The sequence below is a fragment of the Saccopteryx bilineata genome, chromosome 3 (assembly GCF_036850765.1).
Source record: "Saccopteryx bilineata isolate mSacBil1 chromosome 3, mSacBil1_pri_phased_curated, whole genome shotgun sequence".
Lineage (NCBI taxonomy): Eukaryota > Metazoa > Chordata > Mammalia > Chiroptera > Emballonuridae > Saccopteryx > Saccopteryx bilineata.
In genome coordinates this window covers 262,438,879-262,499,826 of record NC_089492.1, presented here as the reverse complement: position 1 = coordinate 262,499,826, position 60,948 = coordinate 262,438,879, and the positions used below count along the sequence as shown (strand labels likewise).

General features: G+C 49.1%; 2 protein-coding genes and 1 long non-coding RNA gene across 7 annotated transcripts in view; 1 reads left to right on the top strand and 2 right to left on the bottom strand.

Moving 5' to 3' along the window:
* The first annotated feature begins 18,390 nt into the window (after window positions 1-18,390).
* On the top strand, window positions 18,391-21,155 carry LOC136331309 (uncharacterized). The gene is made up of 2 exons (XR_010730468.1): window positions 18,391-18,465; window positions 20,959-21,155. It is a non-coding gene; the product is annotated as an uncharacterized lncRNA (long non-coding RNA).
* Window positions 18,464-42,073, bottom strand: HEYL (hes related family bHLH transcription factor with YRPW motif like). Of its 4 annotated transcripts, none has more exons than XM_066269565.1 (5): window positions 41,998-42,073; window positions 25,337-25,403; window positions 24,243-24,326; window positions 22,979-23,060; window positions 18,464-20,204 (listed from the first exon to the last, which is right to left on the bottom strand). In XM_066269565.1, exons 2-5 carry the CDS (start codon window positions 25,397-25,399, stop codon window positions 19,534-19,536), a joined length of 900 nt encoding a protein of 299 aa, XP_066125662.1. In that variant the 5' UTR covers window positions 25,400-25,403; window positions 41,998-42,073; the 3' UTR covers window positions 18,464-19,533. The 4 variants fall into 4 exon arrangements, with proteins under 4 accessions (XP_066125662.1, XP_066125660.1, XP_066125661.1 ...); XM_066269563.1 differs by lacking the exon at window positions 41,998-42,073 and adding an exon at window positions 32,155-32,301; XM_066269564.1 differs by lacking the exon at window positions 41,998-42,073 and adding an exon at window positions 32,155-32,245 and having other exon boundaries at window positions 25,337-25,399.
* Window positions 42,074-47,653: 5,580 nt separating this feature from the next.
* NT5C1A (5'-nucleotidase, cytosolic IA) overlaps window positions 47,654-60,948 on the bottom strand; it is a 22,336-nt gene continuing 9,041 nt past the window's right edge. Inside the window, exons 4-7 of one of the 2 annotated variants that reach the window (XR_010730467.1) lie at window positions 58,993-59,115; window positions 56,299-56,483; window positions 54,000-54,486; window positions 47,654-47,921 (exon numbers count right to left, since the gene is read on the bottom strand). Coding sequence is in view for 1 of the 2 variants with exons in the window: in XM_066269545.1 (XP_066125642.1) it covers window positions 54,121-54,486; window positions 56,299-56,483; window positions 58,993-59,115 (674 nt within the window). In the remaining variant the exon portion in view is untranslated. Of the gene's footprint in view, window positions 54,487-56,298; window positions 56,484-58,992; window positions 59,116-60,948 lie in introns of both variants that reach the window. The other variant, XM_066269545.1, reaches the window with a different exon arrangement.

Here is a 60,948-nt window from a genome sequence, read left to right as displayed (position 1 = left end):
GAAAGACCTTCAAAGTGAGGAGGTGGGTGCAGGTATAGTCCTCTGCAGCTGAGGACTTTGCCATAGAGCAGAAATAGAGAATCTTTGCCTTCTGAATTCATTCATTTGTCATTCAACACTCTACGTGGCATTCTTAAGCACCAGCCTCTCTCTGCTCTGGGGAATGCTGGGGACAGATCTGTGAGCTAAACATTCACAGAACACCTGCTCTTATTGAGGAGAAAGATAAGAAACAAGTAAGTGTGTGTGTGTGTGTGTGTGTGTGAAGTAAACCTTGTGAAAAGTGCTTTGAATCTAGAAACTTCTGAAGGTAAGAGCAGGGGAAACCCAGCCCCATCCTCTCAGCAGGAGACCAGTTCTTCCAATTCTTCCTACAAGAGCTCAATTTCTTATAAGCAACAATGGTTCTGCCCCATCAGGAAGGAAGCCCCTACCTTGTCCACAGACAGGGTCTTTGAGATCTTAGAGGTTTCATACAGATACCAAGACAGGCTACAAACTTCTAACAGCAGGTCATCACATCTCTGGGCCTCCCCCATCTGCGTGATGGTCCTAGTAAGTAAGCCCTTTGAGAAACAGGTACCCAGTACCTGCCCACTGGAGAGGAAACGTTCTTCCTGTTTGTCCTTCCCACATTGACAGCTGCGAACCTGTTTGACACCTTACTGGCTTTTACAGTCAGTCAGAAAATGCTAAGAATAAAGCACCATTTGATGAGCACCTACTGTGTGTCAGACACCATTTTCAGACATCAGCCCAGTATTAAACATGTGTGTGACACGACCAAAGACCTGGGTGTTAAAAGCTGAAACTGACCTTTTTTTTTTTTTTTAAAGATTTTATTTATTGACTTGAGAGAGACAGAGAGAGTGAGAAAGGATGGAGGGGGAACACGAAGGATCAGCTTGTTTCTCTTTTGTGCCTTGACTGGGCAAGCCCAGAGTCTCGAACCAGTGACCTCAGCATTCTAGGTCGATACTTTATTCACTGTGCCACCACAGGTCAGGCTAGACCTGACCTTAAAAATAAAGAAAAGAAAAAACTATTTGTAGAGTCCAAATGAGTAAATGTGAGGAGATTAATTACTGCTGTCTTCCAAGTTAGGGCTCGAGGCTGGATGCTGTCTACAAAGGTGGGCCTTTCCCTGGAACTGGTCAGAATCTGGTGGGAAGCACTGACTTTCAGATCAACTATTACAACCCAATGCCTATGGAGTTAGGTGCCACAGACAGGAGCCCCAGGCATTAAGGGAGTAATTAATTTGTATCAAGGGCGAGGATCAAGGAAGACTTCCTGGAGGCCTCTTGTGGATGGCCCTTGAAGTGGACAAAGCAGTTCACACCCACTAATTCTCCACACGAAGTATGTTTTGGCTATGCAGTGTCTGAGCACCTGGGAACAGGAGCCTATCATGAAGGTCTGATGGCCATCAGCAGAGACAGGAACCCAACAGGGTTGAGGATGTGAATGCTTCCCAGGGTAGCTCTGCATGCCGGCAATTCGGCTTCCTGACCCATGGTCTGGTTCTGATACAGAAAGAGGCTCAGAGAGAAAAAGGAGGATTTAGCAGGCTCCACTCATAGCCAGACCAAGTCATCACTCAAAATTAGCCAGCTACTCTTGTTCTAATTCATATTCACCATGCTGACTTCTCATTTGAAACCTGATGTATGGGCCTGACCTGTGGTGGTGCAGCTGTTAAAGCGTCAACCTGGAACGCTGAGGTTGCTGGTTTCAAACCCTGGGCTTCTCCAGTCAATGCACATATGAGGAGCAACTACTACAAGTGGATGCTTCCCACTTCTCCTCCTCCTTTCTCTCTCTCAAAAAAAGAAGGAGGAGGAGGAGGAGGAGGAGGAGAAGAAGAAGAAGGAGGAGGAAGAGGGAAGGAAGGAAGGAAGGAAGGAAGGAAGGAAGGAAGGAAGGAAGGAAGGAAGGAAGGAAGGAAGGAAGAGAAAAAGAGAGAGAGTCAGAGAGAGAGAGAAAGACATCTGATATATACAAGAACTTACCCCCTCTAGAAGGATCTGACCTTGGCAACCGGCAAGGTTAAAGGTAAGATCGCCTTCTTTGGAGTGAGTGAGTCCCAAATACCCTACCTTTCTGGTGGAAATCCTCTGCATTCCCCAATATAACCTGGGAGTTTCTTAGCCACACAGCGCCTTAGGCCCACCCCTTGCCTACTGAAATAGAATCTGCATTTTAGCAAGATCCCCAATAAGGTTTGAGAAACTCCATTCTATTGTGCCCTGCCCACCACTCAGGTAATTGTGATGTCCAGGTAATGAGCATATGGGTGCTTGTTGCATAATTCACTGGGCTTTTCTAAAATAATTAAATTTAAAAATATATATTTTCTGAACCTAAACCTTCCTGTAGCAAAGATATGGCATCAGAGGGCCAGGGTGTCTGGGAAAAGCAAACATTGAGGTGTGGAGAGAGGCCAGGAGGAAGAGGCCAATCCCGAGGCCAAGGAGGAGTGGCTGGAAGCCCTCAGAAACCTAGGACAGAAGTGCCTGACCCAGGCTGCATGTCTCCTGAGCCCTCCCAGGAATAGGGCCCGGCCCAGATCCAGTCTCCATGACCCCTGGTGGTAGAGCCAGTGGTAGGTGGAAAGGGAGAGGCAGAGACCCCATCTCTCCTTCCTGCTCAGCCATGTCTCTGGAAGGAGTCACCACTCCCCCATTGTCCTCACTTCCCAATGTCCTTAAGCCTCTGCTCAGGACCAGCTATGTAATTTGTGAGGACTTTGCGATTGATTGGATGTGGCTGAGGGATCCGGGTGAGTAGAGAAACTGAGTGATGCCCACACTCTTCTGGTTTGGGCAGCTGAATGAGTGGGAAGGGTTGTTGAGCACATACTATATGCTAGGAACTGAAGCACAGGAAAGTTATTCAGCAACAATAACAACAAAAAAGCAGTATGTGCTACAATGAATCTTGAAAACATGTTAAGTGAAAGAAGCCAGTCACAAAAGACAGCATATTGTAAAATTCCATTTACATGAAATGCCTAAAAGCAGCAGATCCATAGAGAGAAAGTATACTGGTATTTCTTAAGGCTTGGGGGTGGGAGGAGAACAAGAGGAAATGGGAAGGGACTGTGATAGATAGAGGTTTTATTTTGGGGTGACAACAATATTCTAACATTGATTGTGATGATGGTTGTACAACTCTGTGAAGATACTAAAAACCATTGAATTGCACACTTTCAATAAGTGAATTGAATTAGATCTCAGTGAAGCTAGTGTGTATATCAAAGAGTGTATGCCTCAAAAAATTTTTGTAAGCTCTCAGTAAAACCATGTGTGTAACGCCTCGGCTCTGCAAGAGTAGCTCCCATGGAGCACGTGCAAACCTTGCCCTCAAGTAACCTACAGTCTAGTGAAAGAAATAACACCAGCATAAGAAACAAAATGAATGGGCAATGATCTGAATGAGGTACACATAATCTGTTGGGCAAAAAGCAAGAGAGAGAAGTAATTTGCCCATCCATCCATCCATCCATCCATCCATCCATCCATCCATCCAATAATTACCTGACACCTATTGTGTGCCTGACACGGGGAGCAGAGATAAATATCATGGGAGGAAGGCATGAAAACAACTAAGTTCCATTTCAACATGATAAATGCCTTGGAGGGGCCGCACACTCTTAAGTGCAAGAGGGGAGTGACTAACAAGCCGAAAAGGCCAGGAAGGGGCTCTCCAAAAGACGACTTCTCTTTTTCCTGGTATAACTTAGTTTTCCTTTCAAACTAAAAAGCAATGCTTGCTCATTGAAATAAGCCAGACTGTAAGGAAGAAAAGAAAGATAAAGGCAAGTTCCCCCTGCTCAACCACCACCATGAAATCACTGTTTTGTGGAATCCTTCTATACTTTCCCCTGCAATCATACAAATGTATATCTCTTAGCACTATGTGACCTGGCATTCACTCATGTCAACACCACGTGTTCCTGCTAATCCCCTTGTCTATTAGGGTGAACCATAAGTCATTAAACCATTCTCTACTCATGGACACTCATGTTGTTTCCAGGTTGGGGCCATGACACGATATTGCCATCAACATCTTGACCTTAATTAGCAGGGCTTTTATTTTGATTGGATAGAATTTCAAAAGTGGGTCAATGAGTACATGTAATTTAAAGTTTAAGAAGCACTGCCAGGAATTTTCCAAAAGTTTGTTGTTATTCAGTTTCCCAAGAGAAATGTGTGAAAAGGCCCATTTTTCTTCATCTTTGCCAGTTCTGAATGTGATAATTTTTATTTTATTTATTTATTTTTTTACAGAGACAGAGAGTCAGAGAGGAATGGGAGAAACAATGGGAGAAATCAGTGCATATATTTTTTAAAAAAATTGGTTTCAGAGAGAGAGAGAGAGAAGTGAGATGGGGTGCAGTGGAGGAGTGGGAAGCATCAACTCGTAGTAGTTGCTTCCTGTATGTGCCTTGACCAGGCAAGCCCAGAGTTTCGAACTGGAGACCTCAGCATTCCAGGTCAAGACCTGACCCACTGCACCACCACAGGTCAGTCTTCATATGTTTTTTATTTTATTTTATTTTTTTAATCATTTTTGTGTCATTATCTTTGAGTTGACTGAACTTGGCATTGAAAGAAAAGGCATTTATCAAGCAAATAGGACTCAGTAGGAGACATTTCGTGCTAAGACTCCACAAATAACCCAGAGCAGGAAACCTGTTAAAATACTTAAAAGTGGTTTAATGTTGGTAACTTTGCAGAATGACAGGATATACAACTGCAGGTATGAATAGGGGGCCAGATCTTTTTTTTTTTTTTTTTTTTTTTTTTTTTTACAGAGGCAGAGATAGACAGGGACAGACAGACAGGAATGGAGAGAGATGAGAAGCATCAATCATCAGTTTCTCGTTGCGTGTTGCGACTTCTTAGTTGTTCATTGATTGCTTTCTCACATGTGCCTTGACCACGGGGCCTTCAGCAAACCGAGTAATCCCCTGCTGGAGCCAGCGACCTTGGGTCTAAGCTGGTGAGCTCTTTGCTCAAGCCAGATGAGCCCGCACTCAAGCTGGCGACCTCGGGGTCTCAAACCTGGGTCCTTCCGCATCCCAGTCCGACGCTCTATCTACTGCGCCACCACCTGGTCAGGCTAGGGGGCCAGATCTTAAAGTATCATCTATGTCACATTCCTAGGGACTTTAGACTATATTCCCCAGGTTGGAGAGCTATGGAAGGCTTCTCAGTTGGCTGGTGTAAGGGTAAAACAGTGAATGTATCCATGTCCTGGGGCTGCCATAACAAAGTGCCACAAACTGAGCATCTTAAAAATCCAGAGAGTTACTGTCTCATAGTTCCAGAGACTAGAAGTTCAAAATCAAGTTGTCAGTATGCCACATTCCCTTTGAAACCTGTAGGGGAATCCATCTTTTCCTCTTTCTGGCTTCTGGTGGTTTGCCACCCATCTTTGGTTTTGCTTGACTGCCAAATGCATCGCTCCAATCCTCCAGTATTCACATGGCGTTCTCCCTGTATTCACATCCTCTGATTATTATAAGTGTGGTATGCAGTTAGACAGACATGAACAGAGCAAAGACTACAGGTCAGGCACAGAAGGTCACCAGGGCAGAAAGACCCAGGTGCCTAGCAATGGGCAATACTGGGAAAATAAGGACCTGGCCCTCAAGGTGACATTTCTTCCACTAGCATATTGTTGGTCATGTGGTTTTAGACCCCTTTAAAGGAGGAACAAGAGATAGGAGAATAGCCTCATATGACCCCCATACCAATGCTCGGTACAATGTCTGACATAGAGTAGGTGTTCCATAAATTTTAGTTGAATGAACAAATGCCAATATAGGTTTGTGATTCATCAGCATAAGAACAATGGGAGAAATCAGTGCAGAGGAGAAGGGAGAATGTTGAAATCCCCAGAGAATGCACATGTTAAAGAGGTAGTGAAGGAGACTGAGGGACATCTGGGTGGAGAGCTGGGAGCAGTGACAGTGACGCTAGCTAGACAGGATTTCAAATCGTAAATCCATCCAGGTCAGCTTTTAACGATGGCGGTGGCTAAGGGTGTTCCCTGCTGAGATGAGACAATAGAAGAGATGGAGCGAAGATCCCAGATGGAGTGAAGAATCACAGGACAGGGTCCCCAAGGAATGAGGAGGAGGTGAGATAAGGGGCTCTGGAGGAGGCGTTAGGTTGTGATGGAGGAATGGGATCTCCTCCATTCTCCCTCTCTCAGAGGGGAGGAAAGAGTCCCTACTCAGCTCTCCATGCTCTTCTGAAAGCACTCCTGGCTTACCACACATACTCCATCCACCTGCACTGGCCCTTTCACTCTTCAAAACCTTTGCATTAGGTGGAACCTCTCCTGAGACTCACTTTCCCCAGCTGATGCCTTTCTCATTCTCCAGGTCTCAGCTCAAGTATCTCGTCCTCCTTTGAGAAGTCACCTTCCCTGGTAGGTGCCTCTGTGATTCTCTCTCAGGGCACACTGTTTATTACCCTCGCAGACTGCATGAAAATCTAGAATGTACTCGCTTATTTGGAGTGTGAGCTCTTTGAGGGCAGCAGCACCGTAGGTCTTTCCTGCGCTTCAGTTCCTAGCATATAGTGGGTGCTCAACAACCCTTCCCACTCATTCAGTTGCCCAAACCAGAAGAGTGTGGACATCACTCAGTTTCTCTACTCACCTGGATCCCTCAGCCACATCCAATCAATCGCAAAGTCCTCACAAATTACATAGCTGGTCCTGAGCAGAGGCTTAAGGACATTGGGAAGTGAGGACAATGGGCGAGTGGATGACTCCTTCCAGAGACATGGCTGAGCAGGAAGGAGAGATGGGGTCTCTGCCTCTCCCTTTCCACCTACCACTGGCTCTACCACCAGGGGTCATGGAGACTGGATCTGGGCCGGGCCCTATTCCTGGGAGGGCTCAGGAGACATGCAGCCTGGGTCAGGCACTTCTGTCCTAGGTTTCTGAGGGCTTCCAGCCACTCCTCCTTGGCCTCGGGTTTGGCCTCTTCCTCCTGGCCTCTCTCCACACCTCAATGTTTGCTTTTCCCAGACACCCTGGCCCTCTGATGCCATATCTTTGCTACAGGAAGGTTTAGGTTCAGAAAATATATATTTTTTAATTTAATTATTTTAGAAAAGCCCAGTGAATTATGCAACAAACACCCATATGCTTATTACCTAGCATAATCATTACATAATGGCCAAAACATGGAAATAACCCAAATGTCCATCAACTCAAATGAAAAAACAAGGGTGGTATATCCATATACTGGAATATTACAAAGCAATAAAAAGAAATGCAGGCCCTGGCAGGTTGGCTCAGTGGTAGAGTGTCAACCCAGCATGTGGAAGTCTTGGGTTTGATTCTCTGTCAAGGCACACAGCAGAAGCGACCATCTGTTTCTCCAACCCTCCCCTTTCTCTCTCTCTCTCCTACTCTTTTTTTTTTTTTTTTTTTAGAAAGGAGAGGGAGAGACAGAGAGAGAGAAGGGGGGAGGAGTTGGAAGCATCAACTCCCATATGTGCCTTGACCAGGCAAGCCCAGGGTTTTGAACCGGCGACCTCATCATTTCCAGGTTGTCTCTCTCCTACTCTTAAAGCCATTGCTTTGAGCCATCTTGGTTCGAGCAAGTTGGTCTTGGGCACAGAGGATGGCTCCATGGCCTTGTCTCAGGTGCTAAAATAGCTTGGTTGCTGAGCAATGGAGCAGTGGCCCCAGGTGGGCCGAGCATCTCCTGGTAGAGGGCTTGCTGGGTGGATCTTGGTTGGGCACATGCAAGAGTCTGTCTCTCTGCCTCCTAGCCTTTCACTTAATAATAAAAATAAATAAATAAATAAATAAAGCAGCACTGCTTCATACTAACATGGACCAACCTTGAAAACATTATAAGTAAAGGAAGCCACACATGAAAGGCCATTCATGTGTCACACATGGTGTGATTTTTATATACACATACAGGTGTGGCAGATGCATAAGGACAGAAAAAAGGTTAGCAGTTTCCAGGGGCTGGGTGTGGAGGAAGGAGGAATGACCAGTGACTTCTTAGTAAATAAGGGCTTCTTTTGGAGTGATAAAAATATTTTAAATTAGATAGTGGTGGCCCTGGCCGGTTGGCTCAGCGGTAGAGTGTCGGCCTGGCGTGCGGGGGACCCGGGTTCGATTCCCGGCCAGGGCACATAGGAGAGGTGCCCATTTGCTTCTCCACCCCCCCACCCCCCCTCCTCCTTGGCTGTCTCTCTCTTCCCCTCCCGCAGCCAAGGCTCCATTGGAGCAAAGATGGCCCGGGCGCTGGGGATGGCTCCTTGGCCTCTGTCCCAGGCGCTAGAGTGGCTCTGGTCACGGCAGAGCGACGCCCCGGAGGGGCAGAGCATTGCCCCCTGGTGGGCAGAGCGTCACCCCCTGGTGGGCGTGCCGGGTGGATCCTGGTCGGGCGCATGCAGGAGTCTGTCTGACTGTCTCTCCCCATTTCCAGCTTCAGAAAAATATATAAAAAAAAAAAAAAAGAAGATAGTGGTGATGGTTTTATAATTCTGTAAATATAATAAAAACCACTGAGTGTGTACTTCAAAATGGTTAAAATGGTGAATTTTGTTATGTGACTTGAACCTCAATAATTAAAAATCCAGAATGTGGTTTTAAAATATTGTCTTTTTAAAATTTTTTTTTCTTTTCCAAGTGGGAGGAGGGAAGATAGACAGACGCCCACATGTGCCCCAACTGGAATTCACCTGGCAATGCCCATCTGGGGCCAATGCTTGCAAGTGAACTATTTTTTAGCACCTGAGGCAGAGGCTCACAGAGCCATCCTCAGCACCCTGGGCTGATGCACTTGAACCAATCAAGCCATGGCTGCGGGAGGAGGAAAGAGAGAGAAAAGGGGGAGTAGGAGGGGTGGAGAAGCAGATGGTTACTTCTCCTGTGGGCCCTGACTGAGAATCGAACCCAGAATATCTACACGCTCGGCTGATGCTCTACCACTGAGCCAACCAGCCAGGGACTTAAAATATTTTCCTCAGTTTCTTTATACTGTATATTTCTGCACCTTGTTTACTCAGCATTTATTGACACATGTTGATCTGATTCATTTATTTTAACTGCTCAGTTGTCTTTCATGGGAGGAACACGCCATAGTTAATTTTTCTATTGGTGGACATTACAGGTGATACAGTTTTTCTCTATGAGCAGGGCTGCCTTGATTGAACAGCCTCGACAATGTCTCCTGGGGCACATCTGGGGAGAATTCCTCTAAGATAATTGCTGGGTCCTAGAGAAGATAACTTTTCAAAATATTGTCAAATTGCTCTCTAAGTGGTGGTATCAATTACACTCCCAACAGCAGCTGATAAATTTCCCCAAGTCTTACCATCAACATTTGTTATTATCAGACTTTGATCTTTACCTGTCTGGTGGTTGCGCAGTTTTAATTTGCATTGGTAGTTCCTTTATTTTAGTTATTTTTCTTTTGTTTCTCCTCCTTCCCTTTCTGCCTGCCTTCTCATCCTTTTTGCTATCTCTTTGGCTATTCTGGGACCTGTACACTCCCATATGGATTCCAAATCTAGTTGTTGTTTTTTTTTAAGTTTTTCAGTGGAAGAATTTTGACATCATTGATTTATTTGCCTGTTACCTGGCATCATTACTATATTGAGTACTCCCATTCATGAATAAATTTTATATTTCCATTTATTTAGGTATTCCTTTAGCTTTAAAATAGACTTTATTTTTTAAGAGGAGGTTCCTAGTCCCTGCAAAATGGACTGAAAAGTACAAAGAGTTCTCATATACCCTTTGCCCTCTATGCACTGCTTCCTCCGCTATAAACAGTCTGCACATTCCCCACCAGAATGGAAAGTTTGTCATAATTGATGGGTCTCCATTGACACATCATTATCACCCAAACTTACAGTTTACATTGGGGCTCACTCCTGGTGTTGTACATTTATGGGTCTGCCACTAAAGTATCATATAGAATAGTTTCACTGCTGTCAAAATTCTCTATGCTCTACCTATCCCTGTCCCCACCTCCCTCAACCCTTGGCAGTCACTGATCTTTTTACTGTCTTCATAGTTTTACTTTTTCCAAAATGTCATACAGTTGGAATCATACAATATGTAGCCTTTCCAGATTTTCTTTCACTTAGTAACACACATTTAAGTTTCCTCGGTGTCTTTTCATTGGCATAATACAGGGGTCCCCAAACTACGGCCGGTGGGCCGCATGCGGTCCCCTGAGCCCATTTATCCAGTCCCTGCCGCACTTCCAGAAGGGGCACCTCTTTCATTGGTGGTCAGTGAGAGGAGCACAAGATGCATCAGCATCCTGTGCTCCTGGAGTACTGTATGTGGCAGCGCCGCAAAGCGCGGCGTCACTCACATACAGTACTACTTCCTGTGATGCGGGATGCACGCATCACAGCTCCAGAAGAGCATTGTATGACGCACATCCGGTCTGTGGCCGCGGCGCCCCACATCACTGAAAGCAGTGTGAAATAACAGCAGAAGTAGGAAGAAAGGCAAAGCACTATAACCATTACTACCCAGTACAATGGTCCCCATACTCCCTCAAATGTACAACATAATGGCCCCTATAACCTCCCTTTGCCCAAAAGTCTTCCCCCACATTACTACACACCATGTTTCCCCTGTTATAAGACCCTGTCTTATGTTAATTTTACTCCCCAAAGACGGGGGCTGTCTTATTTTTAGTTCCCATTGAAATACTGGTCAGTTTGTTGATTTAAATTTACTTGTTCTTTATTTTAAATATTGTATTTGTTCCTGTTTTGTTTTTTTACTTTAAAATAAGATATGTGCAGTGTACATAGGAATTTGTTCATAGTTTTTTTTTGTTTTTTTCTGAAGCTGGAAATGGGGAGAGACAGTCAGACAGACTCCCGCATGCGCCCAACCGGGATCCACCCGGCACGCCCACCAGGGGGCGACGCTCTGCCCACCAGGGGGCGATGATCTGCCCCTCTGGGGCGTCCAGAGCCACTCTAGTGCCTGGGGCAGAGGCCAAGGAGCCATCCCCAGCGCCCGGGCCATCTTTGCTCCAATGGAGCCTTGGCTGCGGGAGGAGAAGAGAGAGACAGAGAGGAAGGAGGGGGTGGGGGAGGGAGAAGCAAATGGGCGCTTCTCCTATGTGCCCTGGCTGGGAATCGAACCTGGGTCCCCCGCATGCCAGGCCAACGCTCTACCGCTGAGCCAACCGGCCAGGGCCCATAGTTTTTTTATAGTCTGGCCCTCCAATGGTCTGAGGGACAGTGAACTGGCCCCCTATGTAAAAAAGTTTGGGGACCCCTGGTAATAGTTCATTTTTTTTAAGAGCTAAATAATATTCCACTGTCTACATGTATCACAGTTTTCCATCCACCACTGAAGGACATCTTGGTTGTTTCTCAGTTATGGCAATAATGAAAAAGCTGCTATAAGCATGTGTGTAGGTATTTGATTGAACATAAATTCTCAATTCACTTGGGTAAATACCAAGGAATGTGATTGCTGAATCATATGGTAAGATATATTTAGTTTTATATTCCTTTACATTAAAAAGTTTTATAGTTTTCTGAGAAAACGTCTAGCAATTTTTTGTAAAATATATTTGTAAATGCCTTACAATTTTTGGAAGTGGTATTGGAAATGGTATCATTTTATTATATCTTATTGTTTCTTGTTAATCCAATAAGGATTCAATAAAATACTCTGGATTTATGTAATATTATCTAGTATTCAGCAATCCTGCTAAATAGTCTTCTTAGTTTTAATACTCTGATTGTGGATTCCTTTATATTCTAAATAGAAAATAAATCATATACATTAAGGATGCTGTTAACTCTTCCTTTCTGGTTCTTCTTTTTTTAAATTTATTGATTTTAATGAGAGAGGAAGGGGGAGAGACAGGAACATCAATCTGTTCCTGTGTGTGCCCTGACTGGGGATCAATATGGCAACCTCTGTGCTTCCAGATGATGCTTTAACCAACCAAACTATCTGGCCAAGGCCCTTTCTATTTCTTAAATCTTTCATTTCTTTCTATTATTTTATTACATTAGCTAGAAATGCCAGTAAAATTGTGAATACAGAATATTCTTATCATTTTTTTTATAGGAATACTAGAGTTTTACCCTTAAGTATGATGTCTAGGTATTTGGTAAATAGCCTTTTCAGGTTGATATATTACCCTCCTAATCTTAATTGGCCAAGATTAAGTAAAATAATGAGTTTTTAATCTCATTAAATAATTTTTATGCATTTATTAAATTGATTATGTGCTTTTAACCTTTTAATGTATTAAGGCTCAAAGTATAGAAACTGTTTTCCTAATGTTAAACCATCCTTGCATTTTTTACTAAACTCTATATATTTCTATATTTTTATATAATATGCATTTTGTTTTCTGTTTTATTATTTAGGAGTTTTGTACATATGATTACAACTAAGCTTGTTTTACAATGTTCTTACCTATAATTCCAGTTGCGTGGGCTTAATGTCTCAGTGTTCTCCAGAGAAAGAGGCCAATAGGACGTGTGTGTGTATATGTGTGTATGTGTGGAGAGAGAGAGAAAGAGAGAGAGAGAGAGAGAAATAGAAGGGAGAGAAAAAAGAAGAGAGGAGAAGAGAAGAGAAGAGAGACTTATTACAAAAAATTGGCTCAAAAATATTTTGGAGACAGAGAAGTCCCAGCTCTGTAGTTGACGAGCTGAAGACCTTGGGGAGCAGACGTATAGTTTCACTCTGAGTCTAAAGGCCTCAGAACCAGAAGAACTGATGGTCTAAGTTTCAATTCATACACCAATAGACTTGAGAACCAGAAAGATCAGGTGTTTCTGTTTCAGTCAGTAGGCCAGAAAAGACCAATGTCTGAGCCCAAACAGTCAGGCAGGCCAAGTTCCCTCTTTTTTTTTTAATAGTTTTTAAATATTTATTTATTGATTTCTAGAGAGAGGGGAGAGAGAGAGAGAGAAAGGGGGAGGAGCAGGAAGCATCAACTCCCATATGTGCCTTGACCAGGCAAACCCAAGGTTTCAAACCGGCAACCTCAGTGTTCCAGGTGACGCTTTATCCCACTGCACCACCACAGGTCAGGCCCAAGTTCCCTCTTATTCAGCTTTTTGGTTCTATTCAGGACTTCACCTGATTGGATGAGGCCCATCCATATTATAGAGAGCAATCTGCTTACATAATCAACCAATTCAGATGTTAATTTCACCCATAATACTCTCACAGAGATACTCAGAATAATGCTTTTTATTATTGATTGATTGATTGATTGATTGATTTTAGCAAAGAGAAAGGAAAGGAAAGGAGAGAGAGAGAGAGAGGAACATTGATCTATTCCTGTATGTGCCCTGACCAGGGATTGAACTGGCAACCTCTGTGCTTTGAGACAATGCTCTAACCAACCACACTATCCAGCCAGAGCTTCCCAGAGTGTGTTTAAGCAAATAACTGGGTATCCCATGGCCTAGTCAAGTTGACACATAAAATTACCCACCACATAGGGAGAACATGTTCTTTGTAGGTCTGGACAACTTAACTGTGTGATCTGTTGAGCCAGTATCCTTTCTGTGAGTGTCTCTTTGGGTGGCGAGATTGACTAACTCATTTTCCACGATGATCATTTCTGTGGAGCCATTCTGCCCTGCAGGGATCCACATGGGCTAGTCCTTCCCGGGTTTTTTTGTTTTGTTTTGTTTTGTTTTGAGGAAGATTGATCTTCACTTCGTTCATAAAGATGAATAGGATCCAGAAGACTAGAGGAACTAAGAACCATGGGCTGTTTTATTTCTAGAAACTGCTGGTTTTGGGGCTACACCATTCAGGGGTTTTGGATCAAGCATAGCAGTTGTGAAGTTGTCATTTTGACTGATCACTAGAGGGCAGTAATGGATCAAGAATGGATACAATATAATAAAAAGGGTTAGAATGGCTAACATTTAATAGATAAAAGGTAGATGTTTTTACATTCTTCCCATAAGGACCCTGAGATTTAGGCTAAGAAACTTGTTCAAATCATGTATTTCAATCATAGGAAATTTAGAATTTTAACTTTGATCTAACTCCAAAATTCATTATTTCTGGTATGAGCACAACAAATAATTATTCATTCATTTTCCCCCCCATTTATTCATTCACTTATTCTAGAGCAACATAGCAGAGTGGTTAAGAATTCAGTCTCTGGGATCAGACCATGTGGACTAAAATTCTGGCTCCATCACATACTAACTGGCACCATAAGAGCCTCTATGACTTAGTTTCCTCAGTCTAAGCAAATATCAGGATTTACCTCCAAAACTATTGAAAAAATGAAATCAGATGATACATAAAAAGTGTTTGGAACAGTGGCACTTAGTAAGTACTTAATAAATTTGAACTATTGTCATTAACTCAACAAATATTTATTAAGTGACTACTGTGGTCCAGTATCACTGTTTTAGGTACTGGGGGTGGGTGGAAAACACACACACACACACACACACACACACACACACACACACACACCCCAGCTTCCTGCAGCTTTCATTTTATGGAGGGAGATCAACCATAAACGATGTAAGAAAAATTTCGTGGTTTTTCTTAGTAAGAGTAATGAAGATGACCAAAAATAAAGCAAGAATGGTGACTAGGGAATGCTGGGCTGGAGGACAGAGATACCCTGGTGGAAATTAATTTCAGCTTCGCTTCTCAGAAAGTGTCAACCCTTTTCATCTACACAAGGTAGAATCCAGTTCATCTACTGAATGGAAATTGACGTTGATTAGGGAAGTAGTCCTGACTCTTATCCATTCCTCCTGATGGAGCCTCATCACACACAAACCATAATCTCTGGGGCCTGGGCACTGATATTTTTCCAAAGCATCCAGCTGTTTCCAATGAATAGGTAGAACTGAGTATTCCTTCTCCCAGTCAGACATCCACACCGCGCCAAGCAGGAGTTTCTTAAACTTAAGTATCTCTGGAGTCCGATCTTGGCAGAGATAGGTCTGATCTTGGCGTTTACCTGGCAATACCTTCCTTGGCTCCCACTGCCTAGAGGCTAAAGCCCAAACTCTGCATGGCACTGAGGCCTTTCACAGTTTGGATCCAGCCTCTTCCCACTAATGTCATGAATGGCCATGAGCATTTCATATGACCCAAGCATAGTACTGAGGGCTTTACATGTGTTACCCCATTCACTTTTCACCTACCCTTCGGAGACAGTGCCTTGGTTCATTTTCCTCGTCTGTAGACTAGAGACATCCCAGGAGAAGCATTTAGCATTAAGTCTGGTATGTAGATGCCTCTCAGTTAACGGTAGCCCTTCCTCTGTCATTCCTGTTTTAGAGATGAAAAGCTGAGGTTCAGGGGTTGTTAAGTAACTTGCCAAGGCCACGACCCTGATTAAGTGATGGGGCTAGAGCCTGAAGCCAGGAAGTCTGGCTGCAATGCCCAGACTAGCCCACCTTTCGCTCTGTTGTTGAAGGCCTGCCTGCGCTCAACTTGGAGCCAGCTTCCAGAGCTCAGCTTGATGAGGTCTCCAGGTCTTTGCACACCGAGTTCCCTGGTTCCCTTTGCTGTTAGAATGCTCCCTTAGTCCTCCTCCAGGAAGCCTTCCTCCCGTGCTCCCCTCCCCCATGACCACCCTAGGCAGAGGCAGATACCACCCTCTGTGTCCCCAGCAGCCCTCTTATCAGAACTCTCTCCACTCTTACCTCACCAAACTGTCAGTTAGAGGGACATGCCCTCAGGGTGGCAATGTCCTTGTCACCTCTGGCACAGCGGTGCCTGGCCTGGCGAGGAGTAGACCTCTGTGAATGTTGGTGCATTTGTTGCAAGCCAAATCCCTCAGAGGGAGCCAGGCCAAGGGTGGTGAACAATACCCGCTGGCAGGGACGCCTGCCTGCCTGCAGCTGTCATGTGCACTCCAGGGCACACTCACACTTCTCTTTGGCCAGAGCCTCCTCCCCATTGGCCAGAACTTCCAGTTCCCTGGCCCTGGCTCTCACTTCACTCTCCAGCCTCCTCCCAAAGTTAACCAGTGGCTGGTTCTCCTCTAGGGGAGCCTGTATCATCCAACAGTTTGAGTCTGGAAGATTCCTCACCTCTCTGGTTCATTTAGTCAACAAATAATTTATTGAACAGCAACTTTGAGTCAGGAACAATGCTTGGCACTGGATACAGGGTAGGAAGCAAACCTGGCATGGTCCTAGCCTCACAAAGCTTACATGCTGGTGAGGGAGACAGTCAACCAAGTACACTCATAAGCGGATGTGCAATGGCAAGTTCCTTATAAAGGGAAAGTATAGGGAACTTTGAGACTGGTTAACTAGTAGTCAGAGAAGGCCTCTCTGAGGAGGTGTCTTTTATGCCAAGACCTGAGGATATGCAGAGCTCAGCCAAGCAAAGGGTAGGGGAAGAGAATTCTAGGTATGGGAACAGCATATGCAAAGTCTGGGAGGCAGGAAGGTAGTTGGGATGTTGAGCTGAAGGCAGGCCAGGGTAGCAGAAGCACAGAGAACAAGACTGGGATTGGCCAGAAATGAGGCTGGAAGTGAGGTTGAGACTAGAAGAGGAAGAGCTTGAATTTTATCTCCGGAATAATAGGGTAATAGAGTAAGGTTTTTAAACTAGAGTTGATGTCATTTGCATGTTTAAAGCTCTCTCTGATCTCTGCTGAGTAATGATTGACAAAACAAGAGGGAGTGAGCCAACTAGGCAGGGCAGCGATGGGGCAGGTGCTGTGTCCTCCAAGGGGATGGCTGTGGGTTCAGAGAGAAGTGGACGGACTCTAGAGATACTTAAGAAATAAATCGCTCAGAAGTTTCTAGAAGAACTAAAAAAACCAAAAAACTTTATTGGATGTCTGCAACAACCCCAGCAATAGGGTGGGAGTTGGGGGGCACCAGAAAGGCTTGGGAATATAAACAAAAGATACAAAGCCTCAACCACAGAAACAATAACATCCAGTCACCTTTACCCCACAGTCTTTCGGGGGGGGGGGGAGAATGAACCCAAGATCATCGAAGATGCTGAGAGTTCTGGGCCATTTCACCTCATTCAATGGCATCAACAGATTCTTTTGGAGTTGGGTGCTGGAAACATGGAAATAGGATTCCCACAGCCCCACTGAGTAAATGCTAGGGCTAGGAAGTCGCCAAACGACAGGACTGACCTGGCATCCCAGGGGCAGTGAGCCACTACCTGGGAGAGCCAGAGAGAGGGAAGAGCGAGGCTGGGGGAGGGGAGGGAGTGGAGAGGGAAGAAGAGGGAGGGGGAAAGGATGAGTTCTTCCTGCCTTTTGTGAGAAATGCAGAGTTGGTCTTACCCTTCTGCCTCTTTCCCCTTTAAACCCTGTCCCTATTCCTGGGAGCCTGCTGCCGGCCCTGCCCTCCTGTCCGTCTTTCTTAGGAACACTCCAGGCCAGTGACCCACCCCTTCAATTGACACCCTCTCTCCTCAAGGTTGCACATCTCAGATGGGTGCAGGGGGACAGCGATCTGATGGAACTAGCACTGAGGAATGAAAGAATTAGTTGAGCTCTTTATGCCTCTTTGAGGAATGTGCCTTTCCAAAAGAGCTTTCTGGGCCATTTAAATGATCTCTGCCCTGTGACCCACTTCTCTGAAAGGGCTCTTTTTCCCCAGGGCTTTTGCAAACTCTACTTTTGAGCCCTGGGAGTCTCCTCAAGTTAGTTTCTGCAGACTGTAGCTTCAGCAAAGGGTGGGGTGGGATACTCTTTTCAACAGTGACATTTGAAGTATTTAATAACCGGCATGAAATAAGCACCAACACAGGAATTGTCAGTTGGAGGACTCCCAAGACCTCGGGTCTGCCAGGCATTAAGCAGCACGGGGGTCTGGGGAGCAAAGCCATGTGGTGGGGACACTCAGAGCCGCTCAGGGGAAGCAGGTATTTACCACTGAGCACAGATGAGCTTCTACATTTTAACAACAGTTCTGGCAACACCAGTCTCGCTGAATGTCAGTCCTGGGTCTGCCTAATCTTGTCCACCCTCGGCTCTCCCACCGGGAATGGTTGCTGGGTCATTTGTTTCCTCTGTTAGAGAAAAAGTAGTCTGGGTTGAGCTGGGTAATCAGATGGCTTCTGAGCAGAGCCAGCTGTTTGGAATCTTGGGTGAATGGGCTCTCAGGCCCTCGACACCCTGTGTGACCTTGCATGGCCAAGCAGCCTCTGACTGTCCTTCCTCTCACCCTTCCTCAGTTATTTTTGTCCAGCCTGACAGCCCTTGGCTGTCCCAGCAGTCTGGGCTCCGTGAGCCGGATGCAAACCAGGCAGCACAAACGTCTGGTTTTCAATCCCAGGGGGGATGCCTCTTTGGGCGCCATCATGTGGGAACATGGCTGTCCACACAGCACACCCAACGGACACCACACGCCTGGAGAACGGTGACAGAGCGAGAGGCAGAAAGCTGGGTTCACTCTACTCAGCTGGCTCCTGTCTGAGAGCACTGTCCCGGGCCTGGTGGTAAGGACACCCTATCATGCAGCCCTACTCTACCGAGACACCCCCCCCCCAAGTTGTGTGCAAGGAAGGGCTGGTGAGCTGGAGGAGGGGTGTCGCAGCTGGGAAGAGGAAGGAGCAGGCCCTACTTGGCCCCCAACCCCAGGCCAGGACCATGGTGGACAGCAGATCTGTCCTGTGGCTTGCTGCAATGGGGTGGGCCAAAGACAGGTGGGCAGGGGCAGATAGGGTCCCAGGAAACCTCTTTGTGGCCCTATTCCTTTACTGTCTCAGGAAGCAAGGTAGACACCGTGTTCTGGACCCCCGGGCCTGGGCCCGTTGCAGCCAGTCAGTCATTGCTCCTGGTTGGGGTCTGATCTCTCCTGGGAAGCAGCCAACCTCAGGGCACTGTGTTTTGTTTGTTTGTTTGTTTGTTTTTTTGTGAGAGAGACAGAGAGGGACAGACAGGGAAAGGCAGACAGGAAGGGAAGAGAAACGAGAGCATCAATTCTTTGTTGCGGCTCCTTAGTTCTTCATTGATTGCTTTCTCATATGTGCCTTGACCAGAGGGTTACAGCAGAGCGACTGACCCCTTGCTCAAGCCAGCGACCTTGGGTCCAAGCTGGTGAGCCGTGCTCAAACCAGATGAACCCACGCTCAAGTTGGCAACCTCGGGGCTTTGAACCTGCGTCCTCCATGTCCCAGTCCAATGCTCTATACACTGCATCACCGCATGGTCAGGCCTATTGTGCTTTTTCGATCAAAGCTTTGTTCCCAGAACTGAGATTCATGACTGCTGCACATGTGTACTGGGGCAGGAGAGGGGCCTGAGCACAGTTTTTAGGGCTCTCCAGAACACATCTGTCCAGGTAAGAAGTGAGACCAAGTCTCTGAGGTCAGAACAGTTCCAGGAGAGCTGAGTGGACAAGCTGGGACGAGCAGTGAGGAGGGAAGGTGGGTCAAAGGAGGGGAAGCTTCTGATGGGTACAGACGCCTTCACACACGAGTTAGTCCAGGAGGCAGGGCAGCAGAGGCAGAGCCACTTTCAGAGCTCCGGGAAGAATTCTCCTTACTCCTGGGTTGGAAGACAGCTCAGAAAGCCCCGACTTCTGTGATTTCGGAGACCCAGGAGCGAGAGAGCCCAGCCTCTGAGGGCCTCCCAGCAGGCCCAGGGGAAGAGGGCCTGGGGGCAGGAACAGTGGCATAAGCAGGGGACCTCCCGACACCAGGGGGCGTGGGGGAAGACCGCAGGAGGGGTGCCATGTGGCTGCTCCTGGCAGCCCTGCTGCTGGGAGCCACAGGCAGGGGGACAGCAGGCCTCTCCAGAGGGCGGACCCTCCGGGTCAAAGATGCCCCTCGATTGGGCAGCAAATTCCTCCGGGGTGGCAGGACAGTGCCAGCGGCTCTGCGTACAGGAGCGGTTCGGAGGGCTGGGATGGGGTAAGCAAGAGAGGAGGTACCGGGGAGGAGAGGGCCAGGCACTCTTCCTAGGATGGCAAGCTGGCTGCTCGGAGCTGACAGCCCTGGACAGCTATGGAAGAAGGGCCAAGGCCAGGCAGGGAAGGCCAGGGGGCTGGCTGGTGTGGGCGAAGGCTCCATCTCGGCGGCATAGCTGTTGAGGTGGGACAGAAGGCGAATCCGGACAGGGTCTGCACGGCTGCTGGGTCCTTCCAGGACCCCCAGGTACCTGATGACCTCGGTGAGGCACTCCCGGAAACCAATGCTCCGAAAGTCAACTGCCAGGGTTCGGGCATCAAAGAATCCTGCAAAGTGAGGTGTGATGAGGGCATGCCCAGTGCGGGACACACAGTGAGCCTGGGGTAGACTGCCTGAGTTCTGCACCTGCCTCCCCCCACTCCCTCTGTGACATTGGGCATGTCTGAGCCCCAGTCTCTCCATCTGTAATGTGGGAATCATCATCCCTACTGGGGTGGAGGGACTGGGTTGTGAAGGCCAAACACTAAATTATGAAGCATTATAAAATTGTAAAAATATAAAGTATTATTTATAGCACAACTTATGACTAACGCAATGCAACCAAGATAACTTAAGTAGACATTTGCTATGTTTGAAAGGGCTGTGCACGTGCAGGGGTAGGATAATCCTGTCTGGTGATGTGGGCAGGTACTGGGAGGCTCCTTGGAGGGCCACGTCACAAGTTGCTGGCCATAAACAAGTCTCTTAAGCTCTCTTTGCCTTAATTTTCTTAGCTGTAAAATGGGCATATAACAGTACCTGGTGCATAGAATTGTGAGGGCGAACTGAAATGAAATGGTATACAGAAATGCTCAGTAAATTACAAGTTAGCTACTATTTATATTACTGACTTGGACACTAAAGGAATTCTAGTTTGTCAACCAGCCCAAAGGGCAATCTGGAAGGCAGGACCCCATTCTGGTCTTGAGCTGCTGCCATTAGGCCGGGGATACTCATTGGCTGATTTCAGTGAGGAATGACCAGGTGGCCTGCCCACTGCCTCTCCATACCTTCCTTTCTCTTCATTCTACCTTCTGGCAGATATAGAACAGCCCTGGTGAGCATGAGCCTAATGACTATGGCAGCAAATACCTGGTCCCTTGTTCACAGCTGAGGCCCCTACAGAGGGACGGACAACTGGGCAGGAGACGATGTTTGGAGTCAAGCCTCCTTGGAAGCAAGAACACTGGCTGTGCTGTATGCTTAGCTGTGCTGACTGAATAAATCCCTTAACCTTCTATTCTTTTTTTTTCAGAGAAAGGAATGGAGAGAGGGACCAGTTTGTTGTCTCACTTATTTATGCATTCATTGGCTGATTCTTGCATGTGCCCTGACTGGGGATTGAACCCACAACTAATGCTCTAATCAACGGGGCTACTGGGCCAGGGTCAACACTGTTCTTTTATTCTTTTTAGTGAGAAAGAGAGATAGACAGGAAGGGAGGGAGATGAATCAACTTGTGGTTGTATCACTTCAGTTGTTCATTGATTGCTTTCTCATAGGTGCCTTGACCAGGGGTGAGGGCAGCCTGTGACCCCTTGCTCAAGCCAGCAACCTTGGGCTTCAAGCCAGCGATCATGGGGTCATGTCTATGATCACACACTCAAGCCAGTGAGCCCACGCTCAAGCTGGTGAGCCCACGCTCAAGCCGGTGACCTCAGAGTTTTAAACCTGGGTCCTTAGCATCCCAGACTGGTGCTTTATCCACTGCGTCACCGCCTGGTCAGGCCCAACACTGTTCTTTTTAACTAGTGTTTATTGAGTTCTTACTTAGCACTTAATTTGCATTATCTGAGTTAATTTTCATAAAAACCCTTTTATTACTCCCTTTTTAGAGATGAGGAAACTGAAGAATAGAGAAGTTAAATTATTTGTCCAAGGACATAGAGCTAGTAAGTAACAGAGCCAGTATTCAAATCCAAAGCCAATGCTCTCAACTGCAACTCTCTGTCCTCCCATTGGCCTTTAGCCAGAAGGTGGAGATGACAGTAACCCCACCCAAGAGGTTTTTGGGAGAACCAAATGAGATAACATTAGTGAAAACAGTTTGAAACTATAAAATGCTGCCCAAATATTAGTCACTATTTTTATTTTCATTTGATAATCACAAATGTAGTTTGAAGTATCTCCCTCACTGGTTGATTAGTGACAGAAGTTTCCCCTGCTGGCCATGCATGCCTTTGGCAAAAGTCCTCAGACTGACCACCCGCACTGGTCATCGGGCGTGCTTCCTAATCCTGCAAATTCCTAAACTCCATCCTGGACCTACTGCCTCAGAATCTCTGCGGTGTGACCCACGACTCTGCCAGTCCCCGGATGACACTGCTGCACACTGAGAAGCATGAGGCTGTGCCACTTAAAATGCAACTGTCCCCTCCAAAGGGAGTAAGTTAAGGTTTTAGGATTTAGGTCTTTGTGACCAGGTATGTGGAGGTTTCAAGGTTTCCCAATTGTGAAATCACCAAAATACACAGAGGCTCCATGCAGACAAAATTTCTATTTGTCCGGAAGTCTTTTTAAAGCCACAGTTCCAGGACTTTATTGTAACAGGCTAGTTCAAAATAACGGAAGAAGTTACAATGGTATTCTACTACAATCCCACGACTGATCTTCAGCTGTGAGCATGACATATGACCCCAGCACTGCCAAGGACACAACGGCACAGAAGCTGTGGTGGGCACACTAGCGAAGCATCTGTGGCTAAAAATTTCAGGCAGCCTGCTCCCACTGGGACCCCAGTGAGAATGAGCTCATTCGGGCTAATGCTTAACGAAGCCCTGGGGGTGGGGTCAGGAGGAGTAGTCTGTTGGAGAAGGAGTGGCGTTGAGGAAAGAGTTGGGACAAATGGAGACACTGAGAGTGGAGAGGGAGGTGCCAAAAACAGAAGAGAAACAAGCTTTGCAAATGTTCTACCTGGATTTGCTTCAGCCTCTCTGTGGACTGTAAGCTCCACTCCCCTTTCCCAGGGACCACATCTACCTTGCTCATCAGTGCATCCCCAGGGTCCAGCCCTAAAATACTGGCTGCATACATAACTCCCAGAAAAGCAGAGCATCAGTACCTGTCCCACCAGTGGCGTGGAGCATTTTCAAGTGATCTACCGTCATCTGCAGGACCTCAGCTTTCTCCAGCTTAGAGGAGCCCTGTGTGCACAGGAGACAGAAGAGTGAAGGCTGCCAGCTGACCCCTCTCCTCACCTCCCTGCACAGTGTCATCAGTACCCACTGTCTCAGTTTTCTCACCTTCCTCCCATTCTATCACTGCCTGCAATTGGGCCTCTGCTTTGGCCAGGATCTTCAAATCTAACAGATTCTTTCAGTTCTCATGTTAGTCCCCTTGTCCACTGCATTGCTGACCATCCTTCCTGCAAATTCTGTTCCCCTGACTTCCATGACAGCCCTTTTTCCAACTTCCCCTTTCACCTTGCCTTTGGCTCTGCCTGTACCTTAAAACGGTGGTGTCTCCAGTGGGGCTTGGCTCCCTTTTCTCACCCTGCACACTCTTCCTGGAGGATCTTGTCTGTCTCCGTGGCTTCCTTTGCCATCACCAGAATGTCACGCCTACATTCCCACCCACCTCTAAAATAGCTCTCCGGGGATCCAGGCTCTTACCACACCAACATCTAGCTCATCATCTTTCCCCCAAAGCACTGCTCTCCCTCTATTCACTCCCTTGGGAAATGTTTTCTAAGTCTCCAGTATCACCTGGTCTCCCAGGTGAAACCTGAGGGTCAGACTCTCCTTGAGGGCAGGTAGCTGGTCTAGTCCATGGCTGGTCTTGTGAAGATTTTAGTGAACATCTGTGGAGTGACTGACTTTTTCTCACCACCAGAAGGGAAAATACATGACCTATGACCATGCCTTGGAACACGAGGTGAGAGTCCTTGAGGCTGTCTGACTGATACAACTGTCTGACTTCCCACTGTCGTCCCTCCACCCTACCATGTCCAGTGTTTGAGTGCTCACTCACCGAGCAGCCTGTTTTACTTTCAAATAGCTTTGGAAATGTCAGTAGTGTGGAGGGTCGGGCACTTTAGAACCACACAGTTCTGTGTTCCAGTTCTGATCTGCTATGTATTTATTAGCTGTGTGACCCAGTATATGTTATCTCACCTCTCTGTGCTTCAGTTTCCTTACCCGTGCAATGGGCATAATAATCCATTCTCTTCAGGATCATTTTGAGGATTCAATTTAATGGGATGATGGACATAAAGCCATAACACCTAACACACCTCAGTAAGTATAAGTCACTGAACTGCAGGCAGCTACTACCAATCAATAAGAGATACCATGATTTCCTCTAGCACAATCATCAATGTCACATACCTGTTTTTCAAAGGCGGTGGGGACCAAGCGCCGCAATTCAGAAAGGCTGCTGTTGATACGGTCTCGGCGCCGTTTCTCTATGATCTAAAAAACAAGCATTTACACACAAGCACTTCACAGTCAGTTCAATGTGCCTTGATATGTTTCTTCACAATATTTTTGTGAGGGAGATAAATCTGTTCTTACTTTATGGCAGAGGAAACTGAGGCTCAGAGAGGGGAAGTGACTTGTTTAAGGTCACACAGCAAGGAAGTACAAAGCTGGAAGAACTCAGATCTCGTGTCTTGATGGGTAGGGGAGAATGTTCAAAGCAGTTAAACACTGGCACAGCACCAACCAATCAGAACAGGAATACCAGCCACAGCACTGGAGCAGGCCTGGAGACCCCTGCTGGGCCAGGGGTACCGCTTCAGATGCTGAGAAATTAGGTCTGAGTTGTCTTGGGCATTGCCCTCTCCAGTTGTGACTGCCTTTCATTCACATTATCTCATTCTCATCTCACAATACTGGTAGCAAAATACTGAGCGCATGGCAGGAATTATGCCCCCCCCCCCCATTTTACCAATAAAGAAAAGGAGAACAGTGGTTTGCCTAAAGTTTTCTGGTCAGTGAGTGGCTGGGCTGATCCCTGACAGATCCCAGGTCTTTGGGCTCCCACTGTAATAAGCACAGCTGCAACTGGGGGGGAGTAGAGGGGCTGGGATAAGACAGCCAACAGTAAGCAGGGGCACCACCTTCTGTCCCCCTCACTCACCCCTCAGCGCACAGAGGCAAAATGAAAGTTCTGGGTTCAGAGAGAAGAGGAGGAAGGCTGAAATACACAATAATGGCTAATTGTGTCATGTATTGTTCTGAGTGTGTTACATTAGTTCCCTTAATCTTCAAAACAACACTTTGAGGTATGTACTATCATTATTTTACTTACACAGTTGAGGAAATGGGGCACAGAGAGTCATCCCCCTAGCTACTTGCAGAGTAGGGATTTGAACCCAGGCAGTCTAATCTGGAGTGATGTTTCTGATCAGGTTTCTCCAGGCTAGGCCCCTGGGGACCCAGGGTAAACCTCTGTTGGGCAACTCTGTTGAGACACTCACCCCTCTGCGTTTCTTCCTGGCTTGCATCTGCGAAGGACTGGGGGTGGACAGAGGCCTGGCCATCTGGCTGGAGAGTAAGGGAAAGGTAAAAATTTCAGAGCTGGGGAACCATCACCCTGGCCTGGAGTGACCCCGTGGGTGAGCACAGCCCCCTTGCTGGGCAGCTGTGGTCTCCCAGACTGGGAGGAAGCGCCATGTGGGAGGGAACGAATTCTCCCCCCTTCTCTCTGGGGCCCATTTATTCCTGGACCAAGTCCTTTTCTGCACTGGATGAACCGTTCTGGGGCAGCTGGGGGCCGAGGGGGACTTAGTTCTCACCTCTGTCCCGGCCCCACGCCCCTCTCCCTCACCACGGCTGGAGGGCGGGCATCGGAACTGTGACTGGCCACTCCGACTCCTGCAACCTGATCCCCGGGGCGGGGTGGGCGAGGGCACGGGCCAGCGGCGGTGGGGCCGGCAGGCGGGTTGGGTTTCACAGGGAGCCGCTGGGAACGAGCGTGGAAAGAGCAGATGCTGCTGCTTCCCACGGGCCGGGCGCGCCGGCTGCCCGCCCTCCGCCGGGGCTGCAGCTGCCGCCACCTCCCACGCAGCACGGCTAGGGGCAAGGGGGAGCGGCATCTGGGTCACACGCCCCTCTCGGACTCTCGGGACACTGCTCTGGCCTCCCCAGAAGGCCCCAGACCTGTATAACGCTGGCCTTCGCTTAGAAAGCCCGGCTAAAGGCGGGATGGCTGCTGGCACCCCAGGAGTTCCCATCACAGGGAAGAGGCTCAGCCCTGGGGGGTTTTCCTGCCCAGACTGACAGAAATCCTTCCCACCCCAACTGCTTGCCCTCTTAATGGTTTCCTGTTTCAGAGGCCTTGGAATGGAAGGGATTCACTGGGTTGCACTGAGAACCATTCATTGGCCAACACCCCAGAGTGTCCCATTCAGGCCCAAGGTTGGACTTGGCTTCCATGAAAAGACACCAGGTCAACAAATAACTTTAGACAAGGTGACTTCCTCATCATTTCAAATGCAAAATGCCACCTATCTGAACAGGAACCCATGAACTTGCCTTCACCTCATACTTCTCTTCTCCATGCCCAGGTTCCCATCTCAGTAAAGATACCCTATCTCCAGGTCTGCAAAGGGGGACACCTGGCCACTGGTCCGCATCCCACCTCCTCAAAACCTAAAATACATCTCATATCTGTCCTCATCTTCACTGCCTCTCTCAGGACTAAGCCTCTATCATCTTTCATCTGAACATCTGCAAGAATCTATTGTTGGGTCCCTTTGCACCCATTACCTCCTACAAGCAAGCAGAGTGATCATTTTAATGCCAATCTGATCTTGTCACTCCCTTAAAACTCCTCAGGGGTTTCCCAATGCTTATAGGATCAAGGCCTGGCCCCACCAGCCACCGTCACCTCCTAGACTCAACTCTCTTTGTTCTCCGTGTTCCTGTGAATGTACTAACTCCTTCCTGTGGTTGCACATATTGTTCCCCTAGCCTGGAATTCTCTGGTCTACCCCGTCTGCCCACTCCCAAGACCCTGCCATGTTGCCTAGTAATACATACATATATGTATACATACTTTTTTTTTTTTTGCAAGAGAGAGAAAGACAGATAGACAGAAAGGGAGAGAGATGAGAAGTATCTACTTGTAGTTGCATCACTTTAGTTGTTCGTTGATTGCTTCTCATACATGCCTTGACTGGGGAGTTCAAGCCAAGCCAGTGACTCCTTGCTCAAGCCAGTGACCCTGGACTCAAGCCAACGACCTTTGGGCTCAAGCCAGTGACAATGGGATCATGATGATCCCACATTCAAGCCCACGACCTGGCACTCAAGCCAACAACTCCGTGTTCACACTGGTGAGTCTGCACTCAAGCCAGCAACCTCAGGGTTTCGAACCTGGGACTTCAGCATCCCAGGTCAATGCTCTCTCCACTGTGCCACCACCAGTATGACTTGCCTGATAATTTATACCACTCTCAGGTCTCAACCCAAATGTCACCTTCCTGGGAAAGCCTCTTCTGATATCTTCCTTCTTATTAGGTAGGTATCCCTTACTCCACACTCTTATAGCATCCTGCATTCACAGAATTATGCCCATTTTTTGTTTTATATTTACATGATTATTTGGTTAATGTTTCTCTCTCCAACAAGTCCATAAGCTCCATGAAGTCCTGACCTACATCTGTCTCATTCACTACTGTATCCCCCATACTCAGCAAGTGTTTGGAACATGGAAGAGCTCATAGTTGAACTCCCGCCTGCCCTCATCTTTGGCATTACTGGGAAACAGAGATGTGACCATAAAATGTATGTCCTAGGTCTTTGTGGAATGGAGGCATATGTGGCTCACCAGGAAGGTCCCAGCCCCCATGATTACTCTCTCGGCATCAAAGGTTGGATAATTTTCATCATCTGCTCAAAGAGAGAAAGTTGCAGGAGAGACCAGATCAACATTTGTCAAATCCTGCTGCAGCCACATCTGGAAAAGGATTGTCTCCATCCAAACATCTGGATCAGAAGGCTGGTAAGAGACCAGTGGAAGCTCCTGGGAAGGATGGCCCACCAAGCTAGGTTCAGGGATCAGACGGCCAGATTCTGAGATCTGTAGGGCAGCCTGTTTACAGAGCTTCACTGGGGACAAGCCCCAAGAGCCAAAGTATGCTAAGAAACACAGCCTTTGTCCCCCCAGCTGGATAAGGATTCTCTAGGGGTATTGGATTAGCTTTGCGCACGTCACTGCCTCTGAGCCTGATCCCTCCTCAGGGACCATCTGTTGGAGGCTGACGCACCCCTTTCAGGACAGGTGGCTCTGCCATCCCTTTTCCAGTCTCCTGGTTCCTTGTTCTCTGCAGTACTCTTCACTCCCATATCTAACAGGCAAAACTCACTTCACAGTTTTCCTGGCATCACTAAGCACATTTCCCTGCTGTGAGCCTAACAAAAGCCCCATTTTACAGAGGAAGACGCTGAGGCTCAGGAGCTACGGCAGCTTGCCCAGCCAACACAGCTGCTGAGGAGCAAAGCCAGCATGGGAATCCATGTCTTCTGGCTCCAAAGTCAGCATTGTTTTCCTTCTTAATTGCCATTTCCTGTATGTCTGAATAGCCCTCCAGTCCCCTTATCCTTGAAACTCCCAAGAGCTCAGCCTGCGCTCATTTCCAGGCTGAGATCTGGCCCTGACACTGACAGGGAGGAGGTGTGAGGGCTTCTTGGCTGACAGGCTGAAAATAAGGCAGACTTTAACAGCCCCAGAGAAGATATGTGGACCACCAAGACCTGCTTCATGGACCTCGAGTGGTCCCTAGCCAGAATTCTGCGGTAGTCTCTTAGGGGAGGGCAGTTTCTAGGTGGTCTGGCTGCCAGTCCTGACCACCCTCAGTGCTCACCCTCAGTTTCCCCTTGGGAACTGCTAGTGGAGCCCCTGTAGATAATCCCACTCATTTTGCATCAACCAAAGGTAGAATCATAATGTCCCCAATGAAGGCAGCTCAGACAGCACTGAACCCACTGGTAAAATGAAGAAACAGAGAGGGGAAGGGATCTGCTCCAGGCCACCCAGCAAATTAGAGGAAATTCCAAGTCTACTGACTTTTAACCCAGTGCTCTTCCCAGTGTACCCCATACATTCATCATCACATCCTGTAAATCTCACAGCCAGTACTTTCTGTTCTAGACAGCATGTCCACATTCACTTGTCTCATTTATTGCACAACGGCCCTGTAAGTTAAGTATTATCGGGGCCATTTCATATTTCAGAAAAACTGTCACTTGATAGATGGCGTGACAGAGACATAAAGAATTAAGAATCATGCCCTGTAGCCTGCCCAGGCAGTGGCTCAGTGGACAGAGCGTTGGACTGGGATGCAGAGGACCCAGGTTCAAGACCCCGAGGTTGCCAGCTTGAGCGTGGGCTCATCTCATTTTGAGCAAAAGCTCACCAGCTTGGGCCCAAGGTCACTGGCTCGAGCAAGGGGTTACTCGAGCTGCTGTAGCCCCACGGTCAAGGCACATATGAGAAAGCAATCAATGAACAACTAAGGTGTCGCAACACGCAACAAAAAACTAATGATTGATGCTTCTCATCTCTCCGTCCCTGTCTATCCCTTTCTCAGGCTCTCTTTCTCTGTTTCTGAAAAAAAAAAAAGAAAAAGAAAAAAAAAAAGAATCATGCCCTGTAAATCCAGTGTGCAGACCTCCAGTCTTTTAATTAGACCATATGGTCTCATGAACATGTACCCTCCACCTGAATGGCAACCCATCAGAGAGTAGCATTAATTGGAAGCTACCTTGTGCCAAAGCAGGGAGATGTTCTTTAATGCAGTAATGACTGCATTAAAGTCTCACCCTATAAAGTAGGTATTAGCATCCTCATCTTGTAAGGTAGAAAACCAAGGTTAGGTTCAGAAATGCCCAAGTTAGAGGTGGTGAGTCAAACTCAGGTCCATCTGACTTCAAAGGCTACCATGTGCCTTAAATTATGTAGGAACAACCTACAGACCCTGATCGAGTGCCTGACATGTGGCAGGTGCTCATTAAATGTTTGCAGAAGGGGAAGGGAGAGGCTGTATTCTCAGTTCTGTCCCAGCATGTGTCAGGGAGCTGGGTTCAGATAGGAAGGAGCTCTGTGGGCGATTCCCACAGATGGGGCAGGATACCACCACCAGGCTGATGCCCAAAGTGACATGGAACACACTCTGCTCTTTACTCTCCCATCTCTGAGTGTGGGGGGTTTGTGCCCTGTCTTTGACTCCCAGGGAGGCTGGTTGCCCCAGTCCCATGGCCCTTGCCACTGTTTATCTGGCTGTCTTTGTACATGAAGCTCTTCTTCTCTGAGAGTTCCCTGAGGGCAGAGGCTGAGCAGGATACATCTGGGCCCTCCCACACCCAGCCTAGGGTCTGGGCCACAGCAGGCATCGTTCAGTGATCCCTGAATTGAAGCATTGATGTCTGCTGGGGGGGAGGGCCCTTTGGTGAGTGCTACAAAGAGGGGTCTATAAGTCAGCTCTGCCAGATGTCCAACTGCTTTCTCTCCTCTGATGAGGTCTGCTCCTCTAAGAATTGAGACAGTCTCTCAAAATGGGCTCTGGCTGAAAGGACAAAATGCTGCAGAGGGAAAAAACTGCCACTGATCCTTTAGGCCACAACCCAAATGGCACCACCTCCAAGAAGCCCTCCCTGCTGCCTTTGGTTATAAGTGACCTCTCCCAGCCTGGGTGCCTTCATAACCCACAGTCTGTCTCTATTTCCATCTTCCATGGTCTCTGTGTGACCTGACAGGTCACTGGCCAGGCTGTGAATTCTTGAAGGACAGAAGCCAGCTCTGATCAGCCTACCTCTCTGGCATCAATTTCACGCCTCTGATTCATGAAAAACCAATGACATTGAATTTGAGACCCCCTCCCTCTACCATCACTACATGCTGCTGGGCCCTTCTCCTGTTCCTAGCAGGCAAAGACTCAGGAATTGCTTCTCTAAAGAGCGGTTTCTGCTAAACAACTTAAAAAGGCTACTAAGTTGCATGGAAAATATTGTATACTCCATATCTAATGACAGGATGCAAGGGGAATATCTACTGTCTTATCTCCAATTATAAACTATAAATAATTGAAAGCTGGTGGCATTTTACTAGGATTTGTGATTGAGGCAGGATTCCCTGCTCTCAGAAATTGGAGATCATTGAACTTATGGAATATCCTAAAAAGCATCCCTGTGAATAAACTGAACTGCCTCTCCCAATTCTATTCTAGAGAGTCAGATGTGAGTGAGCCACAAGAGATCAGAGCCTTTTCTGTCCTCTCCATTCTATTGCTGAGGAAACAGGCTCACAAAGAAAAAGCAATGGCCCAAGTTCTTGCAATCTCTGTTGATCACACAGGCATGGTGAGTGGCCTAAAGGATCACCTCGCATGGTGAGTGGGGTGGCAGATTTGGACTGTGATCCAGACCTGTAGACTGCCAGTCAGCCCCTGTTACTCTTTCAGGGTTCTGGGTGTCACATGTTGGGTGCCTGATACTAAGCATTTGCTATCTGCTGGGCCTTGTGCTAAGCCCTTAACAAATACTATCTCATTTGATTTTCCCAATATTCCCATAAGGTTGGGTTTGTTATTTATATCCGTTTCACAGATGAGGAAACTGAAACTTAGTTTGTTCGCACAATTGGAAATAGCAGAACTTTCCATGTGCAGTTTGTTCTACAGGTTTAAAGCACGTCAGGATATTTACTAAGAGCAGAAAGACATTCGCAGCAGGGTGGTACAGTAGAAAGGGCACTGGAATTGGAGCCGTCACCATGGGCAAGTCAGCTATCACTTTCCTCAATATCAAAACCTTATTCAAAGTCCAATTTGCTCAAGGGACAGAAGTCTTTCTTCCCCTAGAAGCTTTCTGTGTACTATATGAAACGTGCACCTAAGTTAGGGTAGAATTGGGAAAGAATGGTTATTCTGCATAGTCAAAGGATTCCAGACAGGGGGTGTGGTGCCAACAGTCCATGAGGGTTTTCCCTAAGAGCTTCAGGGAAAACGCGCCAATAGCCTCACCTGGGCACTCGGACAGAAAGAGATCACCAACACCAACAGGACATCAGACCCGCTGAAGGCTGACTCTATCCCAGCATCCCGAGCCATAAATGGCCGGGGGTACACAGGAGCCCAGGCCCTCGTGGATGTAACAGCACACACTGCACCCCCCTGCCCTACCCTACACACCCCTGTGGGGCACAGCCCACACCTGCGTCTCCGGAGGCCGCATGAAACTAGTCTCCGCGTTCGGGAGCCAGTCGGCGCGCCCAGTCCCCCACCCGGCCCCTTACCTAAACTCGCCCTCGCGGCCCACGTCGATGGGTCCGTCGGACTCGCCGTCGGAGCCTCTCGGCTCCCGGGGCCGCTTCATGGCTGGTGTAGGCTGCCAGGTCTCCGCCGGGCGAAGCGGGCTTTCAGCCGGCAAGTCGGCCCCGCCCTTGCCCCGCCCCGGCCCGCCCCGCCCGGGGGCGCCGCCACCGCCCTTTCCCAGGGCTCTTTCCTGCGCCGCAACCCCTGGCGGCCCGGCGCCCCCTCACCCCCGCGGTGACGCGCAGGCCGAGCCGTGGGAAGGCCCCGGGCGGCCACCGCCCCCACCCACGGCTAGGAGGTCTGGCTCTGCTCCGCCGCCTCGGCCAATTCACGCCGGGTGGCCTTGGGCAGGTGCCCTTGGAGGCCTCCCGAGAAAGCCAGGGGTCCCTGTCTGTCTCTGGTTTGCCTGGGGCGCTGCCCGTCTATAGAGGCGCCACTCTGCGATGCCCCAGCTTCTGTAAAGGTCGACACCGCCAGCTCCTGCCTTGTGGTTTTGGCGGCGGCTGAGATGTCGGGTTTGGTGAGGGTGGATGAGGGCGACCGTGGCCTGATTCTAGACAAGAATCCCCCTGCAGCTTCTTCCATAGGGGTCCAAAGCAAGTGGAATGTGTGTGTGCGCGCGCGTGTGCACGCGAAGGCAGGGTTTTAGGGGTGAGGTCAGACTTGTGAGCGGCAGCTAACATCCTCAAAAGTGATGGCCGAGGTTGTGGCCGCATCATCAGAGCAGGGCCGACTCTGGCCAGGGTCCCTGAAGATCTGACTGGATACTGGCGGCAGTGGAATCAGTTCTCCAGCTTGGAAGGTGTCCTGGGAGGCAAGGGCACCAGGAGAGGGCTCATTCTGAAGCTGTGGCAGGCCTTCAGAGGTGGGCAGGAAGACACCCTCCAGCCTACCCCCAACAGACAAAACTGTTCACTCAGTGGGGGCTCCAGCCCCGAGGGAAGGGGCCTCAAGGAAGATTCTCAGAGATTCACCTGCTCTCTCATGGGCCAGTACTTCAGAGAAGCCCTAAGGCTCAGAAGGAAGCAGATGGGAAGCCTCTCCGAAGGGGAGTTCACAGGCAGGGAGGAGGAGATCGGAAGGCAATCTTGTTATGTGGGTCTCAAAAAAGTCCTTCCCTTTGATTCAGCCACCAGGACCAAGAGAAAGCCATCCCTTCATTTGGAGAATGGGGTTGGTCATCTGAGAATGACTGCACTTTCACCCCCACAGCAAGACCTGTTTGGGGACACCTGATTATTATGGTGGTGGGAAAGAACATTCCCCTGCCCTCTTGCACACGTGTCCACAGACACAACCCTTGGTCAAGCACACAGACACATACACAGAGACACATACTGATACACAGCAGTCAGTACCGCCTGGGCTTCCTTGGGAGGCCCTAGTGGTCACCCCAGACACACTATGGACTCTTCTTACAAATGCCTTTGGCACTCACATAACTTTTGCAGGCACACACCAATGGAGTGGAAACCTCAAGCAACATAGAAGTTGCACAATCTATGCACTATGCATTCCCTGGAAAGGCAAAAGTCAACCATGCCTTGCAGATGTGTTCTGCCCTGTGTGATCAACAGAGATTGCAAGAACTGGCAGTGAAGCAGATTTGCAGGGGAAGGTCAAAGGCTGTGTTGTGGGTATGTTCATGTGAAATGCCCTGGGTCATCAAAATGGAGTGCACAGTTAGATAGGGGGTCTGGAGCTCGGAAAAGAGGTCTAAGGTGGATATTTAAATTTGGAAGTCATTATGTAAGATGTAGCACTTAAAGCTATGGGAGTGTAGACAGACTACCTAGAGAGAAAGTGTGACTAGAGACAGAGGGGCCAACCTAAATAGTTAACATTTGGTAAGCATTACTAAAACACCTGAAACTGTTTTGTAAGTGTTAATTCATTTAATCCTGACAAGTCTATAAAGTGGTAATATTATTATCCCAACTTTACACATGAGAGAGAAGGGCACAGAGAGGTGGAGTAACTCTGCTTAAAACGGGCAAGTAGTAAATGGAAGGGCTGGAATTCAACAAGGCAGTTTGGTTCCAGAGCCTAATTATTAGGCTTTATTGCTTTATATAGCTCTTAAACAGGAAGCTATATTATCTAGTACTAAGCCTAGAGCTATGCCATCAATGCAATAGCCATGAGACATAAGCAACTACTAAGCACCTGAAATGTGGCTAGTCGGAATTGTTATGTGTAGTAAATGTGAAATACACACCAGATTTTTTTTTTTTTTTTTCTGAAGCTGGAAACAGGGAGAGACAGACAGACTCCCGCATGCGCCCGACCGAGATCCACCCGGCACGCCCACCAGGGGCGACGCTCTGCCCACCAGGGGGCGATGCTCTGCCCACCCTGGGCGTCGCCATGTTGCGACCAGAGCCACTGTAGCGCCTGGGGCAGAGGCCACAGAGCCATCCCCAGCGCCCGGGCCATCCTTGCTCCAATGGAGCCTTGGCTGCGGGAGGGGAAGAGAGAGACAGAGAGGAAAGCGCGGCGGAGGGGTGGAGAAGCAAATGGGCGCTTCTCCTGTGTGCCCTGGCCAGGAATCGAACCCGGGTCCTCCGCACGCTAGGCCGACGCTCTACCGCTGAGCCAACCCGGCCAGGGCCCACACCAGATTTTTTTTAAGGAAAGAAATAAAATATTTCTTTGATTTTTTTTTTAAGTGAGTGGAGGGTATATAGACTCCCACATGCTCCCCGACCAGGATCACACAGCAACACCCATCTAGGGCCAATGCTCGAATCAACTGAGCTATTTTTAGCTCCTGAGGCTGATGCACTTGGACCAACCACGCTATCCCAGCACCGGGGCCAATGCTCAAACCAATAGAGCCACTGGCTGCGACAGGGGAAGAGGGAAAGAAGGGGGTGAGGAAGTAGAGAGAAGCAGGTGGTCGCTTCTCTTGTGTCTACTGATCGGGAATAGAACTGGGGACATCATACACCAGGCCAATGCTCTATCCACTGAGCATTGATATTTTTTATAATGATTACATATTGAAATGATACTATTTTATACATGTTAGATTTAATAAAATAGATGATTAAAATTAACTTTACCTGTTTTCTTTTTCGTCTATTTAATGTGGCTACTAGAAAATTTTTAATTGTATATGCAGCTCCCATTCTATTTCTTTTTTTTAAAATTATTTTTATTTATTTATTCATTTTAAAGGAGACAGAGACAGAGAGAGGGGGGGAGGAGCAGGAAGCATCAACTCCCATATGTGCCTTGACCAGGCAAGCCCAGGGTTTTGAACAGGCGACCTCAGCATTCCAGGTCGAAGCTTGATCCACTGCGCCACCACAGGTCAGGCTCCCATTCTATTTCTATTGGACTGTGCTAATCTAGTGCAGGGTTTCTTAACCTTAGCATTACTGACATTTGGGGCTGGAAAATTGATTACTGTGTGGAGCTGTTTTGTGCATTGTAGAATGGCTAACAGCATCTCTGGCATCTACCCACTAAATGCCAGTAGTACCTGCCTTAGTTGTGCAATTTAAAATGTCTCTAGAGCCTGACCAGGTGGTGGCACAGTGGATAGAGCATCAGCTTGGGATGCTGAGGACCCAAGTTCGAAACCCCGAGGTTGCTGATTTGAGCACGGGCTCACCAGCTTGAGCATGGCATCCCTAGCTTGAGGGTGGGATCATAGACATTATCCCATGGTCACTGGCTTGAGCAAGGGGTCACTGGCTTGAGCAAGGGGTCATGGCTCTGCTGTAGCCCCCTGGTCAAGGCACATATGAGAAAGCAATCAATGAACAACTAAGGTGCCACAACTATTAGTTGCTGCTTCTCATCTCTCTCTCCCTTCCTGTCTGTCTGTCCCTCACTATCTCTCTCTAGATAGATAGTTCCTGGGGGAGAAGTCACCCCTGGTTGAGAAGCACTGGTCTAGAGATGCTCCAAGATTTAGACCCTGAGAGAAGAGAAAGAGCTGTCAGAGGACAGTGGGAAGGAACAGCTAGTGAGGTGGAGAAGAGCAAGAGCGGGTGTTACAGGAGCCAGAAGAGTGTTTTGAGTACTTGGTCATAATCCTTTAAAATATCAGTCAGATGATGTCTCTTCTTGCTTAAAACCATCTATAGGCTTTCCATAACATTAAGAATAAAATGCCAACTGCTTCCCATGGCCTATATGTAGGGTGACTATATAATTTATCATCTAAACCTTGGGCACCTTTTAAAGGGAAAGGAAGCAATACAAATAGCTATGCTGGGACAGTCCAGGGCATACCGATGTATGGCCACCCTAAGCTCTGGCCCCTGCCCGTGCCTTGCTCGCTCAGCCACTAGAGTCTTCTTGCCATTCCACCAATAGCTCATACTTGTTTGCACTGGGTGTGCCTTCTACCTGGAATCCTCTCCCAGTGCTCACTTTGGCAGGACGTGTACTAAAATTGAACGCCTCTTCTCCCATATCTTCTCAGATTATCTCACTCCATTGCAGGTCTTTGCTCAACTGTTTCATCCTCAGTGAGGACTCTTTTTTTTTTTTTAAATATTTAGGGGTCACATCAGGATTTTAACTAGATCCTAGGTGATCCATACATTTTTTTAAATTTTATTTTTATTTTATTTATTCATTTTTAGAGAGGAGAGAGAGACAGAGAGAGAGAAGGGGGGAGGAGCTGGAAGCATCAACTCCCATATGTGCCTTGACCAGGCAAGCCCAGGGTTTCGAACCAGTGACCTCAGCATTTCCAGGTCAACGCCCCATCCACTGCGCCACCACAGGTCAGGCAGGACTCTTTTTAAAAAAAAAAAAAAAAAAGATTTGTTTTGTGACCCAAGGATGGCCTATCTTGAGGAATTGTCTACGTGCATTTTCTTTGTTAATTTTAATGGGGTGACATTGATAAATATGTTCAGAGTGAGGACTCTCTTGACCTCCTATCTAAAATAGCCACCAACCCCCAGTCACTCTATCCCCAGTGCATTTCATCTCACTCTACAGCACCTGTCACTATCATTGGTATACATGTTGATATATTTGTTTATTGTCCCTGTCCCCCACCAGAAGATAAACTCATTGAAGGTAGAGATTTGTCTCTTTTCTTCACTGCTGAATCCCCAGCACCCAGAATAAGCTCTTTGAGAGGCTTGGCTGATGGGAATGTACACTAGGAGACTAGCTGGAGGGAGATGTGGAATCCAGGCTGTTTGCTCTTGCTTTGTTTTGTTTTAAGATGGGAAGGAGTAGGGCATTAATAAAGCACCAGGAGACCACCACTCCACGGGACTTTTATGAAAAGGCTTCCACACTGACTGTGAAGTTCTTAGGGACAGGAATCATTTTAGTTGTTCACTATTATGTCCCTTAGTGCCTAGGAAAATGTCTGGTTCACAGTAAGCATTTAAAAAAAAATTTTTTTTTTTTTTCTGAAGCTGGAAATGGGGAGAGACAGTCAGACAGACTCCCGCGTGCGCCCGACCAGGATCCACCCGGCACGCCCACCAGGGGGCGATGCTCTGCCCATCCGGGGCGTCGCTCTGTTGCAACCAGAGCCATTCTAGTGCCTGAGGCAGAGGCCATAGAGCCATCCTCAGCACCCGGGCCAACTTTGCTCCAATGGAGCCTTGGCTGCGGGAGGGGAAGAGAGAGACAGAAAGGAAGGAGAGGGGGAGGGGTGGAGAAGCAGATGGGCGCTTCTCCTGTGTGCCCTGGCCGGGAATCGAACCTGGGACTTCCTCATGCCAGGCTGACACTCTACCACTGAGCCAACCAGCCAGGGCCTTAAAAATTTTTTTTAAGATAAATAAGTAAGTAAAATAAAAATAAAATTTTATTGCACTTACCATGTACCAGGCACTGTATTATTTGGCATTCATTAACTCATTTAAACCTCACAATGAGCCATGATAGAAGTTACTATTACCTATTATAGTCTCATTTAATGAGACATGGGGAAGTTAAGTAACTACTAAGATGACAGTCAGTAAGTGGTAAAGGTGGGACTCTAACCTGGTGGGCTGGCACCCAAATTCGTGCTGGTAACTGTTGCATCATGCATTAGAGTTGGGTAGACCAATAAGAGGCTCTTATAACAGGCCAGGCAATTGGGACTGGTTTAGAGGGAATGAAGAGGCCACAGATCCGAGCGATTCTGAGGTCCTGTCTGGGTGACTGAGCATATGAATGTGAACCAATGGAAAACATAGAAGAAGCTGAAATGTTCAGGGTGGTCATGCTGTTTGGGAGACCCATGGGACACCCAGGAGGAGAACCTGGAGAAGTCTGGGCTGGAGCAGAGATTTGGTGGCTGGCAGCTGAAGCCATGGGGTACATGAGCTATCACAAGGAGCTAGTGCAGAGCAAGGAGGAGGAGAAGCCAGCACGGAAGCCTGGGGAACAACTCCGGGAAAGAGGAGGAAACTGGCAAGAATGGAGCACCAGGGGCCCAGACAAGAGAAGGCCAAGAACAAGGGCCTGGTCTCCAGTCCAGGGACTCTAAGAGGAAAGTGTGCAATCATGAGGTCACTGAGGCCTTGGCATAAATGGAGGAGGCAGAAGCAGGGGCCAGATTCGTGGATGGGAAAATGTCTGAGGGAGGTTGGAGAAGCAGGTTTGAGGAAGGGGCAGGTCAATGACAGAGGGCACAAAGGTAGCTCCAGAGGCCAGCAGGTTCTTGGGGGGATTTGCTTGCTGATGGAGAGTAAATTAGGAGTAGTCAGAAGTGAGCTCTGGGGGTCACTTGAGTAGCAGTGAGCTTCGGTCCACAGGGAGGGAGGCAGAGAAGGGACCTCTACCCTTCCCACTTCCCCAGCCCCCAGCCCTGGATCTGAGTGAGCAGGAAGAGATTTTCAAGGGCAAGTTTCAGCTCCAGCAAACTTACTTAATCCCTGACTCCCACACAGGTCAACCCCTGTCTTCTCTCAGGGCTGTTACTCCGATTGCTAAACTAACATGACCTTCAAATGGTTGGGTTGCGTGCGTGCCATATGCTGAAACAGGGGCCTCTGTTGGCCAGGCACTGAGCTGCTAACTGCTGGGTGGAGGAGCTATCCCGGGGTCCCAGAGGAGAGGGTGGTTGCACAGAGGTGCTCGGTAGTTATTAATCGTGCAGTCATTTGTGTCAGTCTGTAGCACACAAAAGCAGGAAACAGGTTGGGTTTGTTCACCATCGTCTCCTGTGTGCCCAGCAATGTCTGGCCCATAGTAGGTGTTTGATGAATATTGACCAAGTGACTAGCGAGAGGGAGGGAGCTAGGGGGCTCCTGGAGGCCTCTACCTTCCCTGTGGAGGAGGTGGTGCCCGACCCCTGGGAAAACAGTCACAGAGTCATAGCAGGTACTGTCCTGGTCCAGGGCCTGGGGAGAGGTGGTGGGGGGGTGGGGGGGGTGGGGGGCTGGAGCCCCCGGGTGTGCCCCTCAGTCTTCCTTCTGCAGAGCCTTGGCCCTCCCTTTGTGTCTGGGGACACAGAGACCCAAAGAGGGGCAGGAACATCCCTACAGCCTCACAGTAAGGCAGGAGGTGAGCCAGAATAAGAGCGGCCCTCTCTATACTGTGGTTTCTCATTGGTAAAGTGTGGTGATAACAGAACTACTCTCCACAGGCTCCTTGTGAGGATTAAGTGAGGAGAGACGCATAGAACAGTGCCGCTGTTTGGAGTCAGAACTGGGTAACGTTAGCATTGACTAAGCCTCTGTTACCAGGCATTTTCTCCTCCAGAGATTCATCTAGTCCTGAGGTTCTACCTCCTAGAAACCAACAGTTCCCAAATTTATATCTCCAACACAGACCGTTTTTCTGAGTTTTGGACCCATATATTCAACTGCCTAGTATTTCTCCTTACACTCATGTTGGTCCAACTATGTGCCAAGACCAGTCAGGGCGTGCTGGACTTGTCCCGGTACACCCACCCCCAGCTCTCTGTGTCCGGGCCACATCTACAGGGCCTCCAGCCCACACGGCAGCCATCCCCATCACCGCTTCCTGCTTGGTGTTTGGCCCTGAGAACAATCTGAGCCTGCTCCCCTCACCCCCTCCCTGACCCCGCTCTCCCAGGCCCTTTCTGTCCTCCCCTTGCCCTCCTCCCTGCTCCCCTGGGACCCATCAGTGCTCACTCCCCACCTCCCCAGCTGCCACCACAGCTGGTCACTGACGGAATGCGCAGCTGCTGTGAGCCACATGTGATGAACAGGCGGTGCACAGCCACCCCTGGGGCCCACGGGGTGGGGTGGGACCATCTGTCTGCTGCTTGTCTGTCTAACACACACACACACACACACACACACACACACTCTCTCTCTCTCTCTCTCTCTCTCTCTTGAGCGCCTTCTCCAGGGAAGATGGTGGACAATATTGATTTGGTTCCCCTTCTCCATCTCCGGGCTGCAGAGTTCATGAGAGTCGTGCTCATTTGGAGGGTCCAGTGGCCCAGCTCAGAGCCCCTTAGAGCAGACTGGCTGGCCTGGCCCTGCTGTTTGGATGCACATACACTCCTGTGTGCAGGTAGTGCAAAGCCCCACCCAGGCTGCCCAAGGCCCAAGTGGTGGCTGGGTGATCAGAGCCTCCCAAGCTTTCCCAGGCTCTGGGGCACAGCCTGCAATGGAGGAAGCCGGAGGCCTCGACACATTCCAGAGCCCCCTTGGCAGCACCCAGAGGCTGCAGAGGCTTCTCAGCCCTGGGGCAGAGCCAGCAGCGTCTGTCCTGGTTCCCACACTCTGGCCTCTCCAGAATCTCTGCGGATTTCTCCTCCATGTGTACACGATGTCAGCACAGACAAGGACACTGGGGGTGGAGGAAGGAGTGAGACTGAGGACACCGTGCTCCCTGATGTCAGATGGACATGAGGAAGGGACGAGGAGGATGGGGGAGGTGGTCCTTGGCATTGCCCACACAGTAAGAAGAAGGTGATTTGACCTCTGGCTCCCTAGACTAACTGGGTCCCGACACTGCCCACTGCATTCCTGTTAGAGCCCCTCTCCATCTCCCAGGGCCTCAGCTTGTTCAAATGTAAATTGAAAATAAGATGAGCATCCACCTCCTACATATATTAGTGAAGACTGTAGAATCTTCACTATTCTACACAATCTCCACAGTCTGGGCACAGCTCACTCTCTTAGCACTTCCCTGAGCTCCACCCTAGCCCTGACATTTCTCATGTTTTAGAACACATAACAATAGGCTCTTGCTTCTGAGTCTGCCTTAAAAGCCCTTCCCTTTATCTGGAAAACTCCTACTCAGCCTTCAAAGCCCAACATAAAAGTCCTTATGTCAGAAGGCTGTCCAGCCTCCCTTGAGTACCAGTACTGTTTCCTTATACTCCCATAATTCCCTCTAGGGTAGCCTGACTTCAATATGCTGTACTGTCTGCTTACTTCCTCTGACTGTGCTTCCCCAGGGAGCTGGCCTTTCTGGGGCTGATGGCCACTCTCAGGAGCCCAGGCACAGCACCCCCTAGCCTGCGGGTATCCAAGCATAATCAGGACATGGCTTTAGGCCTGGCCCTACCCTGATACTGCCAAGTAAGCTTCCTACCAGGTCTGTCTGGTCTTAACAGGCAGAGGAACTAGCTTACCAGATGCCAAGGAATTTCTTAAACCCCCAAAATAGCCATGGTACCCCTTCCCCCACCCAGGCCGGCCGTCCCAAAGGCCCACTGTACAGATGTGGAAAACAGAAGCCCAGAGAAGGGAAGTCAGCAGCAGAAACTTGATTAAAACTCAGGGCTCTTGCCCCAGTCCAAGGTTCGGAGGCCCTTTTCCCCTCTTGGGTGGAGGATATGGAGGCTGTGGAGTGATAATGGGGTCGAGGCAGGTCACAGGTTGGGGGGGAGCCCCAGACTTGAGAAGTAAGTAGCCGTTCCTTACCTTTGGCTATGCTGGTATTGGTTTCCACCATGTCCCTCGGTATTGACAGGGAAGCTTCACTTCTATTCCACCACTTGGTAATGATGAATTGTAAGATCATCAGGTACAAGCTATCCTGAGGAGCAGATGGGTGTGAGCCCTACGGCCCGAGAGAGGGTTCGTCGTCTAGAGACAGATGCTAATGCCAGGCAGAGGTGTAAGAGATGTATTGAGGAAACCACTTGTAAGGATCAAGGGAGGAGCCAGAGTAAGCAAGAAGAACCTCTGACCATGATGAGAGTTTGACATCCATCTTCAGAGGGAGAAGGAAGGATGGGTAGGAAGGGCCTCAGACTGCCAATGGAGCTCTGAGAAAGTACTTGTCAGGCCCAGAGTCAAGATTGTCTATTAGCCTGACCTGAGGCAGTGCTGTGGATAAAGCATTGATCTAGAATGCTGAGGTTGCCAGTTCAAAACCCCAGCCTTTCCTGATCAAGGCACACATGAGAAGAAACTACTACAAACTGATGCTTCCCATTCCTTCCCCGCCTTTCTCTCTCCCTCTCTCCTCTTTTTAAAATCAATAAACGAAATCTTTTTAAAAAGATTGTCCATTAGAGGAGCCACGTAGGACAGAAATAGCCTGCTCTAGTATCCCCACTGTGCCCAGTCACCAAAGGGAAAACATGCTATCTTTGGATCTGAAGGTGCAGCAGCTGGCAGCCGTTGGTTAATGACACTCCTAGCAGCTGGTTCTCTTGAAGGCAAATATGAGTGACTGCCCTCCTGGCAGCTGCAGAGGATACATGATTTGCGAGGTCACCCAGCCAAGCCAGCAGGTGACAAGTTCGCACCCTTGGGCTGTGGCTGCACTATGCTAACACCAGGGTGAGCTTTAAACCGCAAAGAACTCCACAGGGCTTTTAAGGGACATTGCCAGATGAATGAAAGAATAAAGATTCAGATGAAGTCAGTTTGAAAATACAGTGTTTCAGAGGGAAGGGCCTGAGTTGGAGAAATACTCTGACATTAAATTTCCTCTCTGCATCTACTAGCGTGTGTCCTCAGACAAGTCATTTCCCCTCTCTAAAACTTGGTTTTCATTATTGCAAGATATAAATGACAATATCTCATTCATGCCTTCCCTGCCCAGATCCAAAAATTGTGGCATGAGGGGCACCAGTATTTTTGTCTCTGGAAAGATGGCTTTGTTTCTTACAGAGGTGCCCATTAAAAACCAAACTTTTTCCCTGGAGTAACCCAAATGGCAGGAAACTATTTGTACTACCCTGAGGCTCAGAAGGATATAGCACAAACTAACTGAATGTACACTCAAATTTTCTTATGTGTGTTTTATCTCAAAAATATATGTGAAAGAATCAGTCTAGTGTATCACTTAAAATACTCTGGAGCCCGACAACTCGAGTTTAAATCAAGCTATGCAACTTACCAGCTATGGACCTTAGTTGAGTTACCTTACCTCTCAGGACCTCAGTTTCCTCATCTGTAAAACGGGGATAATAATAGTGCCTACTTCATAGAGTTATTGTGAGAATGAAATGATTTGTGTTTTGTTTGTTTGTTAGTTTATGTAGTTTTAAAAAATTCATTTTAGGCCTGACCAGGCGGTGGCGCAGTGGATAGAGCGTCAGACCGGGATGCGGACGACCCAGGTTCGAGACCCCGAGGTCGCCAGCTTGAGTGTGGGCTCATCTGGTTTGAGCAAAGCTCACCAGCTTGTTCCCAAGGTCGCTGGCTCGAGCAAGGGGTCACTCGCTCTGCTGTAGCCCCTCGGTCAAGGCACATATGAGAAAGCAATCAATGGACAACTAAAGTGCCACAACGAAAAACTGATGATTGATGCTTCTCACCTCTCCCTGTTCCTGTCTGTCTGTCCCTATCTATCCCTCTCTCTGACTCTGTCTCTGTTTCTGTAAAAAAACAAAACAAAACAAATTCATTTTAGGTGGGGAGAGAGAGAGAAGGGGGGAGGAGCAGGAAGCATCAACTCCCATATGTGCCTTGACCAGGCAAGCCCAGGGTTTCGAACTGGCGACCTCAAAGTTCCAGGTCGACGCCTTATCCACTGCTCCACCACAGGTCAGGCTGAAATGATATGTATAAAGTGCTTAGAACAGAATTTATTTTATTCCCTGTTAAGTGAATTTGTCATTTTATCCTTGAGTTACCTCTTTATTAAAAAGAAAATTTTAAATGACTTATTGGCAAGTAAGACTGACCACTAATAAGCAAAAGAAAAGAAAAACAAAGAAAGAACATGTGGCTTCCAGGTCTTGGAAGAGCTCTGCAAGTTAAAAGGGAGGACAGAGAGGAAGAGAAGAAATTTTGTCTGCAATTTCTTTATCCCAATACTCCTAGCCACAGTCATAACTCTACCATGCTATGGAGTTCTTGCTCCCAGATACAGTCCGAGCTCATGTCAGAAAGTAGGATTCAGTTATGGCGCCAGAGCCCATCACCCCTCCCACCCTCCCTCCCACCACCCCTACCCTCTCCTTCACCTTAGACATGGTCCATTGGCTACAAACCAGTATAAGCAGCTTTGGTGCTGCTGGCCTTCGGACATTATAAAAACTTCACAGTGAGACCAAGACATTTCAGAACACAAAGTTTCCATGACGTTCCCAAGTAGGTGACCCCAGGGTCCCTGAAGGAATCTGCTGGATGGGAGGTATGAGAAAGGAAATTGTTGAGGAGTCACACTTCTCCTTATTCCTGGTGACTGGGTGGGAAGGTGGAGGACTTCGGGTCAAAGAATCAAGGAGTCACATGTGGGTCTCATATTGACCAGAGGCAGGGGGATGGGTAAGATAAACTTGGATAAGATAAGTCATACCAAGCTGGTGGGGATATAATAATATGTGGGAGCCAGTCTCCAAGATGGCCTTCCTGGTGTTCACACCTGTGTATAGTCCCCTCCCACAGCATATCAGGTTGGGCCATGTGATCAATAGAATAAGGTAAAAGTGAAATAACATTACTTCCAAGGCTGGGTCATAAAGGACAGGATTTTTTTGTTTTGTTTTGGTTTTTGGTTTTTTTTTTACAGAGACAGAGAGAGAGTCAGAGAGAGGGATAGATAGGGACAGACAGACAGGAACGGAAAGAAATGAGAAGCATCAATTATCAGTTTTTTGTTGCAACACCTTAGTTGTTCATTGATTGCTTTCTCATATGTGCCTTGACTGTGGTCCTTCAGCAGACTGAGTAACCCCTTGCTCAAGCCAGTGACCTTGGGTCCAAGCTGGTGAGCTTTTGCTCAAACCAGATGAGCCCACGCTCAAGCTGGTGACCTCGGGGTCTCGAACCTGGGTCCTCTGCATCCCAGTCCGACGCTCTATCCACTGCGCCACCACCTGGTCAGGCAAGGACAGTTTTTAAAAGTAAGTTTGCCTTGCTTTTTCTTGGACTACTGTGGGGGAAGCCAACAGCTATGTCATGAAGACACTCAGCAACCCTGTGGCAAGGAACTGAGGCTACCTGCCATCAGCCATGCGAGTGCGCCATTTTGGAAGTGGCTCCTCCAGCCCCGGTCAGGTCTTCAGATGCCTGCAGCCCACACTCACAGCTTGACAGCTACTGGATGAGACATTCTGAGCGAGAACCACCCAGCTCAGCTCTCCTGGACTCCCGTGCCCACAAAGACTGTGACATAATAGATGTATTTTTTTATTTTTGTTTTTGTTTTTAGTAAGAGAGACAGAGAGTGAGACAGAGAGAGGGACAGATGGACAGGAAGGGAGAGAGTTGAGAAGCATCAATTCTTCATATGACATCTTAGTTGTTCGTTGATTGCTTTCTCATATGTGCCTTGATGGCGAGGCGGGGGGGGGGCTACAGCAGAGCAAGTGACCCCTTGCTCAAGCCAGTGACCATGGGGTCATGTCTATGATCCCATGCTCAAGCCAGCAACCCCGTGCTCAAGCTAGTGAGCCCATGTTCAAGACGAATGAGCCCACGCTCAAACCGGCAACCTTGGGGTTTTTTTTTTTGTTGTTTTTTTGTATTTTTCTGAAGCTGGAAACGGGGAGAGACAGTCAGACAGACTCCCACATGCGCCCAACTGGGATCCACCTGGCACGCCCACCAGGGGCGACGCTCTGCCCACCAGGGGGCGATGCTCTGCCCCTCCGGGGCGTCGCTCTGCCGCGACCAGAGCCACTCTAGCGCCTGGGGCAGAGGCCAAGGAGCCATCCCCAGCACCCGGGCCATCTTTTGCTCCAATGGAGCCTTGGCTGCGGGAGGGGAAGAGAGAGACAGAGAGGAAGGAGGGGGGATAGGGGGTGGAGAAGCAAATGGGCGCTTCTCCTATGTGCCCTGGCCGGGAATCGAACCCGGGTCCCCCGCATGCTAGGCCGACGCTCTACTGCTGAGCCAACCGGCCAGGGCCAACCTTGGGGTTTTGAATCTGGGTCCTCTGGGTCCTCTGCGTCCCAGTCAGATGCTCTATCCACTGCGCCACTCATGGTCAGGTAATGTTTGCTGTTTTCAGCTGCTAAATATTCTGACAATTTGTTACATAGCAACAGATAACTAAAACTCCTGTGCCTTTGATTTTCCACCCAAATAGGCCACAGGTAATTCTTCAATTATCTTATTAGGAAAGATACAAAAATATTTTACCATATTGCTCAGAATGACAGTTCTGGAATGATAGTGGCTGCAAACAGCTGACCCAGGCCTATTCAGCCCTGAATTCAATCATTCTATCATAAGGACAGTTATTGGCACCCCCTTAGGGCTGAGGGAACACCAAAATGAAATTGGAGCTACTCCTTTGGGCTACAGGAGGAAGAACCATGGACCTAAATATTGTTCACAGAAAGAAGTGATGTCTCTCACGATATATGAAGATTTGGGGGAGCCTAGTGGAGGAAGTGGGGTGTGAGAGGCTTCCTGTCAGGGCCTCAGCAGGTGGAGGTGAAGGAGAAGCCGGAGAAACGTGGGCCGTGGACGGATTGGTATAGACCAGTGCTTAGCAAATTGCGCTCGCGAGCCACATGCGGCTCTTTGGCCCCTTGAGTGTGGCTCTTCCACAAAATACCACGTGCGGGCGCTACCTCCATAAGGAATGTACCTACCTATATAGTTTAAGTTTAAAAAATTTGGCTCTCAAAAGAAATTTCAATCGTTGTACTCTTGATATTTGGCTCTGTTGACTCATGAGTTTGCTGACCACTGGATACTATAGACACATTGGCCCTAGGTTGGGTGGATTGTGGAGGGCGCTGAGGGTCAGGAGGAAGGGTTATGTTAGGGCCGAGGCTGGAGTCTGAGTCACATGCTTCCTCCCCCCATCTCACATCCTTTTATTGCTCCTCTTCTTCCTCTTACTCTACTCCCACCCCCACCCCCACACCTCGGTAGTTCCAGATAGGGACATGAGTCCATGTCAAGGACACTGCTGGGGAAGCTTATCTTCTGATGGGCCCAGATTGTCACCCATAACAGAATCTCCCCTCTGGGTGGTCTCTTCATGTGGGGCAAGAGGGTCTACAGGGAGACAATGGCACCCATGGATGGCACAGACCTCAGGCATGCTCACTCTGTGTTCCCATTGTCATTTCCTGAGGGGACCATAAGACAGTCTGTGAATAGTTAGGGGGAGGAGAAACAAGACAATATACATTTATTTTAAATGTCTTCTATTTATTTGCATGGCTTTTTAAGAAGCAGAAGCTCACATTGTAAAATTAAGGAATAGGACAAGCATGAGGAGCAAAAGGGATCCACGATGACCAGCACATAGCACCCTTTATCGTGTGACTAGCTGAATGCTGCAGTCCAGACAGCTGGAAGCTGGGGACAGCTGATAGCGGCCGAGGACAGGCAAAGCCGGGAGAAGGATGAGCAGTCTTATCCATCTCCAGGCAAGGGAAGTCCCACAGATGAAGAGGCACGTGCTCCAACCGTTGAAGGAGGCACTTGAGGTTTGCCATAAAAAGCAACCCAAAGGGGTTAGGTTAGAAGGAAGACCAGAGCAGCTCAGGTTTGCAAAACATAGAGGTAGAACTATCATTAAGCACATGGTATAAAATAGGACTTCTGACAGGTAGATAAAAACATACGATGTGCAGAAGCTTCATTTTAAATCTTGCTATAAAGTGGGGGTACGGAGATGCTTATAAGTAGAAAACTAGAAGTTAAGGATATGCTGTTGAATTAATAAAGGAGTTCATATGTACACAGTTTAAAACACACAGGGATGAACCAGGTTATCTCTAAGGTCTCCGAAAGATCCCAAACTCCATGAGTCTGGGTGTACTAGCCTTACACTCAGTAAGTCGGTTCTGAAAAAAACAATTCACTGGGCCTGAGCCAGAGGGTGCAAACTGGAGACTGAAAGGCCAGATTTAGCTTACGAGGTGTGTTTTATTTGGCCTGCACAGTGTTTTCTAACTTCAAAATAGTCACCAACATTTAAAAGTCCAGATTAGTAACACCTCTTGAAAAATGGGGCAAAATATCTGGCAACACTAGCTTCCATTCCCACACGGCAGCAACCACGGCAGGTCGTGTGTTCTCTAGTTGACTGAAGATGCTGCCTCGCCCTCCTTCTAACTTAGGTTTCCTGCCGGGCCTTTGGAGGCATCAGGGCCTGTCTGTGGTGATTTCATGATTTTTCACTTAATGGCAGCTATCAGTCTACCCTGAGGCCTTTACCCTAATTTCACTGCAGACCCATCTTAACAGTCGGCCCATGAAGCCATATTCACTCCCAGGCCAGGAGTATGGGAGTCAGTGACCCCAGTCTGTCAGGCTTTGGTTTGTCTTACAGATGAGTAACTGAAAAACTGCCGCCGGCCATATTTCACTTTCACAAATTGAATCCCAAAGGCCTCCAGGGGATGGCCCATCAGAGAGACGCTTCCTGACCAAGGCCAAGTGTAAATCACTCTGGGCCAGAGTAGAACACCCAAGCAGAGGAAGGAATCTCAGCCCAGGGTGGGTTGGCCCAGGGGGTGCGTTGGAGAAGGCAGCTTTCCCATCCATGGCCAGCAGGTGACCAGGGTAGCTGTGCACAGTTAGCAGGCTTTGCAGGTGCCTAGGAGGTACCACTCATGTCATAGTGTGAATGGCTCCATCTGGATTCGTGCAGTGTACAGTCTTCCCAAATGGACATGTTAGCCCTGGACTGTCAGGGGTGGGAGAGATGGTAAAGCAGGTGTAGCCAAAGGGAGTGTCCTGGCACAGATTCTAGCACTTCCTGCCCATGGCTGTAGGGGGCAAGGGTGGGAGGGAGAGTGTTAGGAGCCCAGACCTTGTTGTCCAGAGGCAAGAAGCTGGAGAGAAAGATAAAGGGCCTGGCCTTAGCAGCCCCCATGTTACACACGTGCAAATGCTCATGAGATGACAGGACTAGCCAGAACTAGTCCCAGCAAGCAGGACCGGCCAGCAGTATGTGGGGCTCAGGACACTCAGTCAACAGATAACCACCCTGTACACACACACACACACACACACACACACACTTACTCTCTCTCTCACACACACACACACAGTTGTCAGCAGAGATACCGGACCCATTACACACACCTACATGAACATGCATACAATACACAGTTTTTATCCTGTGACACACACTGAATGTGTCCATATACACAATCACAGTGGTTGTTGGTAAGAGCTAACTGGTCTTACCAGACAGGTACATTTAACAGACATTTTCAGAGCACCTAATGTACTTTTTGGCTAAGCTACCCGTGAGAATCCAGCACAGCACCAAGTACTATGGAAGGAGAGAAAAATAACCGGTAAATAAAACCACTATTACTACCACCAGCAGCTGAGGGCGGGCCTGCAGTGCCACCTACTGGCAGGAGGGTGTTTGCACTTTGCTTGAAGCCAGGGAAACCAGGGACTCTGTTTCTCAGGCACTCCTGAGGAAGCCCAAGCAGGACCCTGTCTAGGACTAAGCCCAACTGGCTGTCTAGTATCTGCCTAGGGTGGATTTGTTGTTCTTGACTTGTCATTGCCCTCGTGGGGCCACTTGGGAATGATAAATGCCTGGTCACCCACGATCAATGGGTGACCAGGGTAGCTGTCTGTGCACAGTTAGCAGGTTTTGCATTCTCCCTCTGCCATTTTCCCTCTGTGTTCTGCCCGAGTCAGGTGAGACCCTGACAGTCTCAGAGTTGAACTACAGCACCAGAAAATAAGAATCCAGGGCTTGGCATGCCCCATCCAAAGCAATATCCAATGGGGACGGCAAAATAGGTTTTCATCTCTCATGCCCGCTCCAACCCACTGGTAGTGATTACCTGGAATGCTGGGTTGAGAAGGATTCTGAGGCCAGGACTGGGCCTAGCAGAGAACACGATGGAACAGCGACAGCAACCATGGCTGTGGGTAGCACGGTTTCCACACCTGTCATCCTTGCCGTGGGTCCTGGAACCTTGGTAACCCCCTAACTCTGCAGCTTTCTCCTGCTCCACAATTCCGTCATGAGGGTATGTGTGTTTCTCGCCCATACCTCACAGCACAAGAAAACTGACATCCCAGTTTTCACTGGAGTTTTCTCTCTCCCTTGATCAGTACTTCCTGAGCCAGCTGGAACTCTCACGGGGACCGTCCTTGTGAAGAGCTTGCTTCTGCTTCCACGGAGGGCATATGGATGACTTGTTAGATCTGAGCCCTGATGTCAACACTGGGCATCTCACTTTATCCAAAATTCATATTTAGCTAAGGCCCCTCCATCTACTGGCATTTATCATTCCCAAGTGGCCCCATGAGGGCAATGACAAGTCAAGAACAACAAATCCACCCTGAGCAGATGCTGGACAGCCAGCTGGGCTTAGTGCTAGACAGGGGTTCTGCTCCCTGCGCCTCACTCATCAGCTTGGGAGGGCAAGCTGGTTTACCTCTTTAAGCCAGTACGGAAACCAGCAAACAGAGGAGACACTGGCCATCATGCTGGAGCAGCCTCCTAGAAGCCTCCTAAGAAGGCCCTTTTATTGGACCATGGGAAGAGGGAGCACTCACAGGGGAGGGACCAGGGCACTGAGGCCATTCAGGGGCACTCAGGGACTCAGGCCAGAGCTATTTACCAACTGCTAGAGACACATTTCAATACTTTAAGCACCAGTTTAGTTGTACTGATGCGTACCAGTTGAATATCATTATAATGCCAGATCCATCTTGGATTTGAGCTTCTTGCCGGTTTTTATTTCTTCTGACATTTTCTGCTCTATCACCACCATTCTGATTGTGCACTCAGGAAAGGGAGGGGGCTGTTTTGCAATGATCTTAGCAGTCTCATTGCTTAGTAACAGGGCTCCTGTTTTTCTGCTGAGTAGTGGTTGCCACTGGGTCTGGGACTGTTGGCAAGCATTTCTGGGACAAGTTCTGCAGGACTTTGCTTTTGGTTACAGGGGTCCAGCATGTTGGAAGCTGTGGTCTTTGAGCCCCAGAGCTGCAGAACATGTAGGGCCTGAGGCTTTGGTGCTCACCTGGCTTTTTAATTTGCCTGGTGAATGCTCCTCCTTACCCCTTGAAATAAGCAAGTGTGTTTGGCTGCTACCTCAGCCTGCCCTCAGGACTTCTGGCCTTTTATTCCTGCCTCTGAAGCTTTATTTCTAGGCCTGACATTCTCATTTATGGTTTCAATAATAGAATTTGGACCCTACTGTCTCTCATTGCCCAGGGCTGTCTCTGTCTATTAATGGTGGCTCCAGTGAGATCCAGGCTTTTACTGCACCTTATCTTTCTGCTTCCAGCATCATATTTTCCTGCTTCCTGAGAGACCTAGAAGAATCTGCAGTGTTTATCACTAGGTCCTGGGGGCAGGCGTCTTGGTTCCCAGAATCCCTGGGTTTATCTTAATTAGGAGACATCTGGTGGTGCCTTCGCTGTGCACATGTCCACCCTGGTCACACAGCCTAATGCCAATCTGTGGGCTACCAGCTTGCTCTGAGAGCCCTAAAGGCTCATTCAAGGGGGGTAATTTTGACCAGGGGGATGGTGAGCAGAAGATATTTCTGCATCCAGCCAAGATCAAAGGTGACTTGGGTTGAGCTCTCTGACTTCCTCCTCATTTCCTCTGAGGTCTCACAGTATCTCTGGCTGGGCTCAGAGCATGGAAAGAGGAAGAGGCTCAAAGCCAAGCCCTCTGCCCTGAGTCCACCTCTGTTGCCTGGAAAGATCCTGGCCGTGGATGAAAATGACCTTGTGCAAAGTCATCTTCATCACCTGCCCTTCCCCTGATAAGGCAGTCAGTGCTGGGCATCAGGCTGGGCACGCAGCACAGCCTTGCCCTTCCTCCCCAGGACCAGCCTCGAGGCGCTGACAGTCAAAGCCCAGCCAAGCACTTCAATTCTGGCCCGAACTGTTGTTCATGTTGAAAACCACCTCTGTGTTCTCACCTTTTTCTCCTTTCTGGATGATCTTTCTGCAACTACTGCCTGACCTTACACTGCCCAGAACCTGTGCCCATTCAGACAATGGGCTGTGTCCACCAAAGGACACAGATCAGGCCTCGGATGGCCCTTTACCCCTTTATCCTGTCCCCATAAGTGGTTTCAGTTCTCCACATTCCTCCAGGCTCCTGCTTACTTCAGTGATACCTTTGGCTTTCTTCACAAAGTGCTTGCTCACAGCTATGAGTCCCCCCAGGACCTGGGCAATCAATACCCCCATACAGATGTCTACTCACACCTTTGTGTCTTCCTGAGGGACCAGCCACTGGTGCCCACAATCCCTCCGGAGAGAGCTGGGCTGGTCAGCAGAGGAGGCTGACTCACCAAGCAGCGACAATTCTACCCTGGAAATGGTGACAAAGGGGCTGCAGGGGCTCTTGCAAGGGTAGAGGAGTCACAGAGGACCTCAGAAGGTGTCCTTGCACAGCATTCTAGCGATGGAGAGCTCATTACCTCCACTCACGATCCCCTAGCTGGAGAGTCTTCCAGTGCACAGTTCAACCCTTCCTCTCCAACTGGCCACAACGCAGAGCAGATCCCCTCACACATCCCAGGCAGGCCTTCCCTCAGCTCAGCCTGGAACCGAGCTCCCTCCCCTGGGCCCACAACAGTAAACCCTGATATGCCACCTCTTTCCCCGGGGCGGGCGGCGGCAGGGCTGCTTGGATACAATAATTGGACACAGCAGGATACAATTGAAGGAGTGAGGGTTGAGGTGAGGGGATTGGCAGGAACGGCTGAACTTTGGCTAAAAGCAAACGCAAAGGAAGCAATGAGCAGCCTGCCACTAAAACTGCTTCCCAGGAAGTGCCTGCAGTGCCCCCTGCGGGCGGAACCAGAGTTTGCATGCAGGTTAAATTCACTCTCATTCCTTTCTCAGACACCCTCCACCTGGCAGCTGACCCCTAATGACTCAGATAAGAGGATCACAGGAAGCAAATGGGTCATCTTGTCCAGTGTTTTCCAAATGTGTAAAAGTATAGGTAGGGTTGCTGTGGATGGATGATTGTGCGTTTTGTCCAGTTGACAAAGGCCTCTGAGCTGAAGAGCCAGTGGAGGCTGACATCCTACTTACATCCTGCCAACCAAGCTGTGCACCCCAGCGTGGGTACGGCCAGCCCAGAGGAAGGGCCATCTTTCATAATTCATTCTGGAGACAGCGTCTTTCTGTCATCTGCGCAAAGGTGCCGTGCAGACCAGTGGCGCAGAAGGCTTCCTTCCAAGAGGGCAAGCTTATTATTCTAAGCCTCTTTAGCTAAAGGAAAGTTTGAAAACCACCTAAAAGAGGGGAAAACTGAAACCCATGAAGGGAAAGGACTTACTCAAAGTCATGCGGCTAATGCCAGGACAGAGCCTGGAGGCAGATGCCTCTCTCTCGAAGCAGTGTTCTATGTACTACACTGAGCTGGGTTTCATCCCAACACCCTTTGGAGGCATTCTGGCTCCTCTGACCCTCCCACCCCCTGTCCCATCCACTTCCCCCTGAAATCCGGTCCCTGTCTTTCCTAGCCAATGTCATGACACAGTGTTGGCCCAAAATGAGGGCTGGTGAGAATGCTGGCCCAGTCTGCATAATTGTCTACTCACAGGGATGAGGGCGGGCATGCAGCAAGGTAGTGTGGTAAGGGCCTAGAAGAGTCCACTGGATGACAGATATGACAGGGAGCTGTGCCTGGAGCACTGCGCATCAGCGAGGCAGGTGGCTCAGCTACTGTGTGGCTGGGGCCTGCTGCGGGGGTGCAGTCCGCCGGGCTGTCTGTGCCACACCATAAGGCACATGGGCAGCCACCGTGCCCATCTCCTGAGCCCCAGCCACATGGAACATCTGGTCATCGAAGAAGATGTGAGGACGGATCTTCTCGAGGAGGGGGCCCTTGGGTGCTCCCGCAAGGAACAAGGCTTCATCTGTCTCCAGGCCCCAGCTGCGCAGGGTCTTGAGAGCCCGGGCCCCAGAACTGGCTGCACTCCGTGCCGTCACCAAGTAGGTGCGGATTGGGCACTCCAGCCGCAGGCCCTTGGAGTAGAATTTCTTCTGCAGTCTACCCAGAGCCTCCAGAAAGCCCTTTAAAGGGCCCTATGAGAAGGCAAGGGAAGACTGTGAGCTCATCCCTCTCCCAATCATTTGCCCCCGCTCTGGTTGGGATCCTCCCTAAAGCACTCGTGTCTTGATGTTTGGGGTTGGAAAGCTTCTCAAGAGCCCCAAATCTCTCAGTTCTGCTCTGCCTGTTCAGGCTGCTGTGTCAATCATTGGGACTGTAGGCAGCTATGCCGGTCTGGGTGTCCGTACTGCTGTGATTGGGGATGTCTGTGGCAGAAAAGCCGCACCAGGACAGCTGTTACTGTGTATGTCCATCTATGGTGCCCTTGGGTACATGGGTGTCTGACCTGCAGCTCCATAAGTATGATCTTCTGTGCATACCAGCAGAAAGGATATTAAACATACTTAGTCACCATGGCATGGGCACCTCCAGGGAGAATGGATTCCAGCTGCAAACAACACGGCCAGACAGACCTGTGTATAACTGGCTCAGGGTGTTGTGGTCTGGCTCTGTTAGGGTCGGGGAAGCATTTACTCTCTACAGTGCTGGGAACAATGAAGGGCAATAAGGACATGTGAATAAAGAACCAGATGATGATGAAGAAGAAAACTACTATAGCAGCTGGAAATAAGGAAAGATGAGCTTGCAATCTTGGAGACCCCTCACCTGCTGGGTAACTGGAGCAAGCAGTGGTTTCCTGGGCTCTGCCTACCACTTAGTGGGAAAACATGCCCACCCTGATTCTCAAGGATTTCAGAGAGAATTGATGAGAATGGAAGGAAATAAATATTCAGGGACCACAACTCAGCCTGCTGAGCTCTCAGAGAGAGGAGCTCTGGGATGATTGAGATTTTTGTTAAAAGCACATATAGGAGCTCCCAGGAGGGCTGAAGAATCCCAACAGTTCCGACCCCAAGGAATTCTGACCAAGTTCTAGGGCAGCGGTTCTCAACCTGTGTGTCGCGATCCTGATGGGAGTCGAACGACCAAAACACAGGGGTTGCCTAAAGCCATCGGAAAGGGTCACCTAAAGCCATCGGAAATACATATTTTATTTTAAAATGTATTGTATAATAAATATGTATTTTCCGATGGCTTTAGGCGACCCCTCTGTTTTGGTCGTTCGACCCCCGCCGGGGTCGCGACCCACAGGTTGAGAACCACTGCTCTAGGGCATATTCTGCTCTCGGGGAGACTTCTGAGCATTTGACGGTGAGTGAGGGTCCCTGAGATCCTTGCCAAGTGATGGATGGCAGGAGGTAGTTAGGGACGCTGTGACCCAAACAGAGGGTCTGCTCCAGATCCCTACCCAGTGGGATCTCCCCACCCCGGTGAGGGGCATTAGGCCAGCCTTTCCTTTCCTCCAATGAGGGAAATGGGGGCTTCTTGAGAGACAGGGCAGGAGAATCTCAGGGAGGGGATGAGGGTTCCAGGGAGAGGGTGGTGGCTTCAGAGGGAGAGGTGAGGCTTTCAGAGTGCAATGGGGACTTCAAAGAGGGGACAGAGACCTCCAAAAGGGGATGGGGCCTCCAGGAGGGGATGGAGGCCTCAGCTAGGGGCTGTCAAGGAGAGGTAGGGGCTTTAGAGAGAGGCTTAGAGAGAGGAGGGGGGCTTCCAAGGGAGGGTGGGGCTGCAGCGAGGGTGATGGGATTCTCTGAAGGAGTAGAAGCTCACTAAGGGAAGCCAGAGGTCAGGTGAGAGAGATGAGGGCTGGAGACTTGGTGAGGAGACCCGGCTGGATTCTGGGCCAAGCTCAGGGTTTGGTTCTGGACTGGAAAGTGCAGTCAAGGGCAGGTTCTGAGGAGCCACCTTGCACCACTAGGGGTTCTGGGGAATGTGTAGAGCACCTGGGCCAAGGGTTTGTTCTCATGGGTCTTCTCATGCTCAAAGAACCTGTCCAGCCCGTGGGCCTTGACAATGCGCTCCGACTCGTCAGAGAAGAGCACGGCATCCCCATCGAAGGCCACACGCAGCTGACTCTGGGAAACAGCCACGTCCCTGCTGGGGCTGAAGACGGTGGCGGCTGCGATCCCTGTGCAGAGAGAGGCAAATATTGTCTGCCTTTATCCTGGCAATAGGGGCCCCTGACATCTGCCTCAGCTGTCCTGGCCCGGCAAGGGCTCTCTCAAACTTTCCTCGCCCCACCTGCCTCACCAGGACTGAGCAAGGCTAATGGAAGCTAATATTCAGAATATTTAAAACCTGGCCAATAAGAATGGGTGGTGGCTTTTGCTCTGAGTGGAAGTCTGAGGGCCCTGGCCTAAGCCCAAGTTTCCCTTTAGTTACTGCTTGGTAGGAAGTTCTAGGGAAGTCCCAGGGAATAGGGAGGGGCACTTAGAGGACTCAGGGGCGGAGTCATTTATCAGTCAGTATGGAGGAATGTCAATACTTTAATATCTAGTAAGGTCATGTTGGTATGGACCATCTGAACGTCAGGCCTGGCTGGAAGGATGGTTCCCAAGGCCATTGGTGTCCTTCCCAGAGTTCTTCCCAGGCTCCTGATATAGACCTATGGGGGGGGGCTGGAAGGAACCCTGACTCTGGCTTGTCCTCACTCTCCTGCCATTGAGTCCAGCAAATCTCTCAGTAAAATTAAGGATGTTTCAGGCCCTGGCCGGTTGGCTCAGCGGTAGAGCGTCGGCCTGGCGTGCGGGGGACCCGGGTTCGATTCCCGGCCAGGGCACATAGGAGAAGCGCCCATTTGCTTCTCCACCCCCACCCCCCTCCTTCCTCTCTGTCTCTCTCTTCCCCTCCTGCAGCCAAGGCTCCATTGGAGCAAAGATGGCCCAGGTGCTGGGGATGGCTCCTTGGCCTCTGCCCCAGGCGCTAGAGTGGCTCTGGTTGCGGCAGAGCGACGCCCCGGAGAGGCAGAGCATCGCCCCCTGGTGGGCAGAGCGTCGCCCCTGGTGGGCGTGCCAGGTGGATCCCAGTTGGGCGCATGTGGGAGTCTGTCTGACTGTTTCTCCCCGTTTCCAGCTTCAGAAAAATACCAAAAAAAAAAAAAAAAAAATTAAGGATGCTTCAGCTCTGTCTGGGGCTGAGACCCCAGGCTGCAGTCTGGGGTGTTGTGGGTGTGGGCACCCTCCGTCTTCTGCCACAAAAACACTCAGGCATGCCCTACTCAGGGCAGCCTGGCCGTTCAGGGTTCCTTGAAACAATGTGGGTGGCCATGAGAGGCAGCACTAATTACATTAGACTGTGGCCCAGACTCTCTGCAACCCTGCGCTTCTCTAGAAGGTCAAGGATGCCTGTCGGAAACCCAGGCTCCAGGCTAGAGCTATGTTAGACAAGAGAGCCAGTGCTAGGAGGCTGGAGACCTGGTCAGCAGCTTGGTCCATTCCATATTCTTCGTCTCTCCAAAGGCCACTTCAGTCCTGCTCTTTGGGAATCTGTGATCACAAGGGCTGGGCGTAGGCAGAACTTTGGGAGATGTGAGCAATGCCAACCCCATAGCAACTTTGATAGCCTGAGGAGGTTATAAGTAGGACCGGGCACTGGGCATCAGGCCAGGCACCCTCTCAGCATTGCCAGTACTGGAGCCAAAATGAACCAAAACCACTTCCACCCTGGGCAGGGCCTCCCCGCCGTCCAGCCCCTGCCCTCTAGCTTGTGCTCAAATTGCAGACATATAGAGGCGCACATGCAGGCCAGTGTCGAGGCCCCAACCAGAGCGTGTGATATTTATGTAGGGAAATGGCTTCTGGTTCCTGGTTAAAGATAGCTTCCTAGAGGCCTGAGCAGCTCAGAAAAGTGGGGCATCAGGGAGAGAGAGGCCTGGCTTCCAGGCAGGAGACAGCATGAAGGAGGAAGAGAAAAGTGAAAGAGTATATATATTGATGGTTGATAAACCTATCAGTAGTGCTTAGCCTGAGGAACCCTCTCAGGCAGTGGGGCCTGTTTTCTTCCATGTGCGATAATGTACACCCTACTGGAGGACGCAGGCTATGGCCACCACCCAAAACTGCCCCTTGAGAAAGACACACATGGAAGGAAATTCTCACTGTCAGTACAGTGGCTGGGTCTCCTAACCTCACCTCAGCTGCTGGAATGCTGGCCATTTCCTGACCCCACTCACTGCTCAGGCTGGACTAGGTGCTTCTCTCTCTACACATTAGCGCAGAGAGGGGCAGAGGCTGCCCACGGTCACACAGGAACCAGAACTGCTACTGACCTGGAGGATTCCTACAAGGGAGTAGCTTTCTGGATTGTAAGGAGGGTTTTCTGGAGGATTCCTAGAAGGGAGTAGCTTTCTGGGTTGTAAGGAGGGTTTCCATGGAAATAAAAGCCTAGTGATGGCGATGAGTAGAAGCATCCTTACCAAGGTAGGGCAGGGGTGGAAGAGTCGAATAGATGGGCAACAGTAGAAGAGGTGGGGCCTTGTTCTCAGAGTTATAAGACAGGTCATAGGAATTAAACAAGGTACTCCCCTTCCAGTTACTATGGTAGCCCCTAGCACCTACTCAGAGCTTTAAGACCAGGCCTCCCGCCACTGGGATCCCTTTGCCAGACTTCCTATATTCTCCCTCCCCAGTTTGACTCACCTTCATCAATGGCTTCCCGAACTTTTTCTGCATCAGCTGACAAGTAGAGGTTGGTGTGATAGGCCTTGAGGTAGCAGATGGGGCTATTCCCACCTGTCATGCAGAACCTCTCGATGAACAGGTCTGGGAGGAGGTAGAGAACACCCAGGTGACGCCTGGGTCAACCCTTAGGGCTTTAGAGTGGCTGCTCCATGTTCAGTAGACACCGTCTTGGTTCTGAGTGGCAGTGGGGCAGTGGAGCAATTCTCTGAGTGATTTTAGGCCAGAGTTCCCCCTTCATTGTTCATCCATGAAATGAGGATGATCACATCTTTGGAGCGATTACCTGGCTCACAGTAACAGCCTGTTGTCAGGCAATCATAGTACTATACAAGGTGGGTCCCTAGCCATGAGTAGCTCTCTTGGCCATAGCTGATTGGATAGGGGCAGACACCTGTCCCAAGTTGGGCCAATCAGATTCTCTCATGACCTGGGCTGATTGTCACCTTGTACCCAGGTCTGCACAGGTTGTAAAAATATTTGTTGGTTGGTGAAAGGCTGCTGCTCTGAGCCTGCTGAGTTAGCCCAACACTACCCTACTCCTCACGCAGCACAATCGGCAAGGGAAAGGGTAAGGCTGGGCACAGCAGGGGTCCTTCTGGATGGGCTCCAGTGCTGTGGGCGCTGTCTGTCCTGATTACTCGGTGCCTACATCACAGGTGGTTAAATATTTTGAATATCACTCCTGCTCCCAACAATTTGAAATTAGGATTTAAAAAATGCCAATTGGGCCTGACCTGTGGTGGCGCAGTGGCTAGAGCGTTGACCTGGAATGCTGAGGTAGCAAGTTCGAAACCCTGGGCTTGCCCGGTCAAGGCACATACAACAAGCAAGCAATGAGCAACTAGTGTGAAGCACCTATGAATGATACTTCTTGCTCCCCAACCCCCTCTCTATAAAGTCAATAAATAAAGTCTTTAAACACAAATGCCAACTGGACTCTCTTGGTTGCTTAAAATAAGGACTTGCAAACTTAGAAAATTTTGGCCATGTTTGGGGTGAGGGGAGGAGGAAATAACAAAGAAATAGACTTGTTGAGAGAAGTAGAAATAAGGACCAGGGAGAGAACAAGCCCAAGAGAGACTTCCAGTTGTTGGGTTCCGGCCTTCATAGAACTAATTTTACTTCTTGTTCTGTGGTTCTAAGAGACACCCCTGTAATCTAATAATAAAAGATATTTTTTCAACTTAAACTAGCCCTGGAGGGCCAATTACTTTCAATCAAGACTTTGAATTAAGCCACAAAGCCGCCTGACCAGGCGGTGGCGCAGTGGATAGAGTGTCGGACTGAGATGCGGAGGACCCAGGTTCGAGACCCCGAGGTCGCCAGCTTGAGCGCGGGCTCACCTGGTTTGAGCAAAAGCTCACCGGCTTGAGCCCAAGGTCGCTGGCTCGAGCAAGGGGTTACTCGGTCTGCTGTAGCCTCATGGTCAAGGCACATATGAGAAAACAATCAATGAACAACTAAGGTGTCGCAACGAAAAACTAATGATTGATGCTTCTCATCTCTCTCCATTCCTGTCTGTCTTCTGTCCCTATCTATCCCTCTCTCTGACTCTCTCTTTCTCTGTAAATAAAAAAAAAAAATTTTTAAAAAGGAAAAAGCCACAAAGCCGCAGTCACTCTGATGATTGTACCTGTTTTCCCCAGCAGCCTTGGGAAGCCTGTCAGCCCCATTGCAGATACAGAAACTGAGGCACAAAGGCAGCAGGTGCCCTGCCCGATCACATGGGGGGGCTGTGCAGTGGTGTCCTAGAACTGGCTTATACTGGCTTGCAAGAACCAAATGTTAAATATCCTGGGAATTTTTGAGCCAGTTAGATCAGGGGTAGTCAACTTTTTATACCTATCACCCACTTTTGTATCTCTGTTAGTAGTAAAATTTTCTAACCGCCCACCAGTTCCGCAGTAATGGTGA

Excerpts from the sequence above, each read along its gene's own strand:
- HEYL (XM_066269563.1), bottom strand. The coding sequence starts at position 32,234 with ATGAAGCGGCCCCGGGAGCCGAGAGGCTCCGACGGCGAGTCCGACGGA. Across the intron at positions 25,404-32,154 it reads GGCCGCGAGGGCGAGTTTAG|CCAGATGGCCAGGCCTCTGT; the intron begins GTAAGGGGCCGG and ends CTTACTCTCCAG. Across the intron at positions 23,061-24,242 it reads CCACCGCCTTTGAAAAACAG|GGCTCCTCTAAGCTGGAGAA; the intron begins GTATGTGACATT and ends CTGTGCACACAG.